This window comes from Gossypium hirsutum, chromosome A01 (genome assembly GCF_007990345.1).
Source record: "Gossypium hirsutum isolate 1008001.06 chromosome A01, Gossypium_hirsutum_v2.1, whole genome shotgun sequence".
Taxonomy (NCBI): domain Eukaryota; kingdom Viridiplantae; phylum Streptophyta; class Magnoliopsida; order Malvales; family Malvaceae; genus Gossypium; species Gossypium hirsutum.
In genome coordinates this window covers 64,829,826-64,901,914 of record NC_053424.1, presented here as the reverse complement: position 1 = coordinate 64,901,914, position 72,089 = coordinate 64,829,826, and the positions used below count along the sequence as shown (strand labels likewise).

At 33.5% G+C, this 72,089-nt stretch overlaps 4 protein-coding genes and 1 long non-coding RNA gene across 11 annotated transcripts; 2 read left to right on the top strand and 3 right to left on the bottom strand.

Annotated features, from left to right (window-relative positions):
- Positions 1 to 11,569: 11,569 nt before the first annotated feature.
- Positions 11,570 to 13,716, top strand: LOC107952434 (organelle RRM domain-containing protein 1, chloroplastic; the record flags this gene model as incomplete). Its single annotated transcript, XM_016887687.2, has 4 exons — positions 11,570 to 11,666; positions 12,827 to 12,895; positions 13,003 to 13,109; positions 13,375 to 13,716. Coding segments are annotated over 4 exons (414 nt in total), but the record flags the coding sequence as incomplete, so codon positions are not given.
- Positions 13,717 to 25,321: 11,605 nt separating this feature from the next.
- Positions 25,322 to 29,699, bottom strand: LOC107951941 (protein FAR-RED IMPAIRED RESPONSE 1). Of its 4 annotated transcripts, none has more exons than XM_016887128.2 (9): positions 29,499 to 29,699; positions 27,081 to 29,240; positions 26,932 to 26,988; positions 26,756 to 26,824; positions 26,589 to 26,651; positions 26,324 to 26,392; positions 26,059 to 26,127; positions 25,873 to 25,978; positions 25,322 to 25,649 (listed from the first exon to the last, which is right to left on the bottom strand). In XM_016887128.2, the coding sequence occupies exons 1-8, from the start codon at positions 29,682 to 29,684 to the stop codon at positions 25,901 to 25,903; spliced, it is 2,751 nt and encodes a 916-aa protein (XP_016742617.2). In that variant the 5' UTR covers positions 29,685 to 29,699; the 3' UTR covers positions 25,322 to 25,649; positions 25,873 to 25,900. The 4 variants fall into 4 exon arrangements, 3 of the variants coding, with proteins under 3 accessions (XP_016742617.2, XP_040956121.1, XP_040956136.1); XM_041100187.1 differs by having other exon boundaries at positions 27,081 to 29,127; positions 29,499 to 29,636; XM_041100202.1 differs by having other exon boundaries at positions 27,081 to 29,130; positions 29,499 to 29,582.
- Positions 29,700 to 31,415: 1,716 nt separating this feature from the next.
- Positions 31,416 to 36,057, top strand: LOC107951942 (coatomer subunit delta). Of its 2 annotated transcripts, none has more exons than XM_016887129.2 (12): positions 31,416 to 31,604; positions 32,020 to 32,082; positions 32,340 to 32,379; positions 32,482 to 32,705; positions 33,042 to 33,284; positions 33,370 to 33,535; positions 33,714 to 34,018; positions 34,555 to 34,753; positions 34,844 to 34,997; positions 35,249 to 35,311; positions 35,411 to 35,507; positions 35,719 to 36,057. In XM_016887129.2, exons 2-12 carry the CDS (start codon positions 32,080 to 32,082, stop codon positions 35,812 to 35,814), a joined length of 1,590 nt encoding a protein of 529 aa, XP_016742618.1. In that variant the 5' UTR covers positions 31,416 to 31,604; positions 32,020 to 32,079; the 3' UTR covers positions 35,815 to 36,057. The 2 variants fall into 2 exon arrangements, with proteins under 2 accessions (XP_016742618.1, XP_016742619.1); XM_016887130.2 differs by having other exon boundaries at positions 31,602 to 31,851.
- Positions 36,058 to 48,636: 12,579 nt separating this feature from the next.
- LOC107951943 (protein NAP1) lies at positions 48,637 to 62,050 on the bottom strand. Of its 3 annotated transcripts, none has more exons than XM_041100133.1 (25): positions 61,778 to 62,050; positions 61,498 to 61,595; positions 60,977 to 61,418; positions 60,812 to 60,886; positions 60,418 to 60,498; positions 60,050 to 60,130; positions 59,798 to 59,880; positions 59,217 to 59,301; positions 58,337 to 58,462; positions 58,065 to 58,172; positions 57,428 to 57,472; positions 57,208 to 57,350; positions 54,859 to 54,991; positions 54,449 to 54,559; positions 54,246 to 54,324; positions 53,579 to 53,772; positions 52,808 to 52,953; positions 52,418 to 52,499; positions 52,225 to 52,335; positions 51,843 to 51,968; positions 51,621 to 51,760; positions 51,442 to 51,538; positions 50,217 to 51,208; positions 49,614 to 49,826; positions 48,637 to 49,399 (listed from the first exon to the last, which is right to left on the bottom strand). In XM_041100133.1, the coding sequence occupies exons 3-25, from the start codon at positions 61,391 to 61,393 to the stop codon at positions 48,907 to 48,909; spliced, it is 4,161 nt and encodes a 1,386-aa protein (XP_040956067.1). In that variant the 5' UTR covers positions 61,394 to 61,418; positions 61,498 to 61,595; positions 61,778 to 62,050; the 3' UTR covers positions 48,637 to 48,906. The 3 variants fall into 3 exon arrangements, with proteins under 3 accessions (XP_040956067.1, XP_040956066.1, XP_040956041.1); XM_041100132.1 differs by having other exon boundaries at positions 61,498 to 61,586; positions 61,778 to 62,006; XM_041100107.1 differs by lacking the exon at positions 61,498 to 61,595 and having other exon boundaries at positions 61,778 to 61,948.
- A 3,782-nt stretch (positions 62,051 to 65,832) lies between these two features.
- LOC107952636 (uncharacterized) lies at positions 65,833 to 66,363 on the bottom strand. Its single transcript, XR_005917563.1, has 3 exons — positions 66,312 to 66,363; positions 66,151 to 66,219; positions 65,833 to 65,960 (listed from the first exon to the last, which is right to left on the bottom strand). It is a non-coding gene; the product is annotated as an uncharacterized lncRNA (long non-coding RNA).
- Positions 66,364 to 72,089: the final 5,726 nt, after the last annotated feature.

Here is a 72,089-nt window from a genome sequence, read left to right as displayed (position 1 = left end):
AGGAAAGTAACGAAACAATCATACGGAAAGTATGTTAAGAGATATTCAGGTTCTCGTGAGACAGGGCCAGAACGGTTTCTGGATTTCCTGTTCCGACTTTGGAAATTCATTATAAATTAACCAGAGACAATTAGGAGTCAAGCCATATATGTATAGATTCCTCTCTGAGTCTAGTTTCTATAGAAACAAACGGCATCAGTATTGAAGCCCTGTACAGGGAGATATCCAAGTCGTAATGCACAAAGGTCAGTGTAGTCGATCCCTGTAACATGGGAGACTTTGACTAATAAACTGTACTAATTGGCCCAACCAAAAATTCTAGAAAAAATATGTACATGGGCATATGAGTCTAGTTTCAGGAAAAATTTACGGAACTGGATTCCAAGTTTCTGAACTCAAGATATGATTTTTAAAGTGACTAGTACGCAGATTGGCAGTGTCTGGGAAATTATTTTTTTAAGTCTGTTAACACCTCGTGTTCGACTCCGGTGACGGTCTCGGGTTCGGGGTGTTACAGTGATATTTATAGCAATAAACTCTAATTGAATAGTATTTGTGCTTTGTGCGAAATGGAATCAAGTCAATCCTGGCTTTCAACCGAACATCCATCTACACTATCCTCGTTTCATGAATTGTGTCGAGTGTAGGTTTGAGCAACATAAACCAAACACAACAAAGAAACAATGTAATTACTTTTAATAGGAAAGTAATCTTTCTCAATGGAAACCGATGAATATCGTAATTCCAGAAAATATAATTTATTCTTAGATAATAACATTTAGCTATTTTCTTGTAGAATAACTATGTATCAAAGTTATGATTTCAAGCCAACTGATGCCTTCTATTTATAAGGAAAGATACAAGAGTAATGGTTGAACAAGCCCTTGTAAATTTTAAATAGAAAATATACTCCTACTCTAACTAGAATGAGTGGCACATCCTAGTAAATATACTAAGGTTGCCGCCCCTCACTTATCATATAAAGGGGTTTGGGCCTCTCATGTATTGGGTCCAATTATATGTGCTTACTAGACTTTTAACCCAACACTTTATAATTTAATCCAACCTAATATTTATTTTTAATTTTTTGTAAAATAAATATTATCTATTCAATTAATTTAATTAATCAATTTAACTAAATTCATTTCTCAGTTAAATAATTTTCTGAACCCAATTCTAATTGCGTTAAAGTCATGACAACTTTACCATAAATGAATCTATCAAAAAATATATTTAATTTCCTTATTCAACAGATTCATAATAATTAATTTATTTTATTTTATTTTTTAACTTCAATTATTTAATTATAATTAATTAAATAATAATCTGAAAACCTTAAATAAATTCCCAAGTCATTTCTATAATTAGCAAGAAAATACATTCATTTGTGAATGTGACCTATTACTCTCACTTTATCATTTCCACTTATTTCTATCCTTTTGATTCTACATGCAATTCATTTCTGGTTTGAACGAGCTAGTAGAGGGATCAGTTGGACATATATAATTAGAGCTCAAATAATTTTTAATCAAGTTCCAGCTTTTTACCTATTAATAATAAACTTATTTCACAAATTAATTTCACTATAGTATCATGACTGAGCTCTCTTTACTTACATACCATTACAAAAGTTACTTAGTAAGTGTTCGCCCAATGAACTTGTCATAGGTGTATTACCTTTATAGGATATCCTTAATCTCTTTAGGATAAATTTGTTCACCCAATATGATCCTATTTTATCCCACGGTGACCATTACTTCTTCCTTCATGAAAATTCAATTACTATCAAATAGTAATCAAGTCATCTATCACAAAGACAAATGACCCATGGCCACATTTACTTTTCATCTATCATGTAATGCTGATGAGAGGATATCATTTACCCTTTTAGTTTGGCTATGAATTCCACTATTATGAATAATGCTACATACTACAAAAGTCATATACCCAACATACTAGCTTTTGGTTCCTTATTTGTTTGAACTCAAGTTTTTACTTACTTCAAAGTATACGAGTCATACATATATAGTCTATCATCCACTCAGAATTAAAGTATGTCACACTATGAATGTCACAAGTGAATTAATCCATAAGCGAATCTAGGATTTATTCTACTTGGAGTCCTATCTGATGTACTGTTAGTCCAATCAACCACATCTATGTCTCTATCTTCTCAAAGTCATAAGCTTCGATGTTCAAGACAAAGCATCTCCCCAATTGGACTTGATAGATGACATATTATATCTTCTTAGAGTCATAAGCTTCGATGTTCAAGACAAAGCATCTCCCCAATTGGACTTGATAGATGACATATTAGTCTTTCAATCATTTTCTCATTTCTGATTAGACCAAGGGCTTGTTTGGATTATCTACTAATACAAGTTGTCTTTTCGTATTATAATTTGGCCACATAATTGGTCTATGTATATTTGTATTTTAAAAAAAATTGTTTTAATACAATATCTATTGATTACATTAATATTCTTTTTACATTATCCTCAATAGTTTTTGTACGTAAAGCAAAATAGACGGAAACAAATATTGGCTCACTTATTATCTAATGTTTAACTAATACTATGTGGTATTACATGGTCGAATCGTAATACAAAAAGACAACTTGTATTAGTAGATAAACTTAAACATGTCGTTAGTCTAATAAAAATAAGCAAATCGATTTAAAGACGAATATGTCGTCTATCAAGTACAATTGGGGAGGTGCTTTGTCTTGAGCATCGGAGCAGACGAATCCCAAAAGATAGAGACAAAAATGTGCTGACTAAATTGATAAGATGTGAAGTTTTAGGGCTCAAGTACAATTATTCAAAATTTGAAGGCTTGAAATGTTAAATGTGAACTTGAAGGACCAAACGTGAAAATAACTCAATTTCTTGTGATACGAAATTTGTAAGTAGGAACCAAATTGAATAAGTGAAGAAATATGAGGGACTAAATCACGATTTTCCAATTTAAGTGATGATTCAAGGAAGAAATTGTAGATAATTTTGGAGGGTAAAATAGCCATTTCTCAATTAGGATAACTATCATGAAGCATCATGATGATTATGAATATTGGTGTTAGATTTTGATTGGTTAAGATTATTTAAATATAATTTTATTATTTTAATATAAAATATTTTGTTAATTTTCTTAATGGTTAAAAAAATAAAAAGAAAAGATGATGGAAATTTCTCTATCATTCATTCAACTCACACCTACCATTCTTGAAAAAAAAGAAAGTTCGGCTTTCTTTGCAATTTAGTCCTTTCCATCAAACTCACCATTTTCACCTAGAAATCAAAAGAATTTTCATAGCCACCACGAGGGAAAATGATAAGAAGACAATGGTGAACATGAATATCAGTTTAGATTTAAGAAAGAATTGGAGGGGAGAGAAAATCAAGCTAAGGCTTAAAAAAAAAAGAGAACAAGTTATGAATTTCAAGGTTCCATCATGTTTTTAAGTTTAATCTTGTTAGAAAAGTAAGGAAGTTATGTTAAAGTAGAGAATTCTCGTGAAAACTTTTATGGTTTTGACATAATATTGAAGAGAGAGAGAGAGGAAGTGATTCAAGTGACAAAGAAAAGAGAAAAACAAGTGATTAAAGGTTGAAGAGAGGTAAGTATCCTTATATTTCTTATTACTTAAGGAATAAAATGTAAACTTTATGAAATTTATGGTAATTTAGTAAAATAAAGTGTAAAATAATTTTAATATGTGAAATAAAATATCATGATAGAAAGCTTAATTGAAGCGTGAAATAGTAGTGAATTAAATATAAAGTTATGTTAAAGTGAAATTATCTTAAATAATGAATTTTCATGATGCTAAGGACTAAATTGTAAATTTTGTGAAAGATGTAATTGAAACAAGAGAAGTGAAATGCATAAAAATTTGATATTTGAAATAAGACATTATAATGAATTATTTGATTAAAGTGTTATGTGATAGTGAATTTGAGTGAAAGGTGAAGTTTGAAGGATATTATAATAATTATTGAATTTTCATAATGTTAAGAACGAGATTGAAAGATACTTAGAAATGACAACAATAACTAAAACGTTGAAAGAATTATTCAAGTGAAGTGTTACATGGAAGGGAATTGATTTAAAGTGATTATGTAGTGAAAAATAAATTCATGGCAATAGAAACTAAATTGGAAAATATACAAAAGTTTAAGTGTGAAATAAAATATTATGATAAAGAGCTTAAATTAGTGAATTAATTACAAAGTGATATTTAAGTGAATTTCTAGTGATACTTGAATTTCATATTGGAAAGGACCAAATCATAAAATATACAAAAGTGACTGAATGTATTAAGATTTTGAAATAACATATTCAAGTGTAATGATATACAAAAGTGAAGTGAATACTAAGTGAGAGGATGGTGATTAATGAAAATCTATGCTAGTAGGGACTAAATTAAAAAGATTGTAAAGTAAGTGAAGTGAAGTTTATGCAAAGAAAACTAGATAGAAAAGTGACCAAAATTTGATATGTGTAATAAAGTATTTATGGGGAATTTTAATGAAGTACTTATGATAGTAAATTTATTTCTAAGTGATATTAAAGTGTTAATTTAATGAATATTAATTTTTATGAAAATAAGGAATAAATTTTAAGAGTGTAAAGTTTTACATGCCATTAAATGATAAGTGATAGAGATGAAAATGATAATATAAAGCCCAAGTAAGATATGAACATGTTGGATATAGATCACATGCCATTAGGAAATTATTATGCGCACAAATGATAGTGGTACTTTGGTGCAAATGATAATGACTCTTCGGAGCATTTTAGTGATTTTGCACTTCGATGCATTACAATTAGTAATATTGTTATTAACTCATAAGAAAAATGATTGGTAAGTGATTAAAGAATTTTGAGAAAGAGAGATAGGTGATTAATGAAATAAGTGTTAAAGAAAGATATATGGTAAGTGAATTCCAATAACAATCTATGTTAAAGCATGAAGTGATAATATGGTAAATCAAAGTATTAGTAAATTTGTTAAATATATTGAATTATCTCTTAATATAAATGATATGTTCATGAAATTCTATTAGTAATATTGTTACTATTAATTAAAATAAAGAAATGGTAAGATTTAAATTCATGAGTACTTACTAAACTTTCACAAGCTTAACACATTATTTTTCAATGCATAGGTGAAAGATCAAATTGAAGTTGTGACACCCCTAATTTGACCCTAGTCGAAAAGTGGTTTCGGGACCACAAAAATCGAGTCATAAAAATAATTAGCCGTCATATTTTATGTTTATTATATGTGAATATGAATGTGTGAAAGTTTTAAGCTTTGATTTAGTAAATTGCATGTGAATTTAGTCAATAGGACTTATGTGTGACACTTTTGAAATGTGATAGGTCAAAACATAAGGATCTATTAGTGCATGTAATAAAAAGGGTGGACTTGCATGTCAATTTCCCCCTAATTAGTAGTGGCCGGCCATGACAAATAGGGTGGACAAAGTGTGATGGGCAAAACATGTCATGACATGTTATGTTGGTGTTTCATGGGAGGAATGATAAAATAAGGAGCATGGTAATAAAATAATGGAAGGGAAAATGATGAAAACAAAAAAAAAAAGGCTTCATCCTCTTTGTTCTTCTTGACCGAAAAAAAAATGAAAGAAAGAAGAAATATGTCTTGAGGATTTCGGCAAGATAGCAAGCTAAAAATTTGAGGTATGTGCATTCGGTCATAGAGAAAATTGAATCAAAAGTTGGTTGATCCTTGTCCTCCATTGCCGTAGCCTAAAGGGAGGGAGAAGAAAGTTTGGTTGCCTTGATTTTTGGCTTAGAAGATGGCTAGAATGAGGTATGTATTGAATGATTCTTGAAAATCTATGCATGTTTGAGATGATTAGTTCAAACTCTACTTATCCCATAGATTAAACTTAGAATTTTGAGGTTTGGAAGAGGTAAGTACCTTGAAATTCTTGGAAAATTATGTATAAAGAAGGTGGTTAGTTCAAGTTCTAATCATTCAATGGCTTGTTTATTTTGTTAAGTTCGGTTTCAAGGTTTGATCAAATTATGGTTATATTTGACATGGTTGGTTTATTTTGTTATGCTTGTTATATGATAGGTATGATTTGTGTTTGGGTGATGTGTATGTGATATTGATTATATGATTCGAAAATGAGATATGTTAATGATGAAATATAATCGGCCATGGAAGTAGCTCATTTTGGAAGTATGATTTGTGGTATATTTTTTTTTGTGGTTGATTATAAAATTTGGCTTAAGTGAGGTAATTGGTAAAAGATGTGTTTATGATATAATACATATGCTTTCATAAGCTAAGTTATGTATATGTGATATCTTGCATATTGGTTGGTAAAGTAAGGTTTGAGATGTTAACGTATGAATATGTCTTGTATACTATTTGATGTTCATTTAGGTACGGTTATAAATGATGCAATTAGTTTTGATTTAAATTGTGAAATTGGTTGAATTATTAAGGAATAAATTTTATGACCGAATATATGGTTAAAAGGTTGGCCATGCATATGTATTTTGGAAATGGTAAAGGGTTGTATATTTATATTTGGCTATCAACTGGTAAAATATGTTTTTACATGCCTATGATATGTTTTGTTTGTGGTTCGGCAACTAATGGTTAAGTTGTTAAGTTACATGCTTGAGTTTAAAATGTGCCTTATATGTGGTTTATGAATTTGGTAAATGATAGATTGATATTTTGGATATTTCATTAGTCAAGTGATATTGTAACTATGGTATGATTTGATTCGGCACTTATGTGTAAAATTGGTAGTTATTATTTTGGTAAAATGTGCAAAATTTGGTAAGACCAAATTTTATACTTAAGCTTAAGTGAAGTTGTTAATGCTGTATATATATATTAACGATTAATAAATCATGTGGTTTGGCTTGACTTAGTAAATAGTGAAGAAATGCATATTTATACATAGTGTTTATGAAAGGTAGTTTTATAAATGTGATATGAGTATTTTGTTTGTAAATGAGTAGTAAATATGTTAAGAATGGTTCTAAAATGTATATGGATGCCGTGTGATTGTGTTTGATTGGGAAGTAAATTGTTTGATTTAGCTCAAGAGCTTAGAGGATCAAAGTCGGATAAGGGAAAAGAGAAAGTAAACGAATAGCCGTGGATATCTAGTCGTCGACCACTTCCGAGGTAAGTTTTAAGTGATTAAACGTTGAGTAAATTCAATCATAATAGGACATAATGAGTTGATTTAATTTAAATTCAATCATAATAGGACATAATGAGTTGATTTAATAAGATATGATGTGGCCATGATATGTCTTAAACTCAAATGGTAAGTTCATAAGTGTTTGGACTTGGAAATTTAAGAGCAAATTGTAATAATTTGCTTTGGACAGCAGCAGTAACGTGATTTTAAAAAATCACTATAAATTGTTGGTGTGGAATTATAGGCTGAATAAAATATGTAATCAAAGCTTAGTTAGTCTAGTTTCTTATAAAAGAGACCGTGTAAGCAAAGAAATTCCCTATAAAGAGATATTTAAAGTTGTGTGGGACAGTGTCAGAATGACTCCAAAATCCCCTGTTCTGTTTTTATAAAATCATTATAATTTGTACAAAAATGTTTATAAGATAAAATTTATATTCTTAGACTCCTTAATGAGTCTAGTTTCAAATGAAATCAAATAGAACACATTTTGAATTCTGTACAATGAAAAATTTGATTCGTAGTGAAGAGTGGTCAGATTAGTCAAACAGTGAAACAGGGGAAACTTTAAGAAAAATCTGGTATTGATTGGCCAAACCTAAAATTCTAGAAATTTTATGGATGGAAGACATACGAGTCTATATTCAGGGAAAATTAACGGCAAGTTATTTGGAGTTTTGTAGCTCCAGTTATAAATAATTTAGTGACTATTGCTCAGGAAAAACAGCTCGTAGTGAATATGTGATTTTGTTGTAAACATGGATAAAACTTGTTTTAGTTGCTCATAAGCTATTGATTAAACCCATACGTGAATTCTAAATCGTGATATTGTAAAACGATATATGAGTATTCGAATATGAAATGATAGTATGGCGTGAAATTGAATTATTCATTGGAAAATGATTGATGTAGATTCGGCCAAGACAAAGTGTATACATGATAGTATATGTGGTATGTGAAGTATATTTGGATAATTGTGATGTGAATACATGAAAATTTATATTTTGATTTAGGATTTTATGTGATGAATGTGAATGTGTATATATGAGATAAGGCCGAATGGCCAATGTGATGAATGTGAACATGCATATATGTGATAAGGCCGAATGGCCAATGTGATGAATGTGAACATGCATATATGTGATAAGGCCGAATGGCCAATGTGATGAATGTGAGCATGCATATGTCTGATAAGGCCGAATAGCCAATGTGATGAATATGAACATGCATATATGTGGTAAAGCCGAATGGCTAGTGTGAAATATGTAGGCGATGTGCGTATATTGTGGCCGAACGACCAAATGTGAAAGGTGTGTATTATTAGATATTTGATGAGGCAAATGAATTACAAATATGACAGTCTATGTGGATGTTGTAACATGTGAATAAATGTACATGAAACTTGGAAATATATTCCGGGTAAGACCCGATGACTACGTGTGGAGATTATGTCCGGGTAAGACCCGATGACTACATGTGGAGATTATGTCCGGGTAAGACCCGATGACTACGTGTGGAGATTTTGTCCGGGTAAGACCCGATAACTTCGTGTGGAGATTTCGTCTGAGCTAAAGGTCTCACCGATAATCCGAGTAGAGGTTAAAGCTATAAGACTTCGTAATAAGAATTGCTTATAAATATATTCAATGCGAAAGGTTAAACAGGTATGTACTCCAAGTTTATATGTGAGCTTGATTTGAACTAAATCATAAGGTAGTTATGTGATGCATACGAGAGCAATCTATGAGACTATTCCTATGATTATGTAACATCGGATCAGTGTGAGAGGTTATGTGAAATCATACAATATATCTATGTCACATGAGCTCACTTTTATGTGAAAGTTTATCTGCCTATTGTATATGATGAGATGTGCATATTCGGTAAAGGGATGGTATGCCCGAAGGAAGAGTGAAATAAAAATACGAACAACTATGTTATAATTTGATTGTTATCTGTTGACACTGCTTAAAACTTACTAAGCATTGTAATGCTTACTCTGTTTACTTTGTTTTCTCTATTTTATAGATCTCATTACAAAGCTACAGGCTCGAGGATCGTCAGCAACTAGTCACACTATCACTATCCACTGCTTGTTATTGTTATGTTTAGAATTATTTTATGGCATGTATAGAATAGACTAGTGGCGGAAGAATATTTTTGGTTAATGTATATAAGCCATGCGAAAATGGCATCTTTTGAATGTTTACTTAGTGAAGTTTAAATTTTATCTCTGACTGTGCTTAGTACTTATTTAAATGAATGATCTTTATTTCAAGAAAAAGTTCAAAATTTTACTGTTCTGACATGAGTTACAAGTCCAGTAATGCCCCTTACCTATTCTGGCGACGGTTACGGGATAGGGGTGTTACAGAAGTTTTCGTACAAAGTGGTAACCTCAACACGTCTTATCACATCATCAAAGTTTGGAAGAAGAAAAAAAGGTATGAAATAAAGTTTACGGTATAAAGTATGGCATGTACATAGGTTAATTAATGAAGTAGTAAAGAAAGTGTCTAGTTGTTTAATATTTGAGTTTGATATATTTGAAAATAGAATCTTCATATCGCAACATCGGCTCCTTCACATCGCAACGAGAATCAGACAGTGAGTGACGTCGTGACCTAGAATCCAAATTCGTGACGTCAATCGAAAGTTTTAAAACTTTATAATTTAATCTTTATTCGACTTTAGGTTAGTAAAAGAGCTTTCGTAAGCTCTTATAAAACTCAGATAAGAGGAGTGTGTAATAATTTTAACAGTACGAACGAAAGGTTACATGGAATGGTAATTATTTGTAGTTACCCCGCCAACGAATGTAACATCTCAGGGCTCGGACACGATAATCGGTTTGGGTATGGGGTGTTACAACCATGAGGGAAAATAGGATTATACTGGGAGAATGAATTTATCCCAAAGAGATTAAGGATATCCTATAAGGGTAACACTTATGACAAGGTTATTGGATAAGCACTTATTAAGTAGTTTTCATAATGGTATGTAATTAAGGAGAATTCAGTCATGATATTGTAGTGGAATGACTTCATAACTAAATAAGTTTATAATTAATAGTCGAAAAGTTGGAATATAGTTATAGATTATTTAAGCTCTAATTATATATGTCCAATCGATTCCTCCACTAGCTCATTGAAATTAAAAATAAATTACATGTAGAACCAATTTAATAGAAATGAATGAAATGATGAAGTAAAATAAATGGATCGCATTCACAAATAAATGTGTTTTCTCACCTAGTACAAAAATGACTTAAAAATTAATTTAAAGTTTTCGAATTATTATTTAATTAATTATAATTAAGTAATTCAACTTCAAAAATGAAATTAAATTAATTTTTCATTATGAATCTATTAAATAAGAAAATTAAATATATCTTCTCATATATTCTTTTACTATAAAGTTATTATGACTTTAACGGAAGTAGAACTTTGTTGAGAAATTAATTAGTTAATTAGTTAATTGAATAAATAATATTTATTTTAAGAAATAAAAAATAAATATTGGATTAAATTAAATTATAAAGTGTTGGATTAAAGTTTAAGATTCATATATAATTGACTCAATACATGAGCGACTCAATCTACCTTACATAGCATGTGAGGGGTGATAAGCCTAATGGGAAATTAAAAGGGTTTGTCATCCCCCCTAGATAGACTAGACAGTGTTTTCTTTTTAAATAGTATTATTTATAAGGATTTGTTCGACCATGACTCTTTTACATCTTTCTATAGATAAATAGCACTGATTGAGCTAAAATCATAAGTTCGATATACTGTTATTCTGTTAAAAAATTTTGAGAATTTATTATTTAAGAATAAATTCTATTTTTTAGAAATTATGATATTTGTCAGCTTTTATTGAGAGAGATTATTTTCCTATTAAAAAGAATTACATTTTTTCCTTTTTGTGTTTGGTTCGTGTCGTTCGAGAGCAAACTCAACTAATAAATTAAACTTTTTATAATCAATTAAACTTTTATTATTTTAATTAATTAAAATTTATTAAATATAAAGATTGAAGATAACAAATAAAAAGAATAATAACTAATTTACTAACTAATAAAAGATAATTTTATCGTTTTATTAAAAAAACGATGGTTAAAAGATGGATTAGAGAGTACAAGTAAGAATCAATCATCCTTAAAAAAAACACTAAAAACTATTAAATATTAATTAGGATTAGATGAAGAGTTGTATGGAACGCAGCGTTTTAGTTTGTCGGATTGTGACGCTTGAGAGTTGAAACTCATAAGCACTGCGTTTGCAATGAAAATGAGAGGGTTTTAGTCTGTGGATTTGATGAAGTGCAGTTCCATGTGGCCGACAACCGTAACACTTTCTTACCCTTAATCCATCTCCCTAAAAGATCGATTCCATAAAAGCTTCAACCTCAGCCTAAGAGCCTCGCTCTTTAACTATCCTCTTGCAAGCAGAATCTTCGTTAGAAGTAAACTCCCCTCTCTCTCTTTGTTTACTATCACTGTTTTTACTTGTAATTTTCATATTAATAACTATCTCTTCAAATGGGTTTTCTTTTCAATTTATATGCCATCGGGAATAGACCTCTTTAGTCTTCGAAAACACTTTCCCTGATCGTTAATTTTACTACAGTTGACAGTGTTCTAACGGTTTAGACTCGAGAGACTGCTATTGGCATGCTTGAAAAAGCTATAAAGTAACTTCATTTGTTAAGTTCTCCTTGTGCTCAGAGATAAATCGATTCTTGTTGTTTGGAATTTTGCAATTTGAGAAATGCACTGCAACGTATTGATTTTATTTCTTCCTCTGATGATGAAACCTGTGCAAAATGGTTAGGAATAAAAGTGGTTCAGCAGGGGAAAACCCTTGTGATTTTGCTCTTGCTTACTACTTTGTATCACTCATAGATCACTGTCTTTAAGAGATATACATGAACAGTGAAGGATGGCCGGTCCTGTATTGATGACTGCCGTAGAATATATATATTAAAATGAAATAGCATTGATATAATCTTGGAAAGCATGTCTTGCTTTGTGTTTTGGTAGTCATATGCATCAACCTCCATGCTTTGACTAGAAGAGGTTCCTTTAGTATGTGAGTTCTATTGATACCGTAACCTATGGGGCCATGATAGGTTCAACGCCATAACAAATTTAAGAAACACTGTTGACAAGTATGCAGACCAAGTTGTAACTGTGTTTACTATTTCGGCTGCCTCATATTTTAAAGGAAAAAAGTTTCGTTTTCTATCCATTAATTTAAAGAGACTGAAGGAGTTTTTCTATTAATTTAAAGTAGGCCAAAATTCGGAAGCTGATTTTTTACCCCATGTTCAAAACATGTAGAACAATCATATCCCTAAAGAACTTAGTTTGGACTTATTTATAGTGATGCAATGCATTATTGAGAAAGGAAATTGAAGCAAAACCATCAATAGTCTTAAAATTTGTGTTTTACTCCTAGCTTCATTTCGGTCAAATTAGATTGATTCGATGCTATAACAAGCAAGATAACATATATGAATTTCTCCATCAGATAATCTTTGATCTAGTATTTTAGAGCTGTGTTCTTTTCCTTTTTCTTTCCCTCATTTTTATCTTGGCATCTTTTGGGTGTATTTTGCTGCAGATTTGCCATATTCTTCCAAAGAAAGTAGTTTGCAGAAGGAATTTGAAAATTTTGGCCAAATAGCTGAAGGTGATTGGGACATCTTTTGTAACAAAAGAAGTGAATGGATGATATGTTTCATCTTAAATGTTATGTAAGCTTCAAAGTCTAGTAACTATATCTCTTATCTATAACAGTTAAGATTGCCAAGGATGACTTCACAAAAAGATCAAAAGGATATGCATTTATTCAATATACTTCTCAGAATGATGCCTTGCTGGCTGTAGAGAACATGGATCAACAGGTTCTATATTGCCTTTCTTTCTTTACTTCCAACTTACTCCTATATTGTAGTAGTGAAATATGACCCAATATTTGTATATTAAACTTAGCGTTGCTTCTTTCATCCCATTGAGTGAAGCAGAATTCCACTGTTTACAACTTTTATTTCGTCGAAGTTACTTTTATCAACCGAGCTTGAGAACTCTGGTGGAATTCAATCTTTTCAACTTTGGTATGCAGGCAATATTTCTACATGGGTTTTAATGTGGATTCTATATGTTTATCAGGTATTTGATGGCAGGATGATATACGTCGAAATAGCAAAACCTGGGAAAGACAGGTTCAGAGGATATCCTAAAACATCAGGACCTCCAACTACTAAGCAGCAGTTACAACAATCGAATGATGTGGCAGATTGCTGGTACTAGTCGCATCCATCTCAAACAAATGAAAATATAGGTCAAATTATGCTTTTAGTCCTTGTACTAAGTATTGTGTGTTGGCCTGATGGTTAGGGTTTTCATTGCCCCAGGTGTAAAGTCGCGCTAGTTGCGTTATTGTTGAGACTTTGCTTTCTTTTTGTAAAAAAAACAATTGAGAATCAAATTGAAGAGCGAGAATTAAATCTACAACTTAACATATATTGTATAAGTAGAATTTAATTATTATTATTTAAACTCGGTATTTTAAAGCATCAAACCAACATCAAATTGGAGAAGCAGGGAGGCCATCTTTAATGAGAATGTTTGCAAAAAGAGATAGGATTGATTCACCCAAATTTGTTAGACGCATCTCCTTGTATTGAGTAGCCACTCAATCTGCAAGCCAATTGGCTTTTCTACTAACCTTTCTAAAGCAAAGGTCTTGAAACTTACTTCTCATCATCTCAATATCACAAGCCATAGCCTCATTACTCCGTTGTTTTATCCTAGAATCCTATCATATACCAACTCATTCTCAGTCTCAACCACAAGCTTTTTACAATCTCTTTTAACCCCTAAAGAAACCTCTTCAGCCACTACCATAGCTTCAACTTCCAAAGGACCTTGCAAACCAACACTTTTCCCAACACCACCAATGAGTTTACCCTCACAGTCCTTTATTACCGCCCGTATACCAACTTGGATTTTACATCAAAAGCCCCATCACGGTTAACTTTCAACCACTCCCCGTTTGACTTTTCTTAATACTCACATTCAACTCTTTCCTTAGACTGCTACTCATCTTTATTCATCTCAAGAATCTTTAAACTTCCAAAAAAAACCATGCAGAGCCCTTTGAACAACATTATTAAGTTGTGGTTGTTGCTGATGAAACACCATGTTACACCTTTCTTTCCAGATTGACCAACAAGTATGGCTCACTAAAATCATAACTCTTCACCTCTCATCTTCATGTAATAGTACAAGCATCACAAGCTTGGACAACTAGAAAGACTCAAAAAACAGGAAGGATTTGAGTTTTCCAAGCGAGTCGATCACAAAATCAAGATCCAAACAACTTTAGGATTGAATTCAAAATTTTGTTCAAAAGCCTGTTTCAAGGAGTTCGAAGCAATTGCATAATAAGAATGAAAAAAGGAAAATTGAGCTTGAATAAAAAAGACAATATTATCAATATTTTACAAGTCTAGTTGGATCAAGGCCTAAGTACAATGGGTTAAACTTTCACATTTTATTTAAGGGTAAATTATACCAATAATCACTCAACTTCGATGCAGCTGACAAAATAGTCACTTATGTTTCAATCCAGTCACTCAACTTTTAGAAAATGACAAAACAGTACTTTTAACCATTTTCTGTTCCAAACATAACCAAAAAGTGACATGGCAGTTGATGGATTCCTTGCTATCATTAATCGGCCAGCTAGACATTAAGTACCAATTTAAATAGCCCATTCTATTACCAGTTTAAGGTTTAGGCAATATTTTATCAAAAAAAAAGGTTTAGGCAATAGAAAAATAAAAGAAAAAGAAGAAGAGAAAAAATGGAAAGTTGCACCAGTTTGGGGACCTGAGTAATACCAGTAATCCATTAGAATTTTTGGATTTGGCATAATGATGACTGAAGCTCCTCGAAGTTTTAAAGTTCCTTTGCCTTTCTTGACTAGGAGAGTCCCTTTCCAACAGTTGCTTTTTTTCAAGCTTGGATTTTTCTCCACTTATATCAATAGATGAAAACTTGAGCAGAGTGGAGTTAAAAATGTGGGTTGTGGGGGTTGGATTAGGACCCAAGTTGACTCCAACTCAGCTGAAATAGTAAGGACACCGCGGTGGGGATCGGTAATCCAACAGCTTAAAGTTGCAGTCAATGCAACAAGCATTAGAATACTTGTCAAGTATCTAAGTGACCTCGTCACGAGAATCACATTGGAGGGATGATAAATGGGGTTTGCTAGGTATGGCCAAAATAAGAAAAAAGTACAGATCTTGAATAAACCTGTATCAGACCCATCTACAGGTTCAGTAGATTTTAGCATTCCAAATAACGAAGAGGGGTTTAAGGACAAAAAAGATGTCATTTCAATATTGGGTTTTACAGGAAATGAAGAAAAAAAATTAGATCTTCATCATGAAAGGATAAATAATTTCTTATTTTTGAATAAAACCCAGAAACAAAAAGAGGAAAAGATGAAATCTTAAAGTGGGAAATCTCACAACAAAGTGAAATGCAAATTGCAAATGAAAAATACCAATTGATTTCTAACCCTTAATCCTGTTAATCGATTTTCGAATCTATTTTTTAACCTTCAACCAATTTTGAACCCTAAAATTGATTTCTAACCCACGACCCTAGTTACTTATGTATTGTTATTGACCAAAATTAGGCAGAAAAGGTTTTTTTTTTTGGGTGATTTAGTATTTCAAAAAGAAGTTTCTCTATGGGATAAAGTTTAACCTTGGAAAATTTAGTGAAGTATATATTTGGCTGCGCGAGTCTTGAGGGATGAAGTGTTGAGAGAGATTGAAATTTATCTACAATAACATCAACTAAGGGAAGAAGAAGAAGAACGTAGGGAAAAAAAACCTTAACGATTTTACAGTCTCTTCTGTTATTAAGGTTTTTTTTTAATTTCTTCTTAAATTGGGTGGGTTTCTACCGTGGACATATCCAACATGGCTAGTTAAGGCCACGTCACCTGTCCCGTTAGGTCTGTAATGAAAAATGTTAGTGAGTCACTAATTTGTCACTTTTCGATAACGTTAGTGACTGATTTGTCATTTTTCAAAAGTTGAGTGACTAAATTGAAACCTGAGTAACTGTTTTGTTAGCTGCATCAAAGTTGAGTGATTGTTGGTGTAATTTACCCGTTATTTAATAAAGGCAGCTGACTAACATGTGGCCCATTAGAAATTTGAATAACTTTTATTTTTTTTATTTTTGGCTTATATTCCAAAAAAGCCCTTAAGAAATGCAAAAAAAAACACTTAAGGCTTTGTAATAAATTTGCACCCAATTTAGCTCATGTTGTTAACTAAAATAATCAATTAAGCCCCTCCGTTAATGGTTTCCATCATTGACTAAGTTAACCATTAAATTAAATTGACCGGTTAATCAGATGGTGACATGTGACAGTATTTGGTTTAATTTAATATTTTTTCATAAAATGATTAAAAATATTTTAAAAAATAAAAAATCATAACAATTATTAAATATGAAAAAATAAAAATTGATATAAACTTATAAAATTTATAAATATTATAAAAATATAAAAAAATTATAAAAATTATAATGAATTATAAAATCAATAAAAAAAATATTTAGAATATTTAGAATTTTATAAAAAAACATACTAAAATTCTATAAAAAAAATAAAAAAATTATAAAAAGATTGTAAGAAGCATTAAAAGTATTAAAATTGATATAAACTTATAAAAACTATAAAAAATCATAAAAACTTGAATTTGACCAGATTAGTCTATTGGACCAATTAGACCGAAATCGACAAGGCCACAAGGGTATCGATTCAGAGAAAACCATTAGATCGATTGACCTAGGAACCAAATAGTTGAATATAATTTTTAATGTTTTATTTAATTGAAATGGATGGATCAGTCGAACTAGCAAATTGGTGGCATGATCGGTTTGACCACTAGTCTAGTTTTGAAAACCTTGGTTAGAATGTTTCATTCTGACATATGCTAATAGTTGGATAATGAAATTTTGATGTGATAAAAATATTTAAAAAAAAATCAGTTCAATCACTCAGTTCTCAGGTCAACCGGTCTAGTGGCTTTCCTCGAATTGATACTTTTTTCGATTTTGAGATAATCAATCTAATTCAAGTTTTTATGATTTTTTTATAATTTTTATAAGTTTATATCAATTTTAATATTTTTATAAGTTTTTTACCATTTTTATTATTTTTAAGAATTCTAATACGTTTTTTTAAATATTTAAAATAAGTTTTATTAATTTCATTACTTTTTATAATTTTTTAGAACTTATTTGAATTTTTATATTTTTATAATATTTTATATTTTTATAATTTTAATAAGGTTATATAATTTTAATATTTTTATTTTTTAATATTTAATATTTTTTTTCTAATTTTTTATTTTTTTATGATTTTTAATCATTTTTATGAGAAAATATTAGATTAAATCAAAAGCCACCACGTGTCACCATCTGATTGGCCCGTTGATTTATTTTAATGGTCAATGTGGTCATTGATAGAAACCGTTACCGGAGGGGCTTAATTAATTATTCTAGTTAACGACAGGAGCTTAATTAGGTGCGAATTTAATTCTGGAGCTTAATTGATTTTTTTTTCATTTCCTTAAGCGCTTTTGACACATATAAGCTTTTATTTTTCTATAACACCCCAGTTTTGGCAGGTTTGAAGGTTTGGTGAGTAATCATAAAATCAATTGTTCGGTGAAGTGTTATCTACCCGATTGTCTCTTCTGGTGTATAAATTGGGCGTATAGAAATTGTCTAGTTTGGAAGTAAAGATTTATTTTGGAATACCTTGCTATATGAAGAGGAAGAATAAAAAAAAAAGGTAATTATGACTTGAGTTAGCGTCAAAGGTATATTACGCCTTGTTTTCCTGAGTCGTTGAGTGATTTTGGTTGGGGATCAATTGGATGAACTAGTCTAATATTTATTATATTGGATTTTTATTTATGTTTCTCTCAAAAATCTGTAGACCATTATGTGGGACAAACTCTGAATTTAAGTGACATTTGTCGAACTTCAATGAGTTAAGGCTATATATGTAGGTGGAAAAGTTATTGAGAGGAGTTTTCCTTTCTCCTAAATATATTGTTCTCTGGTTTCTCTACTGTGATTCAATGCCAATTCTTCCTCCGTAAATTGAAAGCTCAGAATCTGGATTTAATCAGTGGTTACTTCATCTTTGGGTAAGTATTATCATTCTGCATGTTAAATTCTGAAAGAGTAAGTCTGCAAGAGGTCCACGAACAGTAAGATGTAAGTTTAAGACTTTGCATGGGAATTGTCAGTGCTTGAAACAATGATAAGAGGTATATGAATAAGTTTTAATGGTGTCCTTATGTTCTGTAAGCAGTGTGGTGGTCGTCGTTGTTTCACGAGGGATGTTGAGATCTAAAGTTCAAGCTTCTGTAGGTGAATGTCAGATGAGTTTCTACTCTGACACTTGCATGTGTACTATTCATACTGAAGTACATCTACATGAGAGTGATCAAACTATGAATGAAATCATGGATAGTGTAGTATGAATATGACACTTATACGACTATAAGAATGAAGTTATGCTAAAATTGATTGAGTATATGAATGATTGATGATATTGGTATGTGTGTTCGATATGAGATCTTATGAGTCCAAATACGTGAAGAATTGTGTATTGAAATTATGATTAGGCTAAGGGATAAATTAGTCTACTTGAATATGAGTTTCATTGGAAGTATGATGAATGATATGAAATGTGAGGTCTGGGATGTGTCTGTGTTTAAGGAGTTTGTAAAGTGAGTCGAGTCACCGCATGATAATTGATGAAGTCTGTTGGGACAATAAACATGAATTATGATATAAAGTCCTGAAGAAAAAGTCCATGGCCATGACATACTCTGAATAGATCACCTTTATAGTGTACTCTGAATGGATCGCCATTGTGGTGTACTCTGAATGGATCGCCTTAATGGCGTATTCTATATGATTTCCTGTGTGGTGTATTCTGAATGAAGGTTTTATAGCATATTCTGTAATTCGTATATTTGCATCTAAAGAGTATTTTGAGTATAGCCTGAGAATATAATATGTTTGAATCCTTTTTGTGCTCTGTTCCATAAGTATGGAGTAAATGATGAATTGTAGTATGGTAAGTACAATATAAATTTGATCAAATGAGGAAAGTTGAAGTTGACTAGGAGAAATGGATCTGAAAGTACTTGTACAAGATAAAAGAGGATGTTTATAAACAATAATGAGAATTCGTATGTGTTAAAAGAGTATTCATCATATTTGAATAAACTAGGTATAACCTTGGAATTATAGAATCTGAGTAGTTCTCATCCTTCGGTACATGTCCATATTTTAAATTGGAAAATGTTTCATCTAATAATATCAAGTATTGCAACTTAATTTAAACAGTAATAGATTAAGAATTTATGGTTTATAAGTTATAGAGTTGAGAAAGTAGTCGCCAAAGTTTCGTGTCTGTAAATAGACATTCTAAAAGAAGTAATGTGAGAGGATATGTTCTGTATGTATTGGACTATAAAAAGACCTTTGTTAGAGTAATAGGTAAGGGAAGATTACGAAGATAAAGGAAAAAAGATTATGATTCAATTCAGAAGTTTAAAAGTTGATAAGAAGAAAAGTGTAGTAATTGGCGTATAAGCATAATTTTAATTCTATGAAAGAATTAGCCAGAGCAAATGAACGAAGCAATTGAGTCGATTGTACAGATGATATTTCAGTTATTTAAATATTCGTCAAGGTATCTTGCTTCAATCCTCACTAAGTTCTTTGAACTTACTTATGTTGACTTTATGTTTTAGGTATAGTTGTTGGATACTCGCCTGTAGGGATGATGCTAGGATTTCGCCAAGGAAGAGGTGTAATGGAATATTAGCATATAGTGTTATTGTAAGAGGGTGTATTCGTCAATTAGTTGAGTTGAGAACGATTCATTCTATATAATAACGTTTATTTAAATACCTTATTTTTTTGTTGAAATTTTTTCCTGGAATATAATTTAAACTAGGATATGTTTGTAATATGGAGTTGTTCACTAAAGTTTAGTGATATAGATTCTAACATCCTGATTTTGGACCTAGTCGGAACAGTGGTTTCAAGATCATAAATTCAAGGTCATAAAATTTATTTTAGTATTATTTTGAAGTCTACAACATGATAATAGGATTGTGTAAAAGTTTCGTTAAGAAATTTTACCGTTTGTACGCTTAATTTGTGAAAAAAAACCAAATTGCATAAAGTGCTAAAGTTGTGTTCTATTAGCTAAATGTGTTGGTTAGCTATGGAACTTAAAAGTTGAGGTCCTTATTGAGTAATTAAACCATTTAGGGAGATGATTGATGTACATGGAGTGAAATAAATGAAAAGTCAACGTTGGTAAAGTTGGTATTTTGATGACAAAAGCCTATTATAATAAAAGAAAAAGAAAAAGAAAGGCCAAAAAAGCTATCATCTTCTTCCTCCTCCATGCCATAACCGATTCTCACACTTGGAGAAGAGAAAAAAAAATTTCAAGCCATTTCCTTTGTATGTAAGTCATTTTGGTGTTAGTTGTTAATGTTTTTAAGATCTTTGAAGCATGGTATAGCTATTTCTACCATTATTTTGAGCTAAGGTTTATGTTCAAAAATTTACCCATATGTTTCATGCATGTATTTTGATGATTAATGAAGGAATATGGAAGTTTGGTGTTAGATGAACATCTTTTTTAGGTGATTTTATTGAAAACACCTAAAAGGACTTGTTTGTAAAACATGTAAAAATAGGTGTTATGTGATTTGATGAAAAATGTGGGCTGCTATAGGAGGGAATATGAATCGGCTAGGCTTGGGTAACCAAGAAAATGGACACATTTCACTTTACAAGCCTAGGGGCTAAATTATAATTATGTGAAAGTTTAGGAGAAAATTGTAAATTTGCCAAAATATGATTTATGGGCTGTTTTGAATAATGTGGTAATTAAACAAGTGAAATTTGCTATTATAGATCAAGAAAAATAGAGTCCAGGCCTAGATAGGGGAAAGAGTAACATCTTAGACTAGATCGAATTAGTTGTCTATATTTTGTACCGAGGTAAGTTTGTGTGTAATTGGCATAGCATCCTATTATGTATTTAACATTTAATGTTGCATGAATTATATATCTGTCTTTGTGAGTATTATTGATATTATTCGATAAAGAATCGAGGTGATGAAAGTCGATTGAACCTTCGGAATACTTAAGGTACAAATAACACGACATTTGGGGTTGATGAGATCCCGTATAAGACTATATCTGGGATATGGCATCGACATCGGTATGTTATCATGTAAGACCATGTCTGGGGTATGGCATTGGCATTGACATATGAGATCCCATGTAAGACCATGTCTGGGACATGGTATTGGCATCGTGTGGTGATCCCATGTAAGACCATATCTAGGATATGGCGTTGGCATCTTATTATGTGAACAGGGTTTCCCGATGTATCCGTTAGTATTCCAAATGGTTCAACGGGCAGACCGAGGATGTGTCAGAGAAATGGAAAGGTATGATCATGTTGAAAGGGTGCAGGTATGTACGTCAAGCTCGTAGTATTAAAATTACGAAATGACAAAACTTCGGTAAGAGAAGAATAAAAAAATTATGATATTGAGTTTTATTGAATATTACACAAATTGAATGAGATAGGGTATGACTACAATGATTATTGAGAATGAGAGGAGTCAAGTTATGTTATGTATGTGTATAGAAATGCATATTCTTATTACTTATTAATTACATGCAAGCGTACTAAGCTTTATGCTTACCCCCTCTCTCTTCCATTTCCTTGTAGTATCGCCAAGTTAGCTCGGGGATCAAAGGACGTTGGAGGCTCGTTCACATTATCAATTAGATCTTTTGGGTATAGTTAGTCTCAACATTTTGAGTATGGCATGTTTAGGGACCTAATCTTTTTGTTATATGTCATATTGGTCTAGCCAAATGTGTTGGCTTATAATGACAGTTGATCCATTTTGTGTATGGCCATGAGATATAGCTCATAATGATTATTGGGTTCTAAACCTATTCATCTATGCATGTATGTGGCAATTCTATTATGATATGGCCTATAGTTATTGATGATTGAATGTTGATGAATGTCATGTATGTATAAGATGGTATGAAAATGCATGCATGCAAGTCTAAAAAATATTGCTTATACATATATGCGTGTTGGTAAGATTTGATTTGTCATATTATGGAGTCTTACACGAGTATAATATGATGGGAAGTTGTCATGCTTAAGCTATGTTTATGAGTGTTAAGGTATCATTGAAGCCATGTATGTGTTTGTACAAATAAGGGTGGGAATTGGTTTGAAAGCCTTAAAGTTGCCCACACGAGTAGACATACGGGCGTGTGTATAGACCGTGTATGACACACGGATTGCCCCATGGGCGTGTAATCCGGCCATGTGTCCCTTACACCCTAATTAATCAAAACAGAATGTCCAGTAGTAAACACACGGGTAGAGACACGGCCGTGTGTCTCAGCCATGTGTCTCGATCGTGTGAGAGACACTGCCTCAAAACATGGGCGTGTCCCCAGGCTATGTGAAGTTTGCACCTGATTTTAGAATTTAATTCACTACACGGCCTAAGGACACGGGCGTGTGGCCTTATTTGGTTGATGACATCATAGTTAGAGAGTTATACGGGTTGAGGACACGGGCGTGTCCCAAGCCACACGGGTGTGTGACTCTCCAAAATATGAAAAATTTTCTAAGTGTTGTAAAAGTTTCGAAAGTTCCCAAGTTAGTTTCAAATCTTTCCTGATGCATGTTTTGGGCCTCGTAGGCCCGTTTAAGGGACGTTAAATATATGTTTGAAGGACCTTAATTGGAACGAAATTTTATGGTCCAGTTTTGTGTGTTTGATTGCATTCAAGTACAGTAATGCCTCGTACCCTATTTCGGCATTAAGTACAAGTAAGAGGTGTTACATAGATTAAGTGTTATGTATGGCAGCACTCAAGATCCGGATTCGATGAATCAGATCAGGTTGAGGGTGTTGCATTTTTATTGTGTTGACTAGAATTTTTTATTAATAATGATTTTAATTGAGTTTGTGTCATATATTAACTCGACACTAATTTAGGATTGATGGCAACATCATAATAAACAATTGTATTTATTTAGTATTCTTAATCTGATGTATTTATGTGTATAAGTTTCATTTTACTCACAATTTAATCTGTTGTTTTCATTTTAACATTGTACATATTTCATATATTATTACTAATTAGTTTCAAACCTATGTTTCATTATTTATTATATGTTATTTTAACCAAACCTCTATATTCTAAATACGTTGTCTCCACATGCATATGTGATAAATTTTCTAGTAAAAATAAAAAAAGGGATAAATCTCAAAACTATATAAAATTTGGTTTAATCTGCAAATTTATACATGAAATTTTGATTTGAACCAATTCTCATAAATTATTAAAACAATCATTAATATAACATCATTTAATGTCTATATATTGCACACATGTATAATTATATTTAGGGTTAAATATAAAATTAGTACCTGAACTTGTCCACTTCTCTCAAAATTGGTACTTATGGTTATTTTTGTCCCAGATTGATACCTGAATTTTTTGTGTCCACTATATTGGTATCTGAGCCTAACACCGTTACTTTTTTTGTTTGCCATTAGCGCGCCACCACGTGAACTGCTATTTGCAACTTTTTTTTTCCATTTTCCCTCATTTTCTTCTTATTTTTCTTTTCTTTTTTCTTTTTCCTACCTTAGTCGCCCTGCTTCCACACCGCTGCTAGGCCACCACTGGCCTCCTCAGGTGAGCTCTCCGACCAAAAATGACAATTTTTTTATGTGATTACTAGATTTTTATTATCTTCTAACTACTATGAAGTATGAGCAATAAAAAATCCTCTGATGTTTCTTTAAAGCCTGACATTTAGGCTTTTTTATTATAGTTATTTCTTATAAAGCTAGAGATTGGAATTTTAATGCGAAAAAAAATTAAATTCTTCGAAAAAAAGCTTTAAATCCTTAGAAACTTATAAAGTAAGAAGATAAAAATCCAATGGAGCTACCTGCCTCTACTGTTTTTTGTTCTTTCTCATATTTTCTCAGGAAGCAAACAGAAAAAAAAAATCTAACTACCCATAATTTGAAAGAAGAGAAATAAATTGAATGTGAAAATCCAAAAAAGAAGATGAATCCAAGACTTTGAAATATAAAACAGAGATAAATCCAAAACCTAGAAGCTAAAAAGAAAGCAATCTAAAAAAAAACTATTTTTTTGTTGTCATATTTTCTCAGAAAACAAATAGAAAAATCCAACTACCTAGAATCTTTATTAACTGTCGGGTTTTAATAACGAGTTCTTCATTTCGGGTCTATTAGATAATCTAGATCTTCGAAACCCGAATTTGAACCTGCTTCCTCTATGCCCAAGAATCAAACCCAGTACCTTCTACGTCGAATAAAGAAGCAACACCAATAGTAGCAAAAGGTGAAGGAAAGGAATTGAAGTCAGCCATCGAAAGCAAATGTGTTTAGCAGAGAAAAAAAGAGAAAATGAAATTGGGACAAAGAAAGGTCACTGGGAAAAATAAAGGAAAAAAAATAGTTTTAAAAATATTTTTATTAATTTTTAATATTTTTTTAGATTATGACATCATTATGACATCATTTTCCGCCACCTATCCTAAACTTAACGGCGTTAGGTTCAAGTACTAATTTAGTTGATGGAAAAAAAAATTCAAGTACCAATCTGGGATAAAAAAAATTGTAAGTACCAATCTGAGAGAAATGACAAGTTCGGGCACCAATTTTATATTTAACCCTTATATTTATCTAATATAAAAATAAAATAATATATTTATTTCTTTAAATAGGTATGACTGAATCAAAATAAAAATGTCATATATATATTTGAACCATAATTAAAGTTTTATGTGTTTAATTATATCAAATTAAAATTCATGTATCAAATTGCACATTAAAAAAAATTGTTATGACAATAAAAAAAAACTATAGAAGATTCTAACAGTAACTTCAGAAACATAAAACTTATTATCAGTACAACAAAAGAATACAGTATTTGTATAATTTACAAATGGCAAGCCTCTTTCAAAAAGAGTTCGACAGCCATAAATCATTCCCAAAAAGCTAAAGCCAAACCAAGCCAAGCGCTAAAATATCATTTGCATAGGTGCTACTACGGCAGCCTCACCGAGACACTAGAATTAATCATGAAAAATATACTAATAGTAAAAGAAATTATATACATACATACATATATATGTGTGTGTGTTTGTTAGCATCTTCAAGTTGGTATATCAAGCAGCCTCTGTTGTGAATTCTCTCAACACTCAACCCTACCTGCATAATAACAAATACATAAATCAACTACATTGAACTTTAAACCAGAAACTCTGCATTCAAATGTCTCGCAGCCTTAATTAATTCAGCTCCAACATAGTAAATGCTTGAAAAAAAATTACTAAGGAATATATATATGTATAAAACGGCCTTTGACGCTTATTGAGTCCAAGGTCATTGACGGCAACAATCAATTGCTGCTAAACCCAAATATTCCAATCACCTTTGTTAGACTGGCTCTATAGTGTCACCTATTTAGAGATGTGTTTGGAATGCAGCTTTTTTGATGCCATACCGAGCAACTGAGAGGATCCTGCATTAGGCTGGTCCTGAAATAAGAGCAAAAATTCTTGTGTAAGAAACTATAGAAAATAAAACACCGTGAAATTCCTAACAGCAACTTGAGTACCATTTCTTGTAAACCATCCTGAATGTCATAACAACTGGAAATACTTTGCGGTCTGAAGGGTAACTGCCCCTGTGAAGGAACAATAGGGGTCATCATTTAACAAGCTTAACTAGCTTATTCAAACACAAAGATAATCTGAGAATAGCTAAATACAAAGGAACCATACTTCAGGCAGTATGGCCTAGGAAGCATGAAAATCCCTCAATACCATCATTATCCATGTAAAAGGCAAAGTTCTCAGCAATCACATAACAAAAAGCCATACCATCCGATTCATTCTTTGTTGAGTAATGCAATGAGCATCGTGTGGTGGACCAGTAGAGCTCAACTGTCCCTGCAATAACAATGAATTAACACTGTTTAAGAATTATATCCTACGTTGATTATTAGAATTCCATAAGAACCAAATAAAGTTGAGATTCAATGAGTTAAATTATTTTTTGAATAAGGTTATTGGTGAGAACCTTGATCAATAACCAAACAATCATATAAGGACACTCTTCTAGGGGAAGGGAAAATGTTTACCGCACCTGCATAAGTTGTTGGGTGCCGAAATAGCTATTGAGAGCTGGAGTTCTTGAATGCAGTTGTTCCTACAAAAACAACCCAAGAATTTTAGTAAAACTATTCATGTGGTAAACCTTGAATGAGGTCTTCTTTCCATATTATAGTCAAAGTCTGTATGACTAAACCATACCATCCTATGCCTGTTCTCTTGCGACTCATAAGAACATTCAGGACTCGGAACTCGTATATTTGATAGACCCTGCAAAATTTATGAATCAAGATTGCTTTACAATAAAATAAAAAAGCAGAATTTCTATGAGGAATTATACAAGTATGCTAAAACAGAGAAGAAAAACCACAACTAACCAGTTGTTGCCAGCTATAGCATCTCCCAGTGTTTGAGATCTCTGTTTCTGGATATCCCTAAAAGATACAAAAGAGGTATGATGAAGATCAAAGAGCTTTGGTGAAAACGATAGATTTATTAATAATTATAGAAAAAATAACTCGCTGACCTCTCTAAGGGTCGTTTTAGTCCTTTTTACTTCCTTGGTAGTGCTGCTATTTTGGTTCTCTTCTTCAAAGTGATGAGGGCCTTGAGTTTCTGCTGACATTGGTCCTGTAATATTCTGAATTGTGTAATTGACACTCTCGCATTTTCCCAATGCTTCTTCCAGAGCATTGAATATAATATTGTAACTCTCTTGAGACAGAGATCCTTCATCACCCAATTTAAAGGCTCGTTGGCAAAGATCATAGTAACGTCGCATTCTAGTCTCAACAACATCAGACTGTTTTACTGTAGTTTGACTGTGCTTTGCATCCTTTGTCCAACGTTTCAATATAAAATGTGAAGGGATGCTTTGTACCCCAGACAACTGTAAAATAATCAGTATATGTCGACAAGGAAAACCATTAAATTCAAAACCACGACATAAACAAGATATATCTGATGTTGTATCATTCCACACCACAATGAATTCTTGATTTTTCTCAAAGTCTTGAACCTTAAAAGTCATAGTGCCTCTCTCTTCTCTTTCCTTCATTGGATGACAAGCGATTCCTCCCAAAACCTCAACCTGAAATTTTTTAAATATTGCATGTGTGTACAAAGGTGCCATTTGTTTCTCAAAAAGTGATGGAGATTTCAATCCAGGTGGTTTATGCCCAGTTTCAAAATCAGCCTTAGCTTCCTCTTCAGGCTTCTCTTGCAAAATTGTTTTATACTGGTCCAAGAACTCTTTTAGCATGGTTTTCCTTTGTAGATATTTGTCAAAGAGAGAGCTTACACTGTCTGATTGTTGCACTGTGGACATCCCTGCAAGAAAAACGCCTCTCATATAGGTTGGCACCCACTTTTTACGATCTTCATATAGCGATTGAAACCAGAGGTTATTTCTTAAGTTGAACGCATCAACCAATTCCAACCATTTCTTTTCAAACTGTTCATCCATATAGGATTTAGAGATGCATTCATCAAATTTGGCCATGAAATTTTCATGTTGCCCCAGGACATTACCGAGCTTCTCTGGTATCTTGCTAAGTATATGCCACAAGCAAAAACAATGGCGGGAATCAGGAAAGGCCTCTACTACAGCTGCTTTCAATGCTTTGTCGTGATCAGTTAGTATCACTTTAGGAGCATTTCCACCCATTGCTCTAAGCCATGCTTGCATTAACCAGACATAAGTTGATTTTGTTTGATCAGCAACTAATGCACAACCAAGTAACAGAAACTGAAGGTGATGATTTACACCAATGAAGGGCACAACTGGTAGTTTATAATCATTCTTGATATATGTGGTGTCAAGAAAAACCACATCATCAAAATAGCTATAATCAAGCCTCCCTTTGGCATCAATCCAAAACACATTTCTCAAGCGCTGTTCTTCATTGAGGTCCATTGCGTAAAAGAAGTTGGGATTTTCATCTTGCATATGGTTAAAACGATCAAGTAAAACTTGAAGATCCCCCTCCTCTAAACCCAATAGCTGACAGCTACGAAATCGATTTGAGTCACCAGCTGTATGATGATCAAGTTTCTTGCGCCCACCAGATTGTGTGGAGGTGGCAAGATGCATTTTTTTAGCTCTTCCAGCGGTAGCACTGACATCACTGTTACCTAGAGCTAAAGGTGTATGACCTCTGGAGTAATATCCTTGGTCCGGGAATGTATCATGGTTATGCTCCTTTATGAAACTACAAACAATCCACCTTCCATCTTGCCTTCTCTTAACATGCATACCAGCTTTGCAGTCTGTTTTAGACCATGATCGGTTAAGTCTGCCTCTCTTCTTCTTGACAGGAATGGTTGTGGCAAATGCAGGTAGAGGAGACTCTGGGTCATTTCCATATCTAGTACATACAAATTTTGCATCGATGAACTTACCAGATATTCTTGAACGACGGCTAGCTTTTATTATGGAAGAAAAGCCTGCAGATTTGGCATATTGTTTGTAAAACGAAAATGCTTCCTCTTTGGAATCAAATTCCAATCCATCAAGTCCATATTCCTTGTGAAATCTAGCAGCGTCAACAGATGAGGATCTGACTCTGTCATCACTACTACTATCAACCATATTAGTTAGTTGTTCACTTCCTTGTGATGATTGTGTGTGAGGAAAAGCGTGGGAAGCATTAATTAGTCTTTTCATAAACGCAAAGTAATCCACCCACTGAGAATTGCAAAGATCAAGTATTGGAAGTAAGGTTCAATAATTGTTGTTAAATCCAACATTTCTGATAGTAAAACTCGGAGAGAGAAGTGGGTTTTAAGTTTAATTAATTAAAAATATATGGAGGCAAACAGAATGTAGGATGGTGGATCAGTAAGTTAAGAGCGGAGGGAGATTGTTTTGCTGGGAATTTAGGTAATCATATAATAAAAAATAAAATAAAAAGACACAGAATGAGGGGTGAGGAAGAGAATTTACCTGAGGATGGAGGATGGGATGAGTAAGCAGAGGCAGGCAGGCGGGTAAGAGTGTATTTAGGAAATAGATAGAAATAGTCGTCCTGTCCTTCCTGCCTCCCCATCTTCGTGAGCCCAAAGATAAAAGGAAAAGGGCACAAATACATGTACATAAGAAAAAAAACAAAGCCTTCAACCAAAGGCCCATCAAAATCCGCAAATCGGTAAAACTATAAGTCCAAAGTTTGCTTTTATTTTCTTCCCTACCAAAATCCGCAAATCGATATAAAACTATAAATTTAAATGGTTCTTAAAAAATTTTAAAAAAAATTAATTTTGAAATATTTGAAACTTTTTAGGCTTTTACTTCACCCCATTTTCCCCAAAAGCTCATCCGCCCCAACTAGCTCCACCATTTTCCCAATTCCCCCTACACCAAATCAATCGCATCCGTTTTTCTTTACTTTAGTTCTTCATCAATCATGAGCTCATTCAAACTCCCAAATACATTCTTCTTCTTCAAAAAGCCCTAAATTAAACTCTCCATTATTCTTCTTCATTATTTCATTCAAACCCCAAATCAAAATCCCTAAATCAAATCCTCCATTTTTCTCCTTCATCAGTTCATTGAATTTTCTTAGGTTAGGCAAATCTCTCACCATCTTCGATCTCCGTCTTCCAGTCACTCCAAAACTGGTGTTCCTATTAGTTGGCACCGCTCTGTTCTATTCAATCTTAACCTCGACTTTTATGCAATGTTTCCCACAACACATCGTTTCAACTCAGCTGGCCTCTTTTAGATGAACAGTTAGCCTATTTCAATGTGTTTGAATCAGTTTTTGTGTTAAATCTCATTAATGAAGTGTTTGGATCAGGGATTTAAATAGCGGTCCGATATTATTATAGTGGTCTCTATACAGTGGGTAGCGGCACCGTCCAAAATTGCTACAGCCGAAATCGCTATTATGTTTTACAATAAGTTGTGTAAATTTTAAAAAAAATTTCACGACCACGATACTCGCAGTAACCACAATAACATCTATTATGTCCATAATCGAGACAAACGCAATGCGGCCGTAACCGCAATTTAAATCCCTGACTTAGATAACACCTCTAATTGCCCAGGAGAATGATTCTCTTGTGCTGCACCTCCTGGTGCTCACCTTTGCTTTAGTGCACTTAACGCAACCTTTTTTTTCTTCTAATTTTACCCATGGCTCTTTCTATTTTTTTAACTTTCTTTTCCGTTTGCTTTAGTGCACTCAACGCAACCTTTTTTTTCTTCTAAAGTTGAAAAGCCCAAGCAATTTTACCTTTAAATTAGGTTGGATAAATACTTATATTATAATAAATTAACAAATATTATAATTTATAGGATAATAAGTAAATAACAATTGAGATGTTTTAATATTATAACTATCATTTAAATAAATACAAATATTGTAATTTATAGGATAATAAATAAAATATCTGAAGACACATTTTAATATTTTAATAAATAAATTTATAAATTTACATATTTTTAATAATTTTTATGACATGTCATAACTATTTTTTGACAAGTGGATAGTTTTATTGCTTGACACATCACCATGTTTTATATTAAATTAATATAGGCACTATTGTTTAAAAATACTAAATAAATTATTTGAATTATAAAATCTATTACACTTTAGATATTTTAATATTTTACTATTACGGTGTTAATTTACCTTAAATATATAATGTTCATAATTAAATTTAGGAATTTATTAAAAATATTTCAATTAATTTTAAAATATTTGATATGTGATATATTATGTATAAATTTCTTTACCATGTTTTAAAAATAATTTAATTAATATATACGACTAATTCAAGAATGAAGTAAAATTATATTATGCAATAAATTATTTCAAAACTTAAATTCATAAATGAGATGTTGGATGGAAACTAGTGTATCTGAAAGTAAAATCCAAAAGACAATATGAGTGGGCTGGACAACCCAAAAATGGTCCAAAACGCCAATATTGTAATGGGAGAAATATAAGTCCTCCTACGGTTTCTCTTCGCGGACTCGCCCTCGATCTCAGCGAACCGATCTCCAGAGGGAAGAATATACTCATAAGTATAAGCAAATTAGATCGAGGTAACCTTCTCAGATCCGCCACTTCAATTGTTACTTTAGAAGATACAATCTCCAGATTTTAAACAACCTCTACTTTTCGAATATTTTAAAAATTGGTGCAGCCTATATTCTGTCCTACTGTTGTTTTTCCCCGATTAGCCTAGTTTTGTTTTTGTAGAAAGCATTATCTCATTTCCCTGGCTTTCCAAACGCTTCAGTTTGAATTTTGATATTTGCTTTTATATACACGTTGCTCTATAGATCTGAGGTGCTCGATCCATTTGCTTTCTTGATCTTTCATTCGTTTTTTTCACATTGATTCTAGGTTGTAGATCTTTTTAAATTTGTTCCCTCTTTATTTACTATATCTTGATTCCAGATATTAAAATTTCATTTGTTTCCTTTAATCCTAACTTAAATTTTTGTTGTCTCCTAGGTTCTCTGATAAGGTCTTCAATTTGATATTGGCTTGGTACTTGCTTCTCCAAAATTCAATATGGTATACAACTTGTCCTTTATTTTATCATTTCGTTGTTCCTTTTAGTTGAGTTGTCGCTTTGGATGGATCCTCATTTAAGTTATTTTATGTTGTATATGCACCAATTGAACTGTGTCACGTTTTAGGAGAAATTGAACTTAAATACAGAACTGTTCATTACAACTTACAAGGTTCATGTTATCTGCAATGATACAATAGTTGCCTTTCCACTTCATTGCCAGCTTCTGATTTGACCTATTTTTACTTTTGTGATTTAGGTTGTACTTGCGGCTTCTGTTTTAAGCAAGTCTGGCAAAGGTGAGTTCATTTCGCTTGCTGTAGTTGTTATTCTGTCATGATAATTGAATATTTGAAGAGCAACATGTGGTTGTTACATTGACATTCTGTCTTTTATTTCAGTGCTTGTCTCTAGGCAATTTGTGGACATGACTCGCATAAGAATTGAAGGTCTTCTTGCAGCTTTTCCCAAGTTGGTGGGCACGGGGAAGCAACACACATATGTTGAGACTGAGAATGTTCGATATGTTTATCAACCAATAGAAGCTCTTTATTTGCTACTTGTAACCAACAAACAGAGCAATATTCTTGAAGATTTGGAGACTCTGAGACTGCTTTCCAAGCTGGTTTGATTCAGCAGCTCTCTGATTTCTTCTATCTTTTAAAATCTTTGAACATAATACATTGAATAAAAGGAAGACATTTGATTCTTTATTTCTTCAATCTACCTTCAGTAGTTGCAATTTTACTTTTATTCTGTTTTGAATACACACCAGTGCAAATATAATCTCAGTTTCATTATTTATCTGTATGTGTTTTCAGCTGCTAATTCCCTGTCACTTCTCTATCTCATGAAGTTTTGCTGCTACCTGGGGCATTTTCAATTTTTAAGCCTTTGTAATAATATTCTGTCTCCCGACTAGAGCAGAGTACTTATTTTATTTTATTTTATTTTTTCTTAGGTACCTGAATATTGTTACTCTTTAGATGAGGAGGGAATTTGCAAGACTGCTTTTGAATTGATCTTTGCTTTTGATGAAGTCATTTGTCTTGGGCACAAGGAAAACGTTACAGTTGCACAAGTTAAGCAATACTGTGAGATGGAGAGTCATGAAGAGAAATTGCACAAGCTGGTATTGCAGAGCAAGATTAATGAAACTAAGGATGTCATGAAGCGTAAAGCTAGTGAGATTGATAAGAGCAAGGTATATGTTTTGCAATGTTCTTGGCAATATACTAATTAATCTCTTCTGTTACATGCTCTATTGATTCATGTTGTCTATTCTGCAGATTGATAAGAATAAAGGTGATAAAGGAGGGTTCATGTCAATGGGCTCTGGAAGAATTGAAAGTAGCTTTAGTGATATGAGCATTTCTAGCAGTGGAAGTGGCTTTGGAAGTAGTTCTGGGTTGGGATTAACAACTGATGTTGATTCCTTCTCTACCAAGTCTAAAGGTTTGTCAAATGAGTACTCCATCACGTGCACTGGATTTTGATTGGCATGTTTTTAACAAATTGACTATAATGCTTCATTGTTATTCCGTGAGATATCCTATATGTTTCTCACTCTCCTAAGCATGTTTAATATCAAACTTGTTTCAGAACATTTTCTGACACATGTTCATATTGGTAGGCCGCCAACTGTCATCTGCAACCGCCCCTCCTAAAGGTCTTGGCATGCAGCTTGGTAAATCACAAAAAACAAACCAGTTCTTGGAATCTCTGAAAGCAGAAGGTGAACTGATAGTTGAAGATGTGCAGCCAAGGGCAGGCCAGGCCAGAGTGGCTGCAGCTGCACCTACTGATCCCATCACTTTGACTGCTGAGGAGAAACTCAATGTCACTTTGAAAAGAGATGGTGGGATAAGTAACTTTGATGTTCAAGGAACTTTGTCTCTTCAAATTCTTAACCAGGAAGATGCCCTCATCCAAGTTCAGGTAATGGTTTGGGTTTGTCCTTTTGTGAGTATTCGTAATCTTCAAAGATTTTTACTTTAAAAATTATGCTTTGATGCTGGTGATCAGCATGAAGTTTATTTGGTGCAAATCTTGGTGATAGGAAGTAGCCCATTTGGCATCCTTAAATTAGTTTTCCTTATTGAAGACTGTGCTTTGAAGGGACAAGAAAGTATGTCTTCCGAATCTGCTATTTTCCACCTTTTTGAAGACCAGCAACTTTCTTGCATTTGCTTCCTTTTATTGTTATGTTGTCTCTCACTTGGCTAATGCATCTCAAATCCCTGGTGCAGTTACCATAATGCATGATGGTATTACTTGCCGTCAAAATACATTCCAGTTCATCATATTTACTCAATCCCATAACAATAAATATGTCCTGTATGCAACATGTATTTCTTGTAGCACCTTTGCTGCATTGAGTTTACAAATTTTTCTTGCATGCTTTCTTTTAATTTTTTTCTTTGTCACAATACCTTTCCAGCATCGAATTACCAATTTCCATCCTTTACTTTCAGATTGAAACTGGGGGTAATCCTGGCATTCTTTTCAAGACGCATCCCAACATGAACAAGGAGTTATTTTCCAATGAGAACATTCTAGGGTTGAAGGACCCTAATAGGCCTTTCCCCACTGGTTCTGCTGGGGATGCAGCTGGTGTTGGTCTCTTGAAATGGAGAATGCAAAGTGCAGATGAGTCAATGGTTCCATTGACCAGTGGGTCTCAAATCTAATGCCTGCTTATTCTTGTCATTGCAATTGTATGCTTTGATGGTTGTTGAGTTTTATTTTTTTGGTTTATTGCAGTCAACTGTTGGCCTTCGGTTTCTGGAAATGAAACTTATGTTAGCATTGAATATGAAGCTTCTGCCATGTTTGATCTGCGAAACGTTGTGATTTATGTACCTCTCCCAGCTCTTCGGGAGGCCCCAAATGTTAGGCAGATTGATGGTGAATGGAGGTAAATTAAGATCATTTTGAAATTCTACTTTTCATGGAAGGAAGCAAAATTGTCAATCTTTAGCTCCGTGAGAGTAATAAACTGAGTTCAACTAAGCTGTGAGCTTTAATCGAGAACTATTCGGGCCTATCTTCATAAGGTGTTTCTGACTTTGGGTGTTAGTGAAAGTACCAGGATGTTATGTATTATATAAATGGTAAAATTTGCGAACAGCACGCTAAATGATTTTCATTTTCTTGTTTGTCTTGCAGATATGACTCCAGAAATTCTGTCTTAGAATGGTCCATACTTCTCATTGATAACTCTAACCGCAGGTCAGTACATTTGTTAACCTATAAAACTTGTTATTGTGTTAGATATTTTTAAGATGCTATTAGTTTGTAAGTACTTTCTTGCTTGTGACATATTGGCAGTGGATCAATGGAGTTTGTTGTGCCTCCAGCAGATTCATCTGTGTTCTTCCCCATTTCTGTCCGTTTTTCAGCAACGAGTACATACAGTGACCTGAAGGTTCGATATGCATATTTATTTATTTATTTATTTTAACTTGGGATAATTGCTGCTGGGGTTTCCAGTGTCTCATGCCTGTTATCAAGGAAATTGCTGAGTAGGAACTTGGTCAATTTGGGCACTTCTTTTAAGTGCAGAAGAGAAAAAGTTGTTCTTCAACTTATAAATAAATGCCACAGATTTCACTCATCGAAGAGAATTATTGGTGTAGGTTGTGAACATCATTCCCCTGAGAGGCGGTGGAGCTCCTCCCCCGAAGTTCTCCCAGCGAACAAATTTGATTACAGAGAATTATCAAGTTGTGTGATGAACGACTGTAATAATAGGTGACAAGTTTCTACTGCAGTTACACAGCGAGTACACTTCAATCTATGATTCAAACAACAGCTGCACCTTTCTTTTTGCATCTTCATAAAATATTTTACATAAGTGATTTGCTAGACTTGCAATTTTATCTGTCGTTTTTCGTCATTATATATTTTGTTGGTGTCTTCTTCAGATCCACTTAATTGAAATATATATATTTTTATAAAAAAAAATTATTCTATTATCAGTTTTGGTTATTTCTACTGGTTGTGCTTGAACTTATTCTAAGGTAAGATTCCGTAATAAACCTCGTTAACCATGTAATTAATGATTTATGATCAGTATATTTTGCTCTTAGTCAATCTTCCTGTGTCAGGAAAGTATATTGAACTCTTAACAACAGGATTTTATCTAAGGCCAATTGATTAAGTTCAACATTACAGGAAAAAGGTGTTGATTATATGTTAAATCACTAATCGGTGTACGTATTAAATCTATTAGTCTGAAAATTACTATTTTATTATATACTTCACATATAAATCAAGTATGGTGTCTGGTTCCTTTCCGTCACTGACATCCCACTGTCGGCTTTTTCTCCTTTGACATGCGACTGTTCCCAAAATTTCCGCTAGTTATTACCCAAAAAACCCCAAATTTACTATCATTAATCGTACATGATCATTTCATCACAATTCATTTCGTGGGAATTTCTTTTCCTTCATGTTCTTATCCCAAGTTTAGTGTAATGACTGGAAATTTTTAATTTTGAGACCAAAATTTTTAAATCGAGACGTTTCGAAAAAATAAATTGCGAGATTTTTAGGATAAGAATGAGAATTGAGAGGAGAATTATTGAGTAAATTATCAAGGTAGAAAGCGAGTATAGTATAAAGACTAAAATGTGAAATATTTAGATTAGAGGGAACTAGGTGAAAGATTTAGCAAGTCCTATTTAACCATAATTAAAATGAGCTAGTGGAATGGCTTGATACTTGCCATTAAATTCTACTAATTATGAATGATGTGATTGAATTGATTATTTGTATTAAGGATTGAATTGAATAGATTTAAAAATATTAAATATTAATTGAAATGTGAAATTGTGCTAATGTTGTGATGAACTATGCTGTTATATAAGGGAATTATGGATTGGTTCATTGAGATGATAATATTGAAATGAAGAATTGGTTAAAAATGAATGTGAAAAATTGTTGTCCTATTAACTATTGGTAGGGTTTAGTATAATTGGCATGCCATAAGAAATGAAGAGTTCAGGGTTATACGACTACGTGTCGGGGAGGGCTAGGCACCCCATTTGTCAGTTATACCGACCAGTGTTGGGCATATCTATTTGTCAGTTTTTACTAGCCAGTGCAAGGTGCAACTTATTATTTCCTATTTATCTGACAGACACTAGGTGCCAAATTGATGTGTTGGTTGGATCCGCGTATCCGTTCAAGTTCGAGTCATGTTAATGAAGAAATAAAAATGAGAATCGAAATAGAGTAAAGATATTATGATCTTTGAATGCATAAAATGGAAATTTAGATGGAATGAGATATTAATGCTTGATATTTCAATAGATAAGAAATGAAAGTGTAATGCTTCATATTAGCGCCTTTGTTAGATTTGGATAATGAAGCTATGAAGTGGCAAAATTTTACATATTAAATTGTATATCATTTATTATTTTTAACTCATGCATTTGAATGTATTATATTATGTTTTAATGTTCGGACTATAGAAATATCATTGAGTTATACTCAGCATATAGTTTTGTTTTTCATGCTCTAATTGGATACTTTTTGATTCGATCGTCAACTTTAGCATCCAACGGTAATCCCAAACTCTCCTCTAGGTAGTAGCTTGATGAGAATATCTAGTATTTTTATTTTCTAGTTATAACCAATTCCTTCTAACCCTTTGATATAAAAAAGTTTCTTTCATTTCCCAAGCACTTCCAACTTCCTCCTTTAACTTGTTAACCTTAATATATCAACATCCCTTTACTAAAGTTTGCAAAAATAAAAAATAAAAAAAATCTCTTTCTTAAACTCCTCTATAAGAATCTTGTTATTCTTCACATTCTTGACCAATCTTTAAATTTCACTTTACATATTTTTAACTTTAAAATTAAATTCTTCACTTACCTTTCCTAGAATCCACTTCCCAACTCTCATTGATAGTCTGTTCACACCCTTCAAACTTTATCCAATTAAAATTAAATTTAAATCTTTTAAGAGCTTTTTATCCCTATTGTAAAAAACAAATAGAAGGTCGGTAATGACAATATATCGCAAAAGAAAAGAGAAATAAAAATAAAGAACACAAAGATTTTTATGTGGAAACCCTTTCGGAAAAAAACCACGGGTAAAGGAGAAGAAAATTCACTATGTCGAATTCAAATGATTACAAGAGAAGTAGACTATATCTATTTTTAGGCTTGTAAAACCATATTCTAATAGGAGCGTAGTAAGATTGAAACACCTTATTCTAATCAATATCAAATAGATAGAGTTTAATAAGGTTTCAAAAACCTTATTCTAAAATAAAATAAAATAAAAGAAGTGTAGTTCTATATTGATTTTACTTTTATTTTATTTTACTATTGTATTTTATTTAAATAAGGATTTGGGTCACTCAATTTTAACAATCTCCACCTTGATACGAATTCTTAATGAACAAGTTCTTCATCGCGAACATTAAACGAACAGGTTCTGCACCTCTTCCATAAAACCATTTAAGGGTTTAATTTCAACAATGAACACCAACCAAGTCTAAGCAATGCTCAAACTTGGTTATAGGAAGTGACTTAGCCATCATATTTGCATGATTTTCATGAGTACTAATTTTGCTCACAATGATATCACTACGAGCAATAATATCACGAACAAAATGATACTGAACATCAATGTGTTTTGTTCTCTCATGAAACATTTGATCTTTTGTAAGGAAGATGGCACTCTGTCTGTCACAAAATAATGTACTGATTTGAAGGTCTTCATTGAGTTTACTAAAGAGTCCCTTCAACCAAATGGCTTTTTTACAAGCCTGAGTAATCACTATGTACTCGATTTTAGTGGTAGACAAAACGATTGTAGTTTGCAAAGTGGCTTTCCAATTGATTGCACAACCTCCAATTGTAAAGACATAACCTGTAAGAGATCTTCTTTAATCAATGTCACCAGCAAAATCAGCATCAACATACCCAATGAGTCCATCTCTAGTTCTTCCAAACTGTAAGCAAACATCACTAGTACCTCGTAAGTATATTAAAATCCACTGAATTGCTTTCTAGTGTTCTTTACCGGGATCCACCATGTATCTGCTAACTGCACTGGCTGCATATGATAAATTTAGACGTGAACAAACCATAGCATACATGAGAGATCCCACTGCACTAGAATATGGAACATGTGACATGTACTCAATCTCATCATCTGATTATGGAGACAAAACTGATGCAAGTCTGGAATGGGCTGTTAATGGAGTACTAATAGGTTTAACACTCTGCATATTGAACCTGCAAAGAACTTTCTCAATGTACCCATTCTAACTTAGGTACAGTTTACTTGCTTTTCTATCTCTGAGAGACTCTATACCAAGTATCTTCTTTGCTGGTCCCAAATCTTTCACCTCAAATTCTTCACTTAGTTGGGCTTTGACCTTTCTTATCTCTCCTTTATCTTTCGCTGCTATCAACATGTCATCAACATAAATGAGTAGATACACAAAAGAACTATTACTGTTTTTCTTAAAGTAAACACAACTATCAAAACTACTTCTTTTGAAATCATGAGAAGTCATAAAGTAATCAAACCTTTTATACCACTGTCTTGGTAACTGTTTCAAACCGTAAAGGGACTTTTTCAGCAAGCTAACATAGTCCTCTTTTTCTAAAACTGTAAAACCCTCTGGTTGTTGCATGTAAATTTCCTCCTCAAGTTTTCCATGCAAAAATGTAATTTTTTCATGTAACTACTCAAGCTCCAAATCATGCATGGTCACAATAGCAAGCAAAGCTCGAATTGAACTATGCTTCACAACTCGGGAAAACACATCTGTGAAGTCTACTCCTGGAATTTGACTGTAACCCTTTGCAACAAGCCTTGCTTTATATCTAGGTTCTTCAACTCCTGAAGTCACTTCTTTCTTTTTAAACACCCATTTACAACGAACATCCTTTTTAACTTTAGGAAGTTTCACAAGATCCCATGTTCTATTTTTGTGGAGTGATTTCATCTCCTCTTGCATAGCAAACATCTATTTTTCTAAGTCTTTACAGCTAACTACCTCAGAATAATTAGATGGCTCTTGGTTTGCATCTATATCTTCGGCCACATTTTAATCATAAGCAACTAGATCAGCCTCGGCATACTTCTTTAGAGGTTTAATTTCTCTTCTAGTTCTATTTTTGGCGATAGAGTATTGTGGTGAAGAAGCAACTCTATTCTAAATTTTTGTACTGGCTTGAGGAGTCGACGCTGTTGTAGCTTCTGGATTAATCTGATGCTCCATCTACTTTTGATTTTCTTTATTGGAAGAGTCTTTAAGAGATAGGTTAGGTAGTTAAGAGATAGGTTAGGTAGTTAAGAGATAGGTTAGGTAGCATAGCAATTTCATCAAAAACAACATCTCTGCTAATCACAACTTTTCTCAGGACACCATAACTTATACCCTTTTACACCAGCTTTATGACCAAGAAATACATATTTAATGGATCTCAGTTCTAATTTTTCATTATCAACATGAGCATACGTAAGACACCCAAAGATCTTTAAATCAGTATAGTCAGCAGGATTACCAGACCATGCCTCTTGTGGAGTCTTTTTGTCAATGGCAACAAATGGAGATCGGTTGATCAAAAAACATGTAGTAGAGGCTGTTTCGGCCCAAAATGACTTTGGTAAGTTAGCATTTGACAACATACATCGGACATTGTCCATGATCGTTCTGTTCATTCATTCTACAAAGCCGTTTTGTTGTGGAGTATAACGAACTGTCAAGTGTCTCACGATCCCTTCTGACTTGCACAGTTTATTAAACTCATCAGAACAAAACTCTAAGCCGTTGTTTGTGCGGATGTATTTTATTTGTTTTCTTGTTTGTTTTCCAATCATAGTTTTCCAAGACTTAATTGCAGAAAACACATCGCTTTTCTGCTTTAGGAAGAACGCCCAAACTTTTCTAGAAAATTCATCAATAAAAATTAGCATATAATTAGCTCCACCTCTCGAAGGCATTCTGGATGGGCCCCATAGATCAGAATGAATATACTTCAATATTTCCTTCGTGTTATGTATTCCTCTAGTGAATCGAACTCTCTTTTGCTTCTCAGAAACGCAATGCTCATAGAAATTTAGTTTGCAACTTCCTTGCCCATCAAGAAGTCCTCTTTTGCTCAATTCTACCATGCCATTCTCATTCGTATGCCTTAGGCGGATATGCCACAGTTTAGTATTATCATCATCTAACAAGGAAGAGGAAGTGACAACTATCGTGGCTCTCAAATTTTGGCAGCAAGGTGGAGAAGATGAGCTGAGTTTTGGCTTATTTTCCCATTTTATTTCATTAATTAGCCAAATAACCAAAATGCCCTTAAGCCATTTCTTTCAAATTTTATCCATACAATGCCCATTTTTGTCCAAAAACTTAGAAATTGGGAAAATTGCTCTTTAAGGACTTCTAATTAATAATCTAAAGCAATTTCATACAAATTGCTTTTAGAATCCAAGTTTTGCACTTTATTCAATTTGGTACTTAATTTCCAATTGGACACCTTACTCATAGAATTTCTTCATGAAACTTTAACACATGCATATACTCATATTCTAGACCTCATAATAATCATAAAATAAATATTTTAACGTTAGATTTGTGGTTTCGAAATCACTATTTCGACTAGGCCCTATTTTGGGATGTTACAGCCTGTTTCCAAAAACCTGGACATTCTATTTATGACATCATCATCCATCTAGAGGCACACGCCGGTGTACTAAGTCGTGTCCACCACACGGTTGAGATGCACGACTGAGGCTCTACCCGTGTGTTTACTACCATGCGTACTAGCCTAAATTTTAAGTGTAGGGGACACACGGCTGTACAACACACCCATTGGGCTGACTGTGTATCACACACGTCCTAGACACATGCCCGTGTGGACCTTTTTAGTGGCCATTTTCCAAGCCAAGGGTCATCCTCAACATCCATACACATTTATAAACTTTAATGGTATTTAACATAGCCGAAATATGTCCATACCCTACCTTGGCATAGTCTTTTGCATGTTAACCTCATGTCATTGGTTTAGCACATGCTAGGTTATCCTTTTTGTATTAAGGATTACCACTCCGATGTTCACATTTTATACTTGGCTCATTTTATAACTCATTGCCAATTATGACCTAACCATCTCCAAGTGATTCGACCACATTACACATATCTATCCACGGTATATCACATTAACCATCTTATGAAACATTCAAGCATGACATGCACAATTAGTGGGTTTACAACATTCATCAAAATGAGTCATATCCCATGGCCATATACAAAATGAATAAGTATATTATTCAAGCCCTTACATTGGCTAGCCCAGTGACATATATAACAAAATAACCAAGAATCTTATACATGTCATTATAACAAAATAAAAGTTTCTATATACCAGAATAAGACAAGTTGATAGCGTTGACAAAGCTTCGGCAGTTTTCCAACCTTCGCGAGTCCTCGAGCTCTGAAAAACAAAGGAAAAGAAAGAGGGGTAAGCATTTACATGCTTAATAAGTCCAGATAACTGGAAAGTAAACTTACCGATTATTTAGCATACAACCATTGTAACGCCCCGTACTCGAGACCGTCGCCGGAGTCGAACACGAGGTGTTAACAGACTTAATTCATTACTTAAACAGCTCAAACAATTTATTTTTAAAATTTTCAGTCAAGTTAACAATCTGCGTCACAGTCGCTTAAAAATTCATATCTCGAATTACGAAACTCGAAATCCAATTCCGTAAATTTTTCCTGAAACTAGGCTCATATATATATTTACTAATTTTTTTATAGAATTTTTGGTTTGTCAAATTAGTACAGTTTATTAGTTAAAGTCTCCCCTTTTTCAGGGTTCGACTACTCTGACCTCTGTGTATTACAAATCAGATATCTCCCTGTACAGAGCTTCAATGACTATACCGTTTGTCTCTAATAAAACTAGACTCAATAAGGAATCTGTACATATAAAGTATGACTTCTAATTATCTTTGTAAAATTTATGGTGAATTTCCAAAGTCAGAATAGGGGATCCAGAAATCGCTCTGGCCCTGTTTCACAAAAATTTAAACATCTCATAAAATATAGCTCATATACCTGTTTCGCTTCATCCATATGAAAATAGACTCATCAAGATTTGATTCCATAACTTATTCATTATTTAATTCCATTTCTACTATTTTTAGTGATTTTTTAAATTCACATCACTACTGCTGTCTGAATCTATTTTATGGTAAATTTTACCTATTTCATGGTTTCCATGGATTAGCTAGCAATTTGACAACATAACACCAAATATGATCATGATTAGCCATTCCAATGGCTAATCATTACCAAGCATTTCCATACCACTCAATAACCATATCATAAGACCATATATACAAAATGATTATAATGCTATACATGCCATACTCAAAATATACAAGCCATTATGCCAAGATGGTATACGGATAGTGTGAGCGAGCCTCCGACCGTTCCCGATTTCTGAGCTGGCTTGTCAAAACTACAAGGAATGAAAAGGAGGGAGTAAGCATAAATGCTTAATAAGTTCACATGCAAATAGCAAGTAACATAACCATATAAGCAAACATAAAACATCATTTGCATAATCATCACCAAGACATTCATATCACATTTTCATTTATCATCTTACCATATTGTTGTTATATCGAGTTTTCAACCCGAGGGTTAAGTACATACCTGTTCAAAGTATCCATTTCACAACACTTACCAATACGTCCCTTTCATCTTGAGTATTCCTCCATTTGAGTAGAACTTTACCCGTTAAACACATCGGAATATAATTCGGATACATGGAAAGTTTGCACATAAGTGCCACATATGTAGCCAAGCTACTATGTAACCCGCCCATAAGCGAACTCGGACTCAACTCAACGAGCTCGGGCGTTCGCATCCATGAGTGAACTCGGACTCAACTCAACGAGTTCGGATGCCTAGTTACATCTCACGAACTCGGACTCAACTTAACGAGTTCGGACATTTGCATCCATAAGTGAACTCAGACTCAACTCAACGAGTTCGGATGCTCAACCATCCTAGTGACATGTCACTTGTATCCTAATCCATTCCTAAGGTTCAACGGGACCTTTTTCCCAATCATGTGTCTCAACCATCTTCTACGGAATGCCGATACCGATACTCGGTAGTATTTCACATTTTCCAAGTATATCACATAATTTGACATATTATCAAACAATTATCACAAGTATAATATTTCATAATAATTATCATATCATTTAAATAACATAAAAACATTTAAAATAATAACTATGTTACCAACATTTACATATGAACTTACCTCGTATGCGAAAATGGCTACTTTTACCATTTCGTCCACAACTTGGTATTTTCCCCATTTTAGTCCGAATTTCAGTTTTCCTTGCTCTATCATATAAAATATAGTCTAATTAGGACTCACATTATTCAAATTGACCCAAAATCATATTTTGGCAAAATTACAGTTTTGCCCCTAAACTTTTGCATATTTACACTTTTTCCCCAAAGCTCGTAAATTAAACTTTAGCCTATTTTATTATGTTTTATGACATGCTGATCATTTTTCCCTTCTATGGCAACATCAAATTCTCACTCTAACATGTACTTATGACTATTAGGTATTTTTACTGATTAAGCCATTTTGCTCGTTTTCGCTTAAAACCGAGTAGCACAAGTTGTCTAACATAATTTAAAACCTCATATTCTATCATAAAACACCAAAATACACAAATTTCACCTATGGGTATTTTTCCAAATATAAACTCTAGGTTAAATTATTGCTAGCATAAGCTTAATCGAGCTACCGGAACTCCAAAAACGTAAAAATCATTAAAAACGAGGCTAAAACGAACTTACAATCGAGCTTGGAAGCTTGAAAAACCCTAGCCATGGTTTCTCCTTGCTATATTCGGCCATGGGGTTGAAGATGAGCAAAATTGGCTTTTAATTTTGTATTTTAATTCATTTTGCCCCTAAATGACCAAAATGCTCTTACTACTAAACTTTCCAAAAATTCCATCCATGTCCAATTTTTGTCCATAGACTTAGAAATTGGTAAAATTTCTATTTAAGACCTCCTAATTAATATTGCAAAACAATTTCATACTAGAAACTTCTAGAATGCAAGTTTTGCAAATTATTCGATTTAGTCCCTAATTTCAATTTAAGCACTTTATGCATAAAATTCCTTCACGAAATTTTCACACAATCATGCAATCATATCATAGACCTCAAAATAATCATAAAATAATTATTTCTATCTCGGATTTTGTGGTCACGAAACCACTATTCCGACTAGGCCCAAAATCAGGATATTACAACCATATTAGGCAATAATTCCAACAAGTATGAAATAGTTTCCCTGTCATATGAACTCATTCATCAAGTAAGTCTCATATCAAAACATCATGTCATTAGTCTTAGACGAGCTCATCAACTTAATATTTCCATTCTTTATTTCTCATGCTAAGCCCATTGAATTTCTCAAAAATTTCGATGGATAGCCCAATTACCGTCAAGTCATACAAGTGATCATTTCAAGTACGCACTCCCGCGAACCTTACATCTTACGATGGGATTACCAGTCCAAGCTAAATCCCCCGTAGTATCAACTCATAGAACATTGTCAGGATTACCAGTCCAGGCTAAATCTCTTTCAGCGAAAATTACTCTCATATACTTGGATCTGAATTGCAAGTCCAGGCTAAATTCAGTCCTCGAACAGATTACCCGTCTGGGTTAAATCCTTATTGCACCCAGATTCTTCGGAAGGCTCGATCACTCAAGGAACACCCATCTGGGCTAGATCATTTCTATATTGAGATCAGTGGATTACCCGTCCGGGCTAAATCCTTCTCTACAACACATGTAGGATCTCAAGTCATGTAAGCCATAATTTAACCATCGAATTTCCCTTTTTATTTCAACCGGGACATTTATCATCTTTTCATTTACACTAGCATGTCTTATGGATTATCATGCAATGAATATCTAATTATCATACATTCAAGAACATGCATTTTTAAGTATATTAAGAGTTTACTTCGGTTATACGAACTTACCTGGTAGTCGTTTCGAATTCGTGTCTCGGTTATTTCGAAACCTTTTGTTTTTCACAGTCGACCTTCAGAATTGGTTCCTTGGGGTCTATATCAATAAAATTAGACTATTAATACATTACATTTTTCATTTTAGGATTAAAACTCACCCCCGAGCAAAATGACCATTTTGCCCCTAACCTTTCACAATATTTACAATTTAGTCCTAAGGCTCGTATAATGAAATGCATGCAATTCATTGGCTACCCAAGCCTAGCCAAATGTTATTCACACTTATAGCAGCCCATGTTTTTCCTTCTTTCTATATTTTTCTACCCATTTTCACAACTTTTACAATTTAGTCCTTTAAGTCATTTCCATAAAAAAAACCACTTAGTAAAAATTGTTTACCATCCTTTAAACTCACATATTCCTTCATAAATCATCAAAATACAAACATCTCATGCACGGGTAATTTTCTAAACATGAACCCTAGCTTGAAATATGGGTAGAAATAGAGAGAGAGCATGTTACAAGGATCTCAAAAATACGAAGAACATTAAAAACGGGGCTAGGATTGACTTACTATCAAGCTTGAAATGTTGAAAAACCCTAGCTATGGAGACCCTTAGAATTTCTTCTAGAACCCAAGTTTTGCAATTTATTCAAATTGGTCCCTAATCTCCAATTGGACACCTTGCACATAGAATTTCTTCATGAAACTTTAACACATGCTTATTCTCATATCCTAGACCTCATAATGATCATAAAATAATTATTTTAGCATCGAATTTGTGGTCCCAAAACTACTCTTCCAACTAGGCCCTAATTTAGGATGTTACAGGCGTGTCCCTTGGACCACATAGGCGTGTGAGTCTTGCACCTTGGAAAAATTTTGAAATGTCGTGAAAAATTCTTAGAGTTTCTGATTAAGTCCCGATTCGATTTTAATGCTGATATTGGGCCTCGAGGGTCCATTTAAGGGACGTTTTGAATAATCTCAGAAAATGAACAGTGATTGACATAATTTATCTGTAAAATGTGCTGAAAGTTCTAGTAACGCTCTGAAATCCTGTTCCAACGATGAATAGGGTTAGGGGTGTTACATATACATTTTACTAAGGATCAGATGCGTCACGAAAGAAAAAAGCACATAGGCATACGGTATCACTTTGTTTGAGAGGTGGTCGCTCAAGGAGAGGTTTAGATTCATAAAATCGACATAGAAAGTAATTCAGCCAATATGGTGACCAAAAGCCTTCCAGTTTCGAAGTTCAAACATTGTTTAGATTTGGTCAGTATCCTGTAAAAATCGAGTTAGGCCCCTGATAGGGCTCGGCAAAGAAGGCGTTACAGAAATGCGAGTCAAGGTGGAGATTTGCGGAATGTGTCTTGTATTTTGGACAAAACAAGGTCAATGTCCCCACAAGGAAGAGCCGACATCCCGATGATGCGATACGACACACGACATCCTGACCACGCGATCGATGACGTCACGATGTGGCGACATGTTCCCTACTTAACTGGGTTTTTTCTCCTAGTTAAACTCTGATTATCTTTTCCCCTATCGAACTCTGATTTATTTAGGACGTTTTTCTCATATCTGACCTCCAAATTTAGCATATAAAAGGGTCTCAATAACTTTAGAAAGGTTGATGAAAAATACAACATAACACAATTAAGAAATAGCTTCAACAGAGCTTTAAGAGAATTTTATGTTTTAGTTATAGGGTTTTGTATTCGGGGTTTAGGGTTTATTCTTATTATCTCCATCTTGTACTTTTCAGATTTCTTTCTCATTAGTGAAGTCTCCGTTGCTTGAGATTTTTTATCCTCTTAGTTGAACGTTTTTCACGTAAAATTTATTTTGGTCTCTCTACCTTTTCTATTCCGTTGTTTATACGAGTTGATCTCTAACACAGACAATCCACCAATTGAATCTTCAAGTTCATCCTGCCAGCCCTCGTATCTCAATCCCTTCTCAAGTCCTTCCGCCTTACCACTAGTTTCCTTCAAATATGAAAAACATAAAACTAAATTCACATGCATTTTTTTTTTGTAAAATCTGTTAACGAGCAATGAAATATGGGTTATTACTGAATATTTTGATAGTCAAATATGAAAAACAAAAACAAAACAATTTTTCTTATATTTGAAACAATATGCCTTTTTATCGATGCTTAAGTACGTATTAGACATAACTTCAAAAAAAGGAATTAAAATTAACAAATAAAAACCTCAAATATCATTGAGGCAAAAATGAATCGTCTCCCAGATGACAAGAAAGAAAGGAAAGTGGGTTTTGTTTTCTGGGATCTTTGGCGTTTGGTTATTGGGTTCATTTATTATTCTCAGAGTGTTATTACTCTATTTGTTGATCTCATTTCCCTATGAGCTTGTGTACGGGGAAAGAGGTGTTTGCTTTTGCACTGAATAATAGCCCCGCCATATTATATTCAAAAAAAGAAAAGAAAAAAAAACCCAAATAACATAAACGTAAATAAGAGAATCAGGACTACTTAAATTTTGGAAGTAAAATTTGTTTAATTTACAGTAAAAGAAAAGAATGCAGTTTAAATAAAAGCAGTAAATCTTTTTTTTTTTAAAGCAGTAAAGTAAATTCACATATACATTTTTTGGCAAAATTTGTGTCAGCTAAATCCTAAACCTTATATTATATATAACCTAATAATTGAAACATTATCATTGAGCAGAAGAATATGAGATAATTAGTAGTAATATTCCTTGTTGAAGTGTACCATCAATTCATCCTACTTGTATGATATGGGACCAGACCTCGATACTGCAAACCTCGGCAGCGGACTGGGACCTGTACCTCCTGATGACGATCCTTCATACTTGACTTTACGGCTTGAACTGTAATCCAGAGGCCCGGAGCGGCGAACATTTCTATGTTTGTTTTCAACGCCTCGTAGATTTGCACTTTCAGCATCATAAAGCTGCTCTTGGCTGTGTGATGATGAACCCTTAAAATAACCTGAATCATTAGCACTGTACTGTGGAGTCGAATCTCCACGGGGTTGCCTCATTATAGGGGACGCATGGGCCAATGATACAGCAGGTGAATGGCGTGGTGAAGCACTTAATAATGCCATTGGCATCAAAGGAGAGTTTGCGTAGTACTGGCTATATATTGAACGGAGAATAGCATAAGGAACATGGGCCTCAAGAGAGCTTCTTGGAAGGTATGGTGAAATGTCACAGAGTTGGTCCAGAAATACAAGCTTGGCAACGAGATGAGATCTGCAAATATTTCAGAAAAGTAAAAAGGATAACCATCAACACATTTTTTTTGGGGGGTACAAATAACCATCAGCACTTTGAATTAGTATTATAATAACAAGATACACGTACTGATGAGAGGTCAAATTTGACTTCTCGTGAGTTTTATTATGAGCCCCACGCGTAATATAGCTTGTAAAATTTTATAAAATAAACAGAACGTCAATATCTTTACCTGTTAGATTCATGGAATGAATCTAGTACAATTCCTGCCGAAAATTTAATAAACAGCTGCATTGCAGATTTTATACTAGCTTCTGCTGAAACACGCATATCAGGGTCCAAACTGTCAGCATTACCAACATGGCCGTTTGAAAGCAACTGTCTCTGGTGATGTTCCCGTGCCAATCTAACATATTCACTTCCAGCTATAACAGCATTAATACACCTGCCAGGTTAAGGCAAGATAATTAGCACAATCCCCTACTTTTACAACACACAAGCAAAGCTTGAGCAGTAAGGATAATGTGAACTAGAAAGTTGAAAAGTTGTCTCCTCAATTACTTCATCAAGAGGCCACAATTTTGACAAAAACAACTTCAAAGCTGGTATGCAGGTCAGGATGAATTGCATGCAATATAAATAAGGCTCCTCAACTCTCTCACTTTAAAATTCTAAGAGAGGCTTCGAAATATTAAATGACAAACTAACCAGTCATATTTGTATGGTTAGACATGCAAGCTACAAGGCATTCAGTTTGTAATGTCCCCTCGGTCTCTAGAACTCATAGTCAACACTTCTTTTTTCCTAAGAAAAGAAAACCAGACAGGGCACCCACCTTGCCAAACAATGAATATTGTTGTTGAAACCCCCTGTGTCAACATTGAAGCCAGTCGTGTTCCAGATATTTGATGTCATGAAAGTGGCAAATAGATAAGGCAACAAGCTCCAGGACCCGTCATTAGCACCTCCAACTTCTTCCAATATAGATCTAACCCACTCTGAGTCATGATCACCAGCAAGAGCAACAGCGTTTGCAACCCCCCTCATTCTTCGTACTTCCCTCTTTTCAGGTATTTCTTCAGGTATGTGCTTAACTACCCCAGCAAGCAATGAATAGATTAAGGGTGCACCTTCTTCAAGCACTGCTCCAGCAGCTTCAGCCAAAAGTTTATCAAAAGCCAAAGCCTGTCCCGCCTCGATACAAAAACCAATTATTGTCTCCAAATCCACAATTTGCTTCAAACAAGCTTCTCTTTCTATTCTGTCACCAGAATGCATGCTGCCAGCAACTGCTTCTAACAACTCACGATTTGACCGTAATGATGTGTCTATACAATTCAATAGGGCAGCAGTGTGTTCTTTCATCATTGTATCTAGCCTGTCAACTCCATAACCGCCAAAAATACGAACAAATGCCTGCAGTTCTCCAAGATCAGTAACTGACTCCGCAAAATATCCACCAACTGGCCTTGTGCTTTTGAAGCATTTGTGCATGGGTGTAAAGAGAATTCCAGCACCGGACATATCCTTCACAATGTTTTCTATGTACCAGTTGCAGACAACTTCAGTGGCTGATCCAGTATGTTGCTCAGCTGGTCTGTCAAATAAATGCAGGGAAGACACTGGTCCAGAGAAGGTCTCCAAGAGTAAGACTTCTCGGATTCCTTGTGTTAGATCCATGCTAATATGCTGTTCAGCTAGATGGATTATATTCATGTGTCTGCGGATTAGTGATTCTAGGATAGAAGGCCTTTGAAGATCATTATCAGTTTTCAGCACTGAAAGTAATCTCCTTCTGAAGTTGCCAAGGATGCATTCTCTCATGTACTGCACGTATAATGAGAATATTATAATTAAAATACATGAATACCTAATGGCCTGCTGGGAATATTTGACCCCAGTGGAAACATCATCTAGTATGTTAAACACGAATTTACCAAGCAAGTTAGCAGGATACAAATAGCCAACTTGGAACATATCAATAGAAACCTAATCCAGGAAATCAACAAAACAGACTCACATCTAAGTAAAGGGCCTTTGGCAGATTCAGCATGACTCACCTCCCTCAAAACAAAGACATGGCTCAGAACGCATATCGGCTCCATATCATTCAAAACTGAACACAAATTTGTGAGCCTCTGCATTGCAGCCTCCAACCTAGTACAAACAGAAGTTATGAGACTTTCAGCTTATTGATTTAGATGATCACGGCAAAGGAAAGAAAAGGCAAGCGCCTTACATTTTGATTGAATTGTTATTCTCTGGATAACTCTCATGGCCTGGCAAAGGATAAGCAACTGCTCCTTTTGGTGATTTTGCTGAAGGAATTGAGACTCTAGATGCATTATTCAAATAAAATGCTGCTTGCTCTGGAAGAAGCTGAGATTACTTGAAAAGTTAGGTTTCTAAACTGTTTATCATCTTCAATTAATTTACATTGGAACAAGAATTAAATGGCAACCTGCATCTCCAAAGCCCCAAATCCACCTTCAGAATCAAGGATGTTAATTAGACCTTCCAATCCTCCCATAATTGATTCAATGAGAGACTCAACATATAGGACTGCATCTCGCCCAATTTTTGTCACCTGATAATTATGGTAAATATAAAGCAGCCATCAACTTCCCAACTTTTAACATTTCCTTCTAATGAGGGGGAAAAAAAGGCCGATGATAGAGATTAAGCATTACTACTCCAAACAAGATGGGGGTAGTCATAACTTATCAGAATGATAAGTACACCAACATGTAGAGTTTATTTAACCACTAGAACAATAGCTGATAAAGATTATGCAATGTGGGGGTATTCCATGCTGCGGGTTTAACCATAAGGCATGTCATTACCTCCTCTGGAACAATTGGAGATGCACACTCTGGAAAACTACTAGCAACACCAAGCCATGCACAGCAATGCTGTGGACGCCCTTCTGGTCCAAACATAGTGTTTCTAAAGACCTATTACGACAGGTATACAGAAGTCAGTACTGCATGCAGGGTATTTCAAAATAAAGAACATGATAAGAGTATCAAAGCATACTGCTGTAAGGTGTTGGTGATAGAAGTATAGCTTTCTGAGACTACCATGCTTTGATAATTGGGACTCTAGTTCATCAACGCATCTGCATTGAAACAGATTCATATATACGATCACTAAGTTTTTTACACAATAAAATACAACTCTATGAGTTTGTTTATCAGGTGTTATATAATAGATTGATAGGTATTCAATTCTGAAAGAAAAATATGAATAATAGCTTATAAACAGGACATACATAATTCCACTTTTCAAAGTCAAATTGTTCTCAAGAAATGAAATGAATGTTTACTTGCTTATATCACAAAACATATTGATTGCAGTTAATGTACTTGGTTGAGCAATCAAATATAAGCTAAGCCTCAAAAATCAAGTGAATCAAAGTCAGCCCACCTAGACCAATTGTATGCTGCATTTCCTTCTGATAGTAACCCCTCTTTTCCAGTGGAGACAGTAGCCTTCTCCAAATGTCTTATGTTTATAGATGATCGAGCAGATGTAACAATCATCAATATAGACAACCAATCTTTACGGAAGCCCTGGTTAAGAATGATAGATGATTTTAGATTAGGTTAATAAACGAGCTACTTCAAACCCCACATTCACTTTCCCTAAGAATCGCCTAGGTTCGACTCGTCATTATACCAAAAATAGATAAATAAACAAACTACTTCTAGATGCATTTTGTCAATGGCAGAGTGATAACAGCAGCATAAATAATGATTGAAAAACAACTTTAATAGAAAAAGGATGAAAAGTACCGAAGCACTTGTATATCAAAGCTATTTATGTGACAGAAAAAGCTCAATATCCAAGATTCCTCACAACCAGAGAGGAACCTATACATAAGAGAACATATTTTGTAAAACTTGGCAACATTAACGCAGTAAAACCATGATGCAAACATACATCTATTTACATGCATATTATTTGTCTGTATGTGTATATATAATATAAATATACGTTGATTGCATACATATAAACTATTCCTTCTGGCTTCATATATCATAACTATGACCAAAAGGCTATGCAACAAAAGAGACCGCATTAGCTATAACCCGATTCACAGGCAGTAGATATTATACCAAACCCATTCCTATTTTCATTTAGGATAGATTTATGGCTTTGTATTTGAAAGGGAAAATGGTTTTATAGGTTTCTTACAGACAGATCACAAGTGATTGCAGAAATATTTTCACCCTGTGGCTTGGGTATATTTTCAAGGTGATTGATAATCTGCTGAAAGAGTGTTTTTAAGGTTGCATCAAGATCAAGAGCCACCATTCCAGGAGTTCCCAGCAAAAACCGGATTCTACCAGCACATGAAGAGAGATAAGATAATGCATAACCTCGAATTGCTGCATTGAAAAATGTAAAATCTTTAAGTACTGTTCACATATCAAGAAGTTCTTTCAGTAATAGATCACCATAGTGTAATATAAGCACTGAAAATCATGTGGCTAATATTGTAGCAGTGACTGAAATAGAGATGTAGGTTTAACTGCATCATTAGCCATTGCATGAGTGTTTACAGACTGTACAGATTTTACCCCAGTAAAGGGAGTAGACCTTCTTTGGCTTAGATTTTTGCTCAGTTTTTTACACTAGAACCTTTTAGCAACAGTTAGCCTCCTTGATGGATTCTTGTTGGATCTATGATTCTGCCTTTGACACAAGAAATGCCAGCACCTTGAAAGTTACACATTTATATCGGCATAAACTCAGAGACCAGTTAATAGTTGTCAATCTGTAAAATTCATCTTCTAGATGAAAAGTAAACTACATTTAATCGCCTTTATCGAATAATTTGTTACATCTACAAAGAGACTACCTGCAATATACTTGCGCACTAGACAGCATAAATGGTCCATCCCATCTAACAAAAACCCAATAGTTGGATCATTTGGATCCTGCAACAAAATCATTTCTGTCCAAGTTAAGCGCCAGATTACGTAGATCAAAACGATAAACAAGAATGCTGAAATATCTTCAAGGAAAAGGCTTGGTGATACAAGGACCAAAAACTTTGCTTACTATGTCAACCGGCACCATTCGAGCAACTTTTGATTTTGATGATGCAATTCCTACATGTTGAAAAAACCAGATAACCTCACACTGAGCCAATGCCAGGGCAGAAAAAACCATCTGTGATGAAGCAGAAAATTATTAGACAACATCAAGAAAATGAGTCGAGTAATTCGTTAGTTTTAGGCCAATAAAGTTAAGATCGTTGTGAGTAATATCCTCTTCGTGAGTTAAATAAATTAAAACAATAGCAATAAAAGTTACAGGGCATGTTGCCCCACTGATAGTTGTGAGAACTCAGTTGAAAGGAGAAAAATTCAAGTACGCACAAATGAAGGATGATTTACAAGGAATGAAGTAAAGTAGAAGAAAACTTTATGTAGGAAGGATTTCTTAAAAGAGTATGTTACCAATCATACCTGAATGTTTGGAGCCAATAAACTGGGTTGATCAGTGAAAAACAGAACCATCCTACCAATTTCTTGCTTCAGTAGTATTCTCCTCTCATGGTGTATAGCATCACATGATATCAATGCTTGCTCATGTACTTCACTGAAACCATAAACCAATTTACCATTGAATATTAAAGCTGAATATGACATCTATACCAGAAAAAACAGGAAACAACAGCTTTAAAAAACAATGGTAATATTCTAAAATATTTATTAAATGCATAAAGACAAAGAACTGAAAGTTTTCATGTCTTGAAATTCTTAGAATTGCTTTGTTCTCACAATTCACAGTCTTGTTAATGAACACACACAAAAACACATCTATATAATAGCCCAGGGCTCCAGGCGGATCTGGGTTGATTCCTATCTTTCAAAGGTAGAGAGGCTCATGAATCTGTGGATTTGGCAGCTGGGACAAAAACTATAATATAATTGTTATAACTCGTTATATCACGGTATATCCAAGTCTTCAATACTTCTTTGTTTTCTCTCTCCCGATTCATATGTCATCATGTCCAATGACTTGCACAGTTGCACCAATAATTACCAGGTAGAACCATGGATTTCAACCTAAAACAACATGGCTTAACAGACACCTTTCTTCTCTTCTTCCACTGCCACTGTGTGAACTTGCAATGTGATTTTAAACATGGCATTACCATGAAGTTGATTTTTGTTTTCCCTAAGAGCTTAATCTTCAAGCAAGTACATACTCTTAAGAACTTAACTTCTGTGTCCCTCACATCCAGATTCCAGATGGCTGCTATAATTGTAAATAGCAATACCCATTTATTCATAGTTGCACCTAAATTCAAATTTCAACAAAATTTTCTTGAATGCATACTGAAGGATAGAACATGCCAATCAGACAAATATAACTACAAAATTATGGTGGCACTGGGAATAAAGGTTTAGTTCAGCTCTTTAAGCATTCTAACAATGGTAAGGAAGTCTAGGCATGAATCAATTACTAGAGGTCCAACCATCTCCCAGCTGTGTTGAAAGAAGATGTTTTAAATCCTCTGATATTCTTGGCATCTCCAACTCAATAAGGAAATTCTCAATTTCATCCAACGTTTTAGATTCTGGCTAGTGAATATGCTTTGAACATAGCCACTGAAACACTTTTCAATGTCTTCTTGATTCTCCCATTGATTTCCTTTCTCATCTTTAAACATGTGAACAGTCCTAATTTTTCACTTATTAGCATTAAGATGAAGGTACCTGGTGTTCCTCTCACCATTGATGATCCAATTCATCCTTGACTTTTGTAGCCAAAAACTATGCTCATATCGGCCCATATAGTTCTCTCTTGATCAAGAGATTTAAGATCCTGAATATTAATTTGGGCAATAGCTAGCTTCTCTAAAAGAATTTGTTTTCTAACTTGTAGGTTGCCAAAACTTTCCTTATTATTCCATTTTTTCAGGCTATCCCTTACTATCTTCAACTTGGACAAGAGCCTATAAGATGGGTACCCATCCACCCTAAGATTCCAAGCTTGCTTTTCTATGTGTTTACATTGTGGTTCAACTAACTACATTGCCTCAAAACAGTAAGGACGTCTTTTAAAACTTGTTCTTTTTATCTGAGTCCAAAATCAACATACCATGATCTGATTCAATAATGGGTAGACTGGTCAAATGAGCTCGGGTGTTTCTCAAGCCATGTCGCATTGCAAAAAGCTCAATCAAGTTTCTCCCAAATGGTGTCCGGTCCTTTTCTATTATTTGTCCATGTGAACACTCCATGCATTGAGATTTCAATGAGATTACTCTCGTTAATGCACTTAAGGAAGCTCTCATGGCCCTTGATATCCTTGTGGGTTCTTTGATGGAAATTCCCAACATGAGGATGGAGTAGCCTGAAAATTGTTGGTGTTACATTTTACCTTAGCAAAGGCCATTCAAATGGGAATTACCTCGTGTATCATCAGGTCCAATGATAGATTCATTGGAAGCATCGTCCGGAAAAAGCAAATTGCAGTACACTGGAAGTTTAAACCGATGTTGGATGACATTCACATCTTGGAGGAACCGTGCAGAGTGTGCAGTGGTCTAAAGAAAGTGACAAGGCACTATCCTGGGTAGTTCGAAAAGCAAGAAGTAATCTCAGCAGGAGTTTCATGATTAATAGTAGTAGTTATAGTGGTTAGATTCAGTACGTGTGTTTACTTATTTCTTTGTTTTGACTAACATATCAAAGATAGGAAAAAAGGAAGACCAATAAAATGATAAGTTCTCCCATCTGCAATTTAGAGTTGCAACTAATAAAAATAAAATGAGAATATAGTTCAGATCCAAGCTCTAATCATACCCTATCATTTTCTCAACTTGTTTGGCCACACTATATTCCAAATCTGCTTCTTTTTGTTTGGTCCGACCCGATTTTGCCATCTTCTTTGACTCCAGTATCCGAGGCAAAACATATAACTGATAATCCTCATGCAATAGTACATACTGCATGCCCAAAATTACAAGAGTAGTTGGCCATTAAAAATGAGAATTTTGTTTCAACGTCAGAAATTAAAACTAACCTCATCCCTGAATAATGTAAGAACTAAATTTTCCTTCAGTACAACCTGAAAGCCATTAGGGAAAAATAAGGAAACAAAAAGACAGAACAGACAATATCGAAATGAAACATAGTTGCTTAGAAAAAGGAAAAAGTTACAAACAATAATAACAAATTACTTTCAAGCAGAATAATCCAAAACCCAAAGGAAGTGCAAATGGTTTACTAAGATTTCAACAACTCTAAATCCAGCCTTGTCATCTAAATGATAGCCATAACTATTTGCTTATATGCACCCAGAAAATAATAATAAAATTAGCAGCCAAAATGCATGCCATAATACAGGAATCCACATAACCCCAGGTGGCTGCCCTCATACTACTTTTGTTCAAGTAAAAAAACTACTATTATTTAGTTTATTGAAGATAGGTAGTGATAGACTAATAATCAAGGATGTTGAGGTACTCATTTTTGGGAAATAGTTCAGTTTATTTCACTAAACCCATTTTTGATCCTGTAGGTAAATAAAGGCAATTTTTATAAGATTTTGGTATTGATAAAAAGAAAAAGAGCTTAAAGAAGGTCATTAGTATCGATCTGAACTGCCAAATTGTTAACACACCAAGAGAAGAAAGAGCCAAAAGAATTATCGAAGTTACCAGAGCAATATCAATACTAGTGACACGGAGCAGCTCATCAGGACAAACTAGATATCCAAGTAATACCCACTCCCTGTAAGCAGTAACATTTGCCAGATCTTGGGCTCTCTGCAGTATAGAAAATGATATTGGAAATGCAGTTGCAGTAAACATTGTATTTGATAGGAACAAGAAAGTTCACAATTGCCAAAAAACTAGAGAAAAGAGATGTTCTGGCAAGTACAAAAAACATCTTATAGTATCTAAAAATCTTTCCATGTAACAGTATTTACCATGGGATGAGCAGAGTTCGTAAGAATATCTGGATACCGAGGATGATATGGACTTAAAAACCCTTCATTGCGCAGCTTCCTTGTGTCTGTGGATAGGAAAATAATAGGACCCACAGCCTCTAAAACCTGGACATACAGATTGAAAATTCAGTGCAACTATTTCCAACATAAAGTATACAACTCTGGGAACTAAAGCTCTTGGAAGGATAAGGTTCTCGAACAATCTTTCAACATTTAAGTGATAAGAACCACTAAATCACATAAAAGCTAGACAAAAGCATTCAAATTGATGAGCAGTTACCTACGTAGTAAAACTTTATAAAAGGATAATGATGTATTAGGAAATTTTTCCTTGCTACAACTTGCAAGCACCATTTCAGGCAGTATTAATATTTCTTTGTTCCTTAGAAGGGCAGTTACAAACATTTGCATAAAATATAATTCACACAAGACTGAGATGGTGAACTCCTCCACAATCTTTAAAAGGAGAACTAATCTTTTCTTCCAGAACTTTCATAAGATTGTTGATTAAACCTTTCATCATTTCCAAAAGACAAAGAATATCAACCATTTGAAAGAAATAGATAGGAATTTGATAAAAGGCAAATCAACATAAAAGGTGATGAGAACTAGGGAAGGGGCAATGTCCTCATCGCACGGGCAGGGTTACTTTTAAAAAACCAGGCCAGTAGATTGTATTCTCGAAATCTTAATAGAAATTTTCTGGATAAAAGACAAGGATACTACAAAGTATATACTTCGACAAATGGAGCAGAAACATAATAGAAAATGATTCTCTTGTTGCATATAAAAAATAAATATAAAAGAAAACGACGACCATTATAAAAAACATGTTAATCAGATAAAGCATGTAAATGACCTCTCCAATGCGTGGGCTGACAAAATTGAGGTCTTCTTGTAATCCTTTCAATGGAGGATCATAAGAGTCAATGAATTGAATCAACCTGAAATTCAGTACCAACATTACTTGCAATTTGCAAATATAAAGGAATAAGAATCACAACACAATTTGCCTTTAAAGAAGATTCAAGTCAAAGCATTGTCAACCATATCATAAGTACGACTTCTTAGCATAAAAGAGGGGAGGACATTTGGCTTATCCTAACGAGAATGATTTTTCCTTCACATTAAATATTATGTGCTAAACAAACTGATTAGCTAACCAAAATTAAGGCTTTATAATAACTCAGTAAGTTTTTACACTTGCGACATCTATACAGAATTTTGTTCTACCTCCAGCCTTCTAATCACAACAGAAAAATAGATTAAAACAACTATATATTTTAAAATCAAAACTAGAAAAAAGTAACACCCTTTAAGTTTACTCAAACAAAGGTAAATCCCACAAGCATTTAAATATATACTGGCCAGAAATTGAATAAAGTGTATTGCAACATACTTAGAAGCAAGCTACAAGATTAAAAGGTAGTCACTTCATACCGATGATAAAAATCACAATCTCGGTCGTTTCTTGACATAGCATGCAAAAGATTATAAACTTGCAGCATCATTTTCCTCGGTAACTGTTATTAAAGCATCAAATACATAAGCAAACCGACAACACCTTTTTCCGCACTAATAATTGTTTAAGAAAACAGATATAAGTTCTCAAGTAACAGCAATTCTGTCTTACATGAAAATTCATGCATACTAATGCATGCACACAGGGAAATATAATCAAGGCAGAATTACCTTCTCAGAAAAAAGGTTGACACGAACGAAAGAACAGAAGAGATCCATAAACGCATGTAGTATAAGGGAATTTTGATGAGGCTGCAAAAAGACTGTAACAAGTTAACATGTATACTGCAGAAAACTAGTCACCATGTTATTCAACATCACCTAGACAACAAAAATTTCAATATTCTTTCAAGCAGATCAAGAAGGATATAACAAAAAATCTATCAAAAGGACCTATTTGGTTTAGGTACATTTTGTGCATCACATCACTTTCTTTTGTACCTCCCAAATAGTCAAACACCAAAATGCAGGTGGATCAAGTTGGTGTTTCTAAAAAGCAACATAAAACTTGCATCATAGAAGAGAGAGTTCACACTTACCAATAAGGTGATAACGGTACTGCTAAGGTCCAATATGAGTCTCAAAGCTTGTTCTCGAAATGCCATCAAATCAAGAAGTAGCTAATCCATGGAAAACAATCAATCACTATTACAAAGATAAAGAAAAAGGACAATTTTTATAAACTAAATATACATAAGAAAGAAACCTAAAAGTATATTTGAAAACCAAGAAATAGAATGTTATCCAACCTATATAGCTGCTAAGATGCCTGCAAGGAATTATGTAACTTAAATCATGCTGTGATGCGTACAGCACACATCAAAGACACTAAATCCTAGAATTTAAAGCCTTAAACTAGGAAGCAAATGAAATTTTGATAGGCCTTAAATCCCCTTTTGATAATTTATACTTTTGCAGCGCAATTAACCTCACCTGAACCCATGGTTCCAAACTCTGCAAATGAACTTCTGCATTACCACTCAAAGAATCCAGAGCAGCCTTATCAACCTGCACCGATTTTTATCAAAGACAATAGAACAATCAGATACTCACGAGTCGAAGAAGGCCTACAGCAACATGAAAAAATGCAGATCTTACACGCTCGAGTTGCAGTTTGCTGAAGTGCTCAGGGAACTTTTTTGAGAGCAAGATACAAATCCTTGGATGGTTAGGAAAAACACTCGCTTTCCAAAATGCTTCCGAAAATGCATGGCCTATAGGGTCTGGGTAGTCCAGGATTTGGTTCAATCTATACATTTTGGCCATAAGGCCATCCGCAACTTCAACCAGTTGCGCTACCCACTGCATGTTCAAGCCCTTGTGCGATCCCACACCCAAACTGTGGACCTGACCATCAGAATTCATGTACCTAGAGCTTCTAGATGAGAAAGGAGAAGTCGTGTCAAGACCCAAATAGTCAGTCCACCTTGATGGACCCTCCCATTCCCTCGATCTCCCAGCCCTAGGAGATACGGATGAATCTTGAGAAGAATAATGTTGCCGCAATTTCGCCATGGATGAATCAATTCACTTAGAGTTTCTGCAAATGGAAGTTCGATTAGGACCATAATTATATATAGTTCCACAAACTGCATTGTAAAAAGTTTCTTTTCTCTTACTTTTTCCCCTTTTTTTTTCAGTTCAGACAATTCCAAGACGAAGAATCCAATGAATTAATTCAGCCAATAACTCGGAAAAGAAAAACGAACTAGCAGTACTTGCAAATATTCAAAATAACAACAAAATAATGTTAGCTTCGTGGAGCAGTCCAGCGTTAAAAAAAATTAAGAAAAATATCCAACAATCAAAAACCAAAAAAGAAAAGAAAAAATATTTCGATATTCCAAAATTAGACACTTAACAACATTAAAAAAGGTGAGGAAGTTGAAAGGATTTTACCGGTGCTCAGCTTCACCACATTTTGTGAAGAAGCAGACAGAGACAGAAAAACAAGAAACTAGTATTTGTCGTTGAGAATGCCAGAAAAAAAAAAGTTCGGTTGTCTTTCTTCGTCGTTTAGAGCATCAACTCCAGATCTGAAAGAAAATAAAGCGGAATCGTCAAGGCTAAACCAAGTGAGGGTTTATTTATAAATAAAATAAAAATATTATCTGGATAATTTCACAAATTTTCAATTTTTTTTCTTTCTGCTGTTTTTATTTAATTAATAATAATGTGATAATAGCGCGTACATGGGAATAGTTGAAGGACGAAATTTTCGGTTACTGGTGACGTGGCGGTCTTCTGTTTGCCCTTGCCCGGATACACATCTTCAGTACTAAACTAAATTGATGTAGTAAAATTCACTGCTTTTATCGTATTCATATTCTGTACTTGTCCATCAACATTTTATCCTAATTATCCATTCCGTACATGGAGAAAATATGTTTTAAGTGTATTTGTAACTTAGAATTTAGATGCAAATGATGGATTTGGGATTAAATTTTGGGAGCTTAGTAAAATATTTTAAAATTTTAAAATTTTAATGAAGATTTTTTAAAAAAATTAGAGTTTAAATCAAATTTTATGAGAATAATGAAAATTTTTAAATTTTTTAATAAAATTTATTAAAAAACTCAAAATAAAATTAAAAAATGTAACTAGAATTTTTAAAAATTTGAGGAGTTTAATTAATTTTTTTTAGTTGCAAGAGAAAAGAAAATTTCTAAAATTTTGGAGACATCTAATTAATTTTTAAAAAAAAAAGTCAAAAAAGAAATTAAACCTTTTTCAAAATTTTGGGAATGCCAAAGCCCCTAGAGATCCGTCTTTGCTTAGACTATTTATCTTTTATTTTTAAGGGTAAGTTTGGTTCACTGTAATGAAATAGGGTTGTAATTGAATAGAGCTGTAATTGAATAGAGTTGTAATCAGTAATTCAACTATTTGATTGAATGGAATGGAATAGAACTGTAATAGTATTCTTGTGTTTGGTTGAATGGAATGATATTGTAATAGTATAAGGAAAAAAACTAAAATGACTAGAATAACCTTAGCAGAATTTTTTTAAGTAAATGATTATTGTTATTAATTTATAATAGAATTATTATTAAATATAATTTAATAATAAATAATAAATAATTTAATCATATTTTAATATAATTATTATTAAATATAATTTAATAAAGATAATAATATAAATTTAATAACATTCTTAATATAATTATTATTAAAATATGAATGAATAAAAATCATAATATATAATATTAAAAAATAATATATAACTATTTTATTATTTTTAAATTACAATGCATATTTAATGTGTTAGAATATCATTAGCGAAACAAATAATTTAATTATGTTCTATAAATTAATCTTCCTATAAATTAATCTCAATTTTATTGTATCATCTAAAGTTTCATTTGGACTATAATAACTGGTGTCATTATTTTCCTATAAATTAATCCCAAATTTATGGTTTCAACTAAAGTTTCATTTGTTATTTACATAACTTTTTATATAATTTTTTTATCTGTGTTATTATCTAAAATTGATAAATTGTATTAAACATGAAATTTTTATTAAAAAGAAGCACAAAGCACTGAAAAGAAAAAGTGTTATCTTTTTACTTTTCTACTTGTCCACCATTGGTATTAGTATTGCTGAAACATTTGTATAAATAGTCTGAAATTTGGTACCAACATAACAAAATTATATAAATAGTCTTGAAATTTTTATTTTTCTACTTATCCATTGGTATTAGGATCACTGAAGCATCGAAAAGAAAAGGCACAAACATTTGATTTCTATATATTCAACACTCGGAATCTTGTCAAGTTGCAATATCTCCTCTATTTCCAAAGAGACCAATTGGGGACAATCCAAAATCATAATAAAATAATGTCAAAACTTAACCCATATTGCGATAAAGATTCCAACTCATTCTAACCAAAGATGTCAAAATTTATTGCGAATCTCAACAATGCCTTCTCTGCTGAATCTCAACAATGCATTCTCTGCTGAAATATCAAATTTATTGAGTTACTCGACCTTGCCTTTGCTAGTTTACCTGTTATTAGTAACTTAACACAAAGGCAAGGTTAGAACATCCAAGAAAAGAAAATATTATTTAAGGTAATTAAAACGAATACTATTGCTAGCAGCGGCAGGTTAACATCCTTCATTACATCACTTTAATCTGACAGAACAAAATACAGCTACATTTGGGGAATATGATCGTTAATTTGTTAAATAGCCAGCCCCAGCCAATATGTCTGAATATGCTATTCCCCCCTCCCCTCCCTACTTTTTTCTCAGATTAAAACTGGTTGCCATTGATTTAGATTAAAAAGAATATGGTTTATCATCATGGACTTAACTGAGACAAAGAAACACAAATTAGGGAAAATAAAACAATTAATGGGTGAAAGGCTTACTAGCTGATATGAACAAAGAAGCTAATTTATCAACTGCTTTTGGAGTTGAACCCAGTTGCTGTAATCTTGCACTAGTTACTGAAAAAGCAAAGGAACAAGTCTATCCAGTAGAGATTATATCATTCTGTATTAATAACAAATCTATTTTATAATATATGCATGGAAAAATTAGAGAGTGAAAATGAAAATCCCCCCTCCCGTACTAATAACAGTATTTGAGGTAGAGGATTAAGTTTGTGTCAGACACTATGTAATGCGATTTAATCAACCATACTAATTATCCTTCAATATATATTAAATGAATATACTAAAGTAATGAAATAATAGTATAGTTAGAGAGGCTCCTTAAATCTTGCAAGCCCCAAAAGATAAATGTGCAAATGGATAAGATAGGATACATAAACATAACCCTAGCATTTGCATGCTGCAATTAAACAAGATATACTTACATATTTCACGAACCCTCAACGGCTAAAGTTGGCAGTAAAATAAAAGGTCGCGTGTAAATCTGTTTACAAAAATCAACCTCATCCATAATGTTATCAAAGTAAAATAAAAAAACCATTTCTTAAACAGCTAGAAAGATGAGATAATTAAACACGTTAACATACTAGAACAAAAATACTATCACATTATCATGCTGACATTTTAAAAAATATGACTAGAATTAAGATTCTACAGAAGTAAAATATAAATCGAACCATATGAGCCAGAACTGTCTAGTCAAAGGGGCTCTCAAATTTAGGTAACGCACCAGGAGCCTGAAAAATTTGAAATTCAATAAACCTAAAAGGAATTGCAAAACTTAACAAATTCATATTATTTTGGAAGGCAAAAACATATACAGATGGATATTTTGGACAACCCAAAAGAACAATGTTTTGTCACGGGGCAAAATTGAAGTTAAATGTTCAAGTAACTATCATGATCTTTGAAGCCAATAAGATAACAACCTCAAGACATAGATTCAACTTCACATCAACCTCTAAAAATGGTTCAGACATATTTGTGTCCCAAGTAATATGATTTATCATAGTAGCATGGTTATCTTCTATTCTTGTTCGCTGTTTTATTTGTTTGTTATTATTATTGACTAGAGATGCATGTAACTATAAGTTCTTTCTAGCAACAGAAAATTGAGAATAGTTGATTCACCACACATGCCAAAAAGGAATGAAAAGTTAAATAGCAAAAATATAGAACCTCATATAGCTACACGCTCTTGGACTCACTAAAGGCGTCATAAAAAGGCTTGCCCTAAGAATCGACCATAGCCTGACAAGTCAGGAAAAGGAGTTAAAATGCATCATCAACAACAATAACCAAAAATAAGAGAAAAGGAAAGTTAGCAACCAACAATATATTTTGTTTCTCATGTTTTTGCTGTTTTCATGATTGCAATTTAGTGCTAACCTCTCCATTGCCATGGTGTCGCTGATATGCCTCTTATCACAATTTTAAAGCAATGCACTATCTATTCAACATTCTCTTATCATGATAAAAATGGAAGATTTATAACATCATTAAGAAATACATAAATTTAATCCAAAACAAACATAGAAAAAGGAAACTATACCTGAGAGTTTGCTCTAAATGATAGCCAGACTAAAGATGCTTCAGGGACAGCCAACTTGCTAGCATTAAAAACAATCAGCAGCTTTGATTTTCTACCATCAGAATATATAACATCCACGGCATGAAACTTCCTAGCTGCAATTCCGGAAATTAGAATCTTATTTACCAGTGCAATTTGCCAGGAAAAAAAAACTAACAATTAAAATGTTTACAGAAAGTAACATTAATTTTACTCAGAAATCAGTTGCAATTCAACTAATTTGAACAGATTTGCAAATGATATAGCTTATATGTATATAAAAAGAACAAATCAGTTAATACCTTACCACCATGTTGTTTTAGCTCAGACATATCATCAAAATATCCTCTATTCAATTCATCAGCACTGCCCTAAATCAAATTAAAACAATTATTTATATTAAATTTCATGGAAAAAAGAGCACGTAACAAAATTTCAATAAACAAACAAAGCTTAAACTTACAGTCTTGCTCGTTCTTTCTCGATTTTTTCCTTGCTTGCAAGCTGCACACACAGACAAAAAGTTAAAAAGAACTATAACTTAAAAAATCAAATATTTTAGAGTTAAAAAGGGGGAGATGGAGGAATTACTGTGTAATATCGAAGAAGCGAATGGATGATTTTGAAGCGAAATGTTGAGGAGGTGAAGGGGAAATCTTTGGGTCATGTCTTAGGAGGTATTGACAATTTAAATCGAAGCTCGTGCCCGATTTATCACTCGGTTTACCCTCAACATTTTCGGTTTTCGATTTAGATTTCAATTCCCCCTCTAAGAACCCTCTTACTGTAACACCCCGTACCCAAGACCGTTGCCGGAGTCTAACACGAGGTGTTAACGGACTTAATTCCTTACTTAAACAGCTCATACAATTCATTTTTAAAATTTCCAGATGAGCTGGCTAACTGCATCACAGTCACTCTAAAAATCATATCTCGAGTTCCAAAACTCGAAATCCAATTCCGTAAATTTTTCCTGAAACTAGACTCATACATATATTTACTAATTTTTTTATAGAATTTTTGGTCTGGCCAATTACTACAGTTTATTAGTTAAAGTCTCCCCTGTTTCAGGGTTCGACTACTCTGACCTTCATGCATTACGACTTAGATATCTCCCTGTACAGGGATTCAATACTTATGCCATTTGTTTCTAATGAAACTAGACTCAAAAAGGAATCTGTACATATAAAGCATGACTTCTAATTATCTCTTATTAATTTATGGCGAATTTCCAAAGTCAGAACAGGGGATCCAGAAATCGCTCTGGCACTATTTCACGAAAACTTAAACATCTCATAAAATACGGCTCATATGGTCGTTCCGTTTCTTTCATATGAAAATAGACTCATCAAGATTCGATTACATAATTTATTCATTATTTAATTCCATTTATACTATTTTTAGTGATTTTTCAAATTCACATCACTGCTGCTGTCAGCATCTATTTTAAGGTAAATTTTACCTATTTCATAGTTTTCCATGAATCAACTAGTAATTTGACATACATTATTTCCAAGTATAATCACGATTAGCCATGACATACGTAGCACCAATAGGACCATGATTGGCCATTCCAATGGCTAATCATTACCAAACATTTCCACACCACTTAATAACCATATCATAAGACCATATATACAAAATGATCATAATGTTATACTCAAAATATACAAGCCATTTTCGCATGGCTATACGAATATACATTACCAAAAGATACTTAATTAACAACAAGGGTCAGCCCTATACATGCCATTATCAAGTTCAACTGAAGAGTACCAAAAAGTGGCTTAGATAGTGTGGATGACTTCGACTTTGACACCTCCGAGTCCGATAGCTGACGAACAAAATCTATAATACAGAGAATTCAAGTAACAGAGTAAGCGTTTCGTTGCTTAGTAAGTTTATAAGTAAGGAACTCATTTGAAACAAAAACACAAAAGAAATAGCATTCATAAGGATAAATAATGCCTATGCACAAGATCACGTATTCGTTTTAATTTACACTTTTATCAATAGGTTTATACATTCGAAGTCAAACTTAACTAAATTTCATTTGATTCAATTTCATGTAGCTCGAGTGAGCTATAGACTTCATATAATCCTAAGAAATGGCCGGAAGAGCATTATTCGATTATGTAATCACAACTGGCACTGTACCAAATTTTTCCAATGTATATACGGTCCATACATGGTCATATTAGGGATTATGAGCACATTAATCGGAATTATTACGACAGAGTCGCACCTTTCCAAACATAAATACCTTCGGAATTTGGCTCGGATGCAACAACCAGCACAAATGCCTTCGGGACTTAACCCGGTTATAATAACCCGTACGAATGCCTTCGGGACTTAACCTGGTTATAATAACCCGCACGAATGCCTTAGGGACTTAACCCGGTTATAATAACCCGCACGAATGTCTTCGGGACTTAACCCGGTTATATTTTTTTTCCAGCTCATAGCCTGCGGACCTTTAGTCCGGATAGATTCTATCAATATACATATCATCATTCACATTTCAACTCCAAAGTTATACTCAAATTCACATGTTCATAACACCATTACAGCTTAACTCCAAATGATCCTCACTATGAATCGCATACCCACATTAATTAATGAACAATTTTATTCAAGTGCCAACCAAAAATTTCGATTCATTTACCATATTCTTATAGGCATTTTAATTATGTATACTAGAAGAGCCTACTTAAAAACTTACCTCGATATATTGAAACGGTTGTGGATTGATTACTCTATTGCTTTCTCCTTTCCCCGATCTAACTTTGATCCCCCTTGCTCTTGAGCTTAATGAATACAAGTAGAAGTATTCAATATTTTTACCAATAATGTTTACTTGTTAGTCACATTCGGCAATCAGATATCAAACTCATTTTACTCATGTGGCCGATTATACTTGGTCATACATACACATAATCAAAAATAAATTCCAAAATTTTCACATCATTTATGTACTAAGCCGAATTCACTTGCCAAGTCATATACATTCTTCAATAATTCCTTCTTTGAACAAACACATATTCGGCTAAAACAATGAAAATTTTAGTAGCTTTTAATTTAACACCTAATCAATTATAACACCTCTAAGCATTCTTTTCATTTTACCAACTCTAACCACATGCATTACTCAAGCATAACATTTTCATATTCGGCAATAGTATCAAACATAGTAGCCGATTCTTCCCACTTTGTATCTATGCACCTATTTGATCATTAGTTTAGTTCAAACACCCATACACCAAGATTTATCCAATTTAACATGAAACAAAAACCTAAATCCTCAATAGCTACTATGGCCGAAAGTTCTAGTCTTCCCAAAATCAAAATTCCTAACATGGGTTACCTAAAGAACTTGGTAACTAGTTCAATTTTATCTAAAATTGCAAGAATAAACATGAATTTCATACCTTAATGAAGACTTGAAATGGCCGAATGGCTCCTTTCCTCCCAACTCCCCTTCACTTTCGGCCTTTTGGAATGAACAAGGTGAACACTTTGTTGTTTTCACCCACTTTCTATATTTTCTTTTCATTAATTCATGATATTATGCCATTTAGCTAATTAAAGTTAATAGAAAATTCATATTTTATTATATAATTTGTAGCATGGTCGGCCACTACCTATAGTTTGGCTAATTTGACATGCAAGTACAAGCACTTTCCAACATATATTAATAGGCCACTTTAGCATTTGCCTAGCACATTTCTAAATTTTCTCATACAAGTCCTATTTAATAAATTTCACATACTATATACAAAATTTAAGCATGAATTTTTCACACATGCATATTCATATATAATAAGCATCAAATATGACTGTTAATTATTTTTATGACTCGGTTTCATGGTCTCAAAACCACTTTCCGACTAGGGTCAATTTAGGGCTGTCACACTTACTCTTTCCAACAATAGATCAAATTTTATAGATCAAGAAAAAGAAAGGGAAGAGTGGAAAAGAAAACTCTATAGAGAGAAAGAAAAAGAAAGCAGAAAAAAGAGGGCAGAAAATTTGGAAGAGAGGAATATGGAAGGAACAGGAGGAGAAAATGTTTTACCTGACCCTACGATGAAGGATTGTCCGTCTGCTTTTTTCAGGTGAGAAAGTGGGAGAGGGGGAGAGGGCAAAGTGGGGAGCGTCTTTGTAGGGAGCATTTCCTTAAACACCGATCAGTAATCGGTGCTGAGGAAACGGAATAGAAATAAGACAATTTCTTTGCATAGGCGCGTAATGGAATAATCCCGTAATAGGGCATTCCATTGAACCAAACAAGTGTTTAGGGTGGGCCCACGGAATAGGGTTGTAATGGCTATGCCATTACACTGAACCAAACATGCTGTAAGATTTTAGGTTGAGTTTAGTTTCGTTTTACTTTTTTAGAAAATAAAAGATATTAATGAAAAGGCATTTGATTAAAAATTTTGAAAATGTTTTTTTAAAAATGAAAATATCAAAAAAATTAGAAAGTAATAAAAAATTAATAATATTTTTGTAAAATTAAAAAATGAAAACAATGTTTTTTAACTTTAAATTTAATTAATTCTTAAACAATTTTTAAATATTAAAATATCTTATCCTATTTTGAATCCATATAAACTTTGTAATTTTTTATTTTCTTTATCATGTTTCTATTATAAGAAAATAGTGTATCAAATTTCAAAATTTTCATTATTGAAAATAATTTTTTTTTACCAAATGTGTTTTTAAATTTTTTAAAAATATAACATGAAAACAAATTTTAAAAAATAAAATTAGAAAGTGATAACAAAAAAATACATGTCATTTAACATTTCAAACATAAACATTTAATCATTATATCTCAATTACATATAAGTCATAGCATATCACAAAATTCATTCCATTTTCTTATTACAATCTTGAATCCAATGATTCGTTTTACAGTGATAAAAGTGAATGTAACTCTACTTTTTAGCATGTATTCATCTGCTTTTTAGCACGTTTTCTTTTCTCTTTCTTTTTTATTGCTTCTTTCTATTTTCTTATTTCCGTTCCTGTTTTGTTTTGTCCTTGTTTTGTGTCAGAATAGCGGATATGGAAGAGACTCTCGCTGATCTAACTATTAAGGAGGATGAGGAGGTTGAAATACCGTTGGATTTAGAAGGTTCAGAGGGTGGGGTGTCGTATGAAAACTGTTTTATGGGTTCTTTTTTACTACAAGTGTGGTTTGTCTCCAATCTATGTGATCGACCCTGGTAAATGTTTGGCATCCAATTGAGGGTATTTCAATTTTTAACCTGAATGAAGGTTGTTATCTTTTTCAGTTATATCATACAGTTGATGCGGATAGGATTGTGGCGGGGGTTATTGGAGTTTCAACTCTTACCTTCTTATTATGCATCGGCTCAAGGGTGAGGGAGATCTTATGTTGTGCCTTTGTTTACTGTGGATTTCTAGGTTTTAGTTCATGATTTGCCTTACGGTTTCATGTCTGAGATAGTGGCGAAACAGTTGAGTAATTTTGTTGGACATTTCCTTGAATATGATATGAAAGCAATCTCATTGGGGTACAAAGGAGTCCTGAGAGTTTGAGTCTGTTTTGATATTTGTAAGCCGTTGAAGTGGAAGAAAAAGATTATGTTAGCAAATAGCAGGTAGGCTTATGTGTGTTTCAAATATGAAAAGTTGACACTTTTTTGTTTTCTTTGTGGGAAGTTTGGCTATGGGGAGAGCTTTTGTCCTTTTTGGATTCTTTAGGAAAAACAAGAATTTGAATTGAGGTGGGGCATCTCTCTACAGGCTCTAGCTAAGCGAGTGGCGGCATCCTCGAGTATCTGGCTGAGGGAGGAAATGGGTTATAATGGTTCAACTGCTAGGGTGTCAAATCTCACTAATTGGGGGATGAGGGTGACAATTCCATTTTTTTCTCCTTATATTTTGGGGATAAATCAAAAGGCTGATTTGATTGAGAATAATGTTATCCAAAATAATATTGGTTGGGCTTCTTCTATGGGGTTGTGTAGTAGGGCCTCTGTTAGACCAATTGGTGAGTTAATTCAATCTTATACGACTAGGCTTTGGCATGTGGATTAGGATGATGATATGTGCAGTGCTGGGGATGATAGACTGATTTTACATATGGATGGTTTAAAGAGTCCTCGGGTCCAAGAAGAAGAGTTAAGGGAGCCTAGTTGTCTAGTTTCAAAGAATGTGAATTTTTCTTTATCAGTAGACTTTGCTTAGCGGGCCAGCCAGTCACCATGAA

Coding starts and splice junctions, on each gene's coding strand:
- LOC107951943 (XM_041100133.1), bottom strand. CDS start 61,393: ATGGCGAAATTGCGGCAACATTATTCTTCTCAAGATTCATCCGTATCT. Junction 60,131..60,417: donor GTACCGTTATCACCTTATTG/GTAAGTGTGAAC, acceptor GTCTTTTTGCAG/CCTCATCAAAATTCCCTTAT. Junction 57,473..58,064: donor CTAGTATTGATATTGCTCTG/GTAACTTCGATA, acceptor AATGGCTTTCAG/GTTGTACTGAAGGAAAATTT.
- LOC107951942 (XM_016887129.2), top strand. Junction 32,706..33,041: donor TGAGACTGCTTTCCAAGCTG/GTTTGATTCAGC, acceptor ATTTTTTCTTAG/GTACCTGAATATTGTTACTC. Junction 35,312..35,410: donor ATTGATAACTCTAACCGCAG/GTCAGTACATTT, acceptor ACATATTGGCAG/TGGATCAATGGAGTTTGTTG.
- LOC107951941 (XM_016887128.2), bottom strand. CDS start 29,684: ATGGGCCTTTGGTTGAAGGCTTTGTTTTTTTTCTTATGTACATGTATT. Junction 26,393..26,588: donor GCACCCAACAACTTATGCAG/GTGCGGTAAACA, acceptor TTGTTATTGCAG/GGACAGTTGAGCTCTACTGG. Junction 26,128..26,323: donor AACAAAGAATGAATCGGATG/GTATGGCTTTTT, acceptor GTTCCTTCACAG/GGGCAGTTACCCTTCAGACC.